This window comes from Chlorocebus sabaeus, chromosome 7, assembly GCF_047675955.1.
Source record: "Chlorocebus sabaeus isolate Y175 chromosome 7, mChlSab1.0.hap1, whole genome shotgun sequence".
Lineage (NCBI taxonomy): Eukaryota > Metazoa > Chordata > Mammalia > Primates > Cercopithecidae > Chlorocebus > Chlorocebus sabaeus.
Window position 1 is genome coordinate 869,533 of NC_132910.1, and position 72,089 is coordinate 941,621.

Here is a 72,089-nt window from a genome sequence, read left to right on the forward strand (position 1 = left end):
ATCTCAAGAAAATTATGCCGAGCGAAAAAGCCAACCTGAAAAAGTTACATATTGTATAATACATTTATATACCGTTCTTCAAACAATAAGAATTGTAAAGATGGAGAGCAGATTAGTGGTTGCCAGGGATTAGAGACTAGACACAGGGGTCGGGAGGGAGCTGGATGGCTGTCGGTAGCATGATGTAGCCTTGTGAACAATCTGTATCTTGGTAATCACAAGAATCTACATATGTAATTAAATTACATAGAACTAAGTACACACACACCTACACCTACACACACATATATAATTGATCGCATCCTAATAAAGTTAATGGATTATCTCAATGTCAACTTCTTCATTGTAACATTATACTACACCTAAGCAAGATCTTACTATTGAGGTAAACTGAGTAAAGGGTACACAGAATCTCTGTGAATTATATCTTACAGTTATATCTTAAGCATATCTGAATCAATGACTATCTGAAAATAAAAATATTAATGGTAAGGAAGTTCAGAAAAAAAAAAGATAGTACATCCACTTGAGGAAGTAAAAAAAGGCTTCATGGAAGAGGCGACATTTGAGTTACACCATAGATCTTGATATAATCCAGCCACTCGGTGGTTAATAAGGTTTATCATTTTTTTAAATTGAAGTGAAAAGTTAGAATAAACCCTCACAGTGACAGACTACTTTGATAAATATGTTTCAGAATTACTCCAATAAAACTTTTTGTAGAATCAGAAATTTTTTAAACTAGCACATTCTGTTGGTCTAATTTTCTTGTCATTTCAAAAAAAAAAAAGGTATTCAGCCTATTATAATCAAATACCATATTTTTAGAAAGAAGGTAGTTTCATTATAGTAACAGTTATTATTATTATCTTTTCTTGAACACCTACTAATGTTCCAAGAACTGTGCTAAGCACTTTTTAAACATTCACAGCTTTATTTCTACAACAATCATTTGAGCAAATATCATCTCTATCTTATGGGTGAGATTATAGGCTTAGATAAATAGTAACTGATTTAATTCACTCAGTAAGTGTAAAATCTGGGATTACTTCTAAAAATTAATGTGTAAATAGTAATAAAGCTATGTTTTCTGCATAATGTAAAAATAAAAGAGTCATTCAACAACATTTATTGAAGGACTGTTGTATACAAAGTACTTTACTAGGTGCTGTAGGAAGAAAGAAGATATAGAAGAGGAATTGCCTGCCCTCTTTAAAAAAATAATAAATATTATAATCACATCTTCTTACCTTTATCCAATGAAACAGTTAACACAGACATGCCCAAGAATGATAAAACCCTTTGGAAATTACTTTTCAAAAGAAGTTATCATTTTAGAAATGTAATATTGTATTATCTATTTCTCTATGTACGTAAAGTTTGAACTATTGCTCATATTTTCACTTTGACCCAAACTTCCAATCCTCAAATCCTTCGTAGAAGGAAATATCAAAAGTATTTCTCTTAGGAATAAGATGTCATTGTAAAATTAAGCTTTTAAAATTTCTTCTTAATTTAAATTGCTCCAGGTGCGTTTGCAGAGGACATTCCTCAAATCATGCATCATAAATTTTGTTTAGTTTGGAATACAATCTCCAGAAATTTGAAAAATACTAATAATGATGTAAATCAACACGAATTAATTTTTAAAAGCCATTTGCAAGGATAAATTGTATTCTTTTGGTTTTGCAAGAGTCAAATTTCAGTTCTCGTTATTACTTACATATCTAGACATCCTTCTTGATGTCAGGCTTCCCGATCGCTTCCTACAGCGTGTGGGTGCCACCTAGCGGCCCAACTACAGAATACACTGAAATAAGGGGAATCCATTTTTAACAGAACCGAGTAGTTTTAAAAGTACTTATATCCTTGCTTAAAATTCAAGGTTTTCCTCAATTTTGTTTTTTCCCAGAGCATTTTGTTAAATGAAACAAAAATAGCTTACGCAAAATATTTAACAGTGTCAATTCATGTCAGTTTTCATATTTTTGCCAAGCGCCTAAATTTTATCAGTTCATACTCCAATGTTATTCAGATCAATAAAGTCAAATGTTTCCTCGCAATACCGGTTTTCAAGGTAATTATTGTACAATATAGAACTTATATGAGTAGCTATATACAATGAGGAAAGACTTGGTGAAATCTCACCATTAACATGCCGTACGTCATGGTTGCAGTCCTAACTTCATTCTGGTCTAGATTACTTGAAAGCTGTGTCTCTTAACAGCTCAGTAATAATTTACCAAAACTAAAATCAGGAAGGTGGCCAATATTATGCTTTTACTCTTCAGTTTTGTTATCCAGGCAGTTAGCAATTCAGTATCACACTAGATGCAGCAGTGAGGCACTTTCCAGGATATTTTCTCTATATCTTTCCATCTCAGCCCAAATGAGTCTAACAGGACGATTAGCCATGCATGAACTGTAAACACAACAGCAAGGGGAGAAAAATATCTGCAATCATCTCAAAATAGAGGTCTGAACCCCAGTTTAGTTGCATCACTAGACTATACACTAACACCTGGATCTCATTCCCTTCAAGGATTTGCTATTTGGGAGAGTCTTAGATGAATAAAACCTTTTCTGCCAATTGTTTGATGTCTTCATTCCCTCCCATTCCACGGCACAATTATTTTACTACATAGGCATGCTGATTGTTATTAAATTAATTTTCATCCTAGCCTCAAGTTTTAAAATAATTTATAATAAATTGACTAGTAACATTTTTCCCATCTTCCCCTTCTTTGTGGATTATCATACCATAATGTCAAGCAACTGGGTGATTTATATTTTATTGTTATATATTGACATCCTCAGTAACACAATGTTAAATAAATATTTGCTTTAATTCGCTTAGAACAAGTACATTGCATGATGTTTGTATAATTATTACAGGTCACAAGAAAACAGAATCTTCTTCACATTTATCATAGTAAGTTGTTTGGAAATGAAAAGAAAGATATATCTTGGCTTCTTTCTGGATTTCCTTAACTTAGTTCCCATACTTCCTAAATGATGAAGTGATTGGTATTCAGCTGTCTTTGCTTGATCTTTCATAATGAATATGATCATTTCCCATATTCCACTAAGAAAAAGAAAAACACCGAATACTTTTCTGTGCCAATAAAATGTAGGGGATTTTTTTCTTCTTATATTTTCTTTCACTCCTTGTTCTGCACCTTGAAAATGGATATTTACTGAAATGAGAGGAGCTCAGGAACTGAAGAAAAGGAGTTCTTCAAATTGTATATATGCATTACAAATTTGTGTCGACAAGTCAAAATTCTGACGACAAAACTTCTAGAGAACAAATGAATGCAGGCTGTAATGTAATATTGTATTATCTACTTCTCTATGTACATAAAGTTTGAACTATTGCTCACAGATGACAGAGCTGATCTGGCAGAAGCAGGATGCTTATGTGTGGAACAGAGCTGGGAAGAAAATATATGCATCAAGCAAACAGTTTAGTGAGATCAGTCAAATCTAGCTGTTTTGCAAGTCTTCTTCTCCAATTCTGTATCTCTAAAAATGGCCTCTACACACCCCCCCCCCCCCCAAAAAAATGTGATCTGTTCCATTAGGCTTTTCTCTCTTAGATACCAGTTTTGGAAGTAATCCAGTCCCGTAAGGCCGTAACTCTAGTATAAACACCAGGCTTATTGGGTTTCGCACATTCATCTCCCCAGCTCACTATTCCAGCAAGGTACCAGATATCTCTAGCATCTGAACTAACCAGTGGTCCTCCAGAGTCACCCTAAAGGAGAAGACAGAAATTAGTAATTCATAATTCAGTTCATTACAGAGGAATTGGCTATTTTTCTAACTTAAGAACATAATGAAAGGGGTAATTTTCAAAAGTATTCAGTGTGTTCACATGCATAAGTGATTTTCTCCATTTATGTCAGTTATCCACCTAAAAGAGGAACTCCAATACCTTAAAAACTGATGTAGCCTCAAGGTTCAAAACAATGAGATTGAAAGCTCCATCTCTTTGAAGAACTGTACTCTTAAGTCACGTGATACATCTGACAAAATAACTCCCTAGTTATTTTTTCTATACTCTTTATTAGTGTAACATAAGCCCCAAAAAGGGAGTGAAGAGTCTATTACTGATTAAAAAATAATAATAATAAAATAAAACTTAAAAAAAAAAAACAGACATTAGAGTCAGACACCAGGGTTTCTCTCTCAAGTTTGGCCTTTCCAAGCTGGCTAAAACCTTTAATTTCTTTATCTGTAAATGCTCCTAATAATACCTCCCTGTGATGAGTACTATGAAGATGATGTAAGACAGTGAATGTAAAGTGCTTAGTCTAGCAAAAGGCAGAACTTAGGAAATGCATATATAAAATCACATATTCTAATTATATCCTGCAAACTCCGGAGTTTTGCTTCTTTATATGGCTTCTAATAACGAGGTACTGGCTGATTATCCCTCAAGATCCTGGAACCTCTAATTACTGGCCACCCATTAAGTATTCACACTCTATGAAGTTCTTAATTGATTAACATATTATTGCATTAATTCGTATAATTCTTGTTTAATAAAAACATAGAACTAGGTTAATTTTTTCCAGGTTATTAAGAAACCTGAAACTCAGAAACATTAAGTAATTTGCTTGAGATCACGTGCTAATCAGTGGCAGACCTTGAATTTGAATCCAGAGTGATCTAATTCAGAAGGCCATGCTTTTTTCCCAACATTATGCTAACTTCCTTGTGAATTTTCTTTTGTCCATTTAAAAAATTAATATAATAGCAAATTTGAAATAATACATTTATGATTTTAAATCTAACCAATAAGCATCTACTGATACCCTCGTATGTAGGAGGAGATATAAAAAGAGTATTATAAACATGTGGATCTTGTCCTCTAGGAACCCGCAATCTGCTTAGAGAAATAAGATATACCATATAAAGCTATTCGAAAATAATTAATTTTGATAATAAAATCCCAAGTCTATATGCAGGCAGAGAAAATCAGGATAGAGAAATAGAAGATACAAGAGACAAGAAAGCTTAAATCAGCATAAGAGACAGGAATAATTGAGTCTGAGAATAAATAATTCTTTTAAAGAGATAGCAGTATATCTAATAACATTACAAGCTGAAAGTAAGGTGACATCCAGCAAGTATCAAATATAAAAAAAATATAGAGTCTATTCTACCAGCACTAATTAGCACACATTTGATTAGTGAATGGCAGAGTTATGTCAGTAGAAGATGGAAATTATGATCGTTTATATGTGCTTTTTTTTAGGCAAGGGAGCCAGAATAATGGCAGTAGAATTACAAACTTCAGAAGAAAAGGAAAACCCTTTCAACTCAGCTATTGCACAGGCAGACAACTCCAGGGCACAGGTTTAAGAAAATGCCTGAGTTCCTGTACCCAAAACTCCCTCCTCAGAGAGATGTAGCCCAGCTTTGCATCAGTTTTAGGTTGTGTTTCTCTCTGCTCAGGACTACACTTCCCTGTGTATGTTGCCTTAGCACCAGCAAACCTGTGTTTCCACATTATTGTTTCTGTGCATTTTAACATGTCCCCAGTAAGCCACCAGACCTTGGGCATTCTGTCTCCTATACTGTGCAAGCTATTTTTAAAGGTACAAATTATTATATTTGTTAATTCTTCAGTTAAAAAGTTGCATAGCTTTGGAGGGACCGGTCTGTCTCTAACCTTATTTGTCTCATTAATCCTGTTATTTTCAGTGAATGGTTTAGTGAGAAACAGAACAGGAAGTGTATTCAGGAATGTGCATATCACAACAGAAACTTCTAAAATTGGAAGTAGGAAGCCAAACAGGAAGCCGTGGAAGTATTAAGACACAAAGAAATGAGGGAACAGATTAGGGTGTTAACAGAAATAATAGAGGCATAAGAAATAAACATGAAAGATATGGTAAAGTGGGAAAATAGTCTAAGACTTAGCTGAATACATGTGGAGGAAACATAAGAGTAAAAAACCAACAACTCTAAGAATACTGAACCCTAATAATGTGAGCGAGAAACTTAAAATCCCAGGCAACATTTCATGATGCCTGTTAAGTTTCAAATGGCACATATACAAATTTTCATTTCATATTTAGAACTTAAAATATATAAATAGAGATCACTTTGAAGTAGGTAGAAATGTAAGACTAAATATGGGCGAGAGTTGAATTCTGGAGACATAGATTTGGCACTCATTAAGGTGATAGCTGAGTTCAAAGAAAAGATGGCTTCTTTGAGTGAGAATACAGACAGCAGATAAAAATTTTATCTGAGATCTGAATCTTGAGGATATCCAGTTTGAGACAGAGAGAGAGAGAGAGAGAGAGAGAGAGAGAGAGAGAGAGAGAAAGGTTAATCAAAGGATAGAGCTGGAAATGAGTAGATGGAGGAGGAGGAAAGAAATCAGTAAATTTCAGAATTATGAAATTCAAACAAGGGATATGTTTTAGAAAGACAAGGTCACCAAATACCACTGAGATGAGAAACAGTAGGAGATTCAAGGAAAAAATTTTACGTATGAGGTTATTAATGGTTTTTGTGATATTAAAATATAAAGAGCAAGGCAAGTGGGAAAAATTGTGGATGCTAGACATGAACATTTTTTAAATGGAGGCTGGGCACGATGGCTTACACCTGTAATCCTAGCACCTTGGGGGCTAGGCAGGTGGATCACCTGAGGTCAGGAGTTTGAGACCAGCCTGGAAACTAGGAAGGAATTTTTCACCAACATGGTTAAACCTTGTCTCTACTAAAAATACAAAAATTAGCCTGGCATGGTGGTGGTTGCCTGTAATCTCAGCTACTCGGGAGGCTGAGGTGAGAGAATAGCTTAAACCCAGCAGGTGGAGGCTGCAGTGAGCAGAGATCGCACCACTGCACTCCAGCCTGGGTGACAAGCATGAAACTCCATCCCTGCCCCCCAAAAATGGGTGCCATGTCTTTCCAGAGATAAGAAAGTAGAATATTGTAATCACAGGGCAAATTTGGCTTCTCTTCTCTAGCTCACAAAGTTTGTAAAGAGTATACCTCTAATATCACCATCAAAATAGTATTTTTGAATGGGGACATTTTCAGATGAAAGTATATAACATCTGGGATTAACTTCAAAATAGATTTGATATTTTGGTGGGGGAAGGGCATGAGGGGATTGTGTCAGGGTATGTACAAATAACGTAAGGTTGGCCATGAGTTGTAAATTTTTGAACTAGGTGATAAGTACATGAAAGTTCCTTATTTTATCCTCTCTATTTTGAATATCATTGAAATTTTTATAATAAAAATTATAAAATAAAAGATTAAGAGGGCATACATCTGTTCCTCTGAAATTTTTAGGAAGGACATTACTATGGAGACTATAGAAAGCGAGATAGTTGAATAAAGAACATAACGGATGATCATAAATGTAAAAGTAAAAGTGCATGACGTTTTCAACAGTTTCAGGAAAGTTGGAGGCAAGTAGGATGATGATGATTAGGACAAAAGAAGGTCTAGCATAATATCTAAACCACCAATGATTCTATGACCATCAAGAAGACAAATAAAATACAGGTTATTCTCATTATTCACAGTAGTTGTGTTCTATGAAGTCACCACAAACACTGAATTAATGATTATTGAGTCCTTGTTCTTAGGAGAAATACAGGGTTGGTTTTCCAGGAGACTCTGGTCACATTTTTGTCAACTGCTCAATACATAAACAGATTTTGTGCGTGTTTCTGTTTAAAGACATTCTATTTAATATGCACTGTTGATTCATTAATATTAAACTCACAGTAAACACTGCTATAACTTACAACTAAACAAATCTTACCAAATAGACGTATTTTCTCCATATGGCACATCACAACCTTCTTGCACTATACTTTGGCACAACACTTGGGGACTATTTTAAACAGCAAAATCTCCAGCAAAGTAATAAAAATGTGAAAAATGTAGCACTATGTAGACCAAGAAAAGGACACTTGTTTACAGTATGAGAACTGAAACAAAAAGGCACAGTATCACATTTTTCAGCCTCAGGTAAGAATATACTCATTGAGTAATAAGATATTTTGCCACTCTGTGCATGCTTGTGAATGATCATAAAAGTGCCTTGAGTATTGATTTGGGGGTTAAAAATAAATATTAGTGAGTAGGTGAATTTGAAAATATGAAATCTGCAAATAACAAGGATCAAGTATATTTTCAAGTTTATCTTTTAAGTTGAATTCATTTCAGAAGATTGAACTACAGAATCAATTTCAATTTTTAGGAAGGAATTTTTAGTAGAGTGTGGTAATGGGACCAATCTACTTTGTTCCGTGTGTTCCTCTAGGAGCAATTAGGGCCTCAGAGCAGAAAAAGAAACACAATGAAGTGAGTCTAACTTGAGAATTTGTCAGAGTATAAACAAAGGTCAACTGAATAAAATAATTTAGTGTAGCAAACTGAACATTGCTAAAACGACTAACCCAAAGGTAAAAGTTGGTAAAGAACTATAGTGATGCCAACAGTGAATTAAATGAGGTGGAGCAAATGAAGGCAATACAGATACAGTGTTCATGTGAAAGCATGAAAGGAATAACATAAAAAATTGAAAAAAAAAAAAAGGTTAGAAATTAATGGTACCATTTTGTGAATACAGATTAGAAAGCACACAGAATAACATGGAATTCTAAAGAGAAATATAAGGTTTGAAAGCACATTAAACGAAAATTCTGTCAAATCACAAAATGAAAATTATAAGAGCATTTAGTGACACATACAAGGAACCAGTTATTGGCCCCCTCCATGATTTTGTCAGTGATGCACACGAAGACATAGAGGTCAAAATTTTTGTATCCACCAAAGGTACAAAATTGGTGGCACTAGCCAAACACTGGAAAACAAAACCTGGCTTCAAAAATATGTAAATGCTCCAGACCAATATGGAATAGACTTACTTATTCTTTTTTCTCCAGCTAAATACAACTAAAACAAACCAAAAAATACCCAGACATTACAAATAAAACAAACATAAAAAGACTCTGAAAATTAGAGAGAAGAAGACAGGTTCAGAAATACACGACAAAAGGAATGATACAACAGTGAGTGCTCTGAATTTTTTTTTTCTTCATATAGCATGGACTTGAAACTGAAGAAGTCAGCAAACTGGCAACTTGCCAACAAGTGCAGGTTTTTTTAAAAGCCTCCAAGAAAATCCTGCTCTCCTTAGTAAAACAACCAATAAGAAGACAACTTGGGAAAACAGCAAATCCGGGAAGACAATAAATCCCAACTGAAGAGGCTTCCACGCTTACCAGGCTGTAACAAGGCCCAATTCCCTACTAGACTGATGTCAGCATATGCTGAATAGGGACCAGGTACAGTGGCTCACGCTTGTTATCCCAGCACTTTGGAAGGCTGAAGCAGGAAGATGACCTGAAATCAGGAGTTTGAGACCAGTCTAGCAAACATGGCGAAACCCCATCTCTACTAAAAATACAAAAATTAGCCAGGCGTCGTGGTGCTCGCCTTTAATGTCAGCTACTCGGGAGGCTGAGGCAGCAGTATCACTTGAACCCAGGAGGCAGAGGTTGCAGTGAGCCAAGATCACACCACTGCACTACAGCCTGGGCAACAGAGCGAGACTCCACCTCAAAGAAAAAAAAAAAAGGTGGATACTTAAAAATATATATATATCCTGAGTGGGAAGTATGAACTACCAACCAGTAATGAGGAATAACTCTCCCCACCTACTAGAACCATCTCTGAGGGGATGTAGTGGAAAGTCAAGTCTCACCACTGCCAAGCAGTAATGAAATCACTACCCCATGATGTCAGTGGAGGCCAAAAGGGGAGCAGTAACAAAGTACCTTCAGCCAGAGTGTTATCAGAAGAGGCCTAACCTCCATGTAGAAGTAATGAGGCATTAGTCCCTCACCTGAGTATCAAAGGAAGCTGAGTGAGAAATGAGGCAATTCCTTCATACATCCCCCTCCCTCTGTATTGCAATGTCTGCTGAGGCATGGTTAAACAGAAAATTTAAATAAGGTCTAGAGTTTTAAATAATAATAATTTAATTTTTTCAAATTATTATTTCATTATTTAATCAATACTAAAACAAGATGGCCCACTAGATGCAGACAAGAAGACCTTCTCCCAATGAGGGACCAGACCATCAAGAAGATTGGCACACTCTGAACACATTTTCAGAAAGAAGGCATTGAGAGTGGATGGAAGGAGAATGCGGACCCCAGGCTGAAAGGGGAGGCAGCTGGTAACCCTGCACAGGGTTGCCAAGCACCAGAACTTGTTCCTGGCCTGGAGAGGCTCCTGGGGAAGGGATGAGTTAAATGGTCATGGAGTGGCCAACTCACACCACAGACCTCCAGAATCTTAGCTGCGGGAGACCCCTCATCCCCCATGGACTTTTGAGGTGGCAGGGAGAATGGCCTGGAGAGCTGAAAGAGACTGAATTCTAGCCTGCACAGAATCCACAGGGTTTGTTATGAGAATGGTTACAGCAGAGCATAGCCATGGGTGCCCATCCCCCAAAGCTCATCATACATCTCTAGGTGGATTTAGCCTTTGTTGATGGACAGACCTGGACATCACAGGGCTCTCTTGCTTGTGGGATGGGAACAGTCTGATGTGAGAACTCGCTTGTCGGCTGGCCTATGCCAGAGGCCCTGCCTGACCACACAAATTTGCATCACTCCCTCAGTTGCCCAGCCAAGGCATTTTTTGAAAGCCTCAACTATTGCTATGTTGGTGGCAGACTCTGCCTAACAGCTAGAGAGCTACTAAAGGCAGATCCCTGTCAGTGAGCACCCACCAGCATGCACTCACTGGCAGCCTCCACATGCTGCTTTGCTATCATGCATTTGCCTGCAGCCTCCAGCACTGGTGCATGCATGCACACTGACCCCATCACCACCCCACCACCAGCACACATGTCTGTGCAGGACTTGCCACTAACCCACCGCCAGCACATATGTGTGCATAACGACCCTCACTGACCTACTGCCACCCCGCCAAAGTGCCTTTGCCACCACAGTTTTGTTGCCAGTGGACCAGGAACACCTCATTCCCTCCAACACAGGAGGTATTTAACCTCTAGGGGCTAAAGAAAATATCCTCAGACCTGGTCCCAATTTCCCAAGGTTACAGCCTGGAATAGCATGCAGCCCAGGAGTGCGGAGCCAAACCTCGGACCCCTGAAATCATCCAAAAGCGAACGAAATTAACTAAGCACAACTAATACCACAATCAAACCACAAAAGGCATTAAAGAATATAAAAGTAAAAAGCTCCATACAAAAGACAATAACTTCAAACACACTGAAGAGAAAGAACCAATGCAAGAACTGTGGTAACTCTAAAAGCACGAGTATCTTCTTACCTCCAAATGACTGAACTAGCTCCCCAGCAATGGTTCTTAACCAAACTAAAATGACAGACATGGAATTCAGAATACAGATGTCAATGAAGATCATCGAGATTCAGGAGAAAGTCGAAACACAATCTAAGGAATTTACGGAATCAATAAAATAATACGAGAGCTGAAAGATGAAATTGCCATTTTAAGAAAGAATCAGGGCCAGGCGCAGTGGCTCACGCCTGTAATCCCAGCACTTTGGGAGGCCGAGGCGGGTGGATCATGAGGTCAGGAGATGGAGACCATCCTGGCTAACACGGTGAAACCCCGTCTCTACTAAAAATACAAAAAGATTAGCCAGGCGTGGTGGCGGGCTCCTGTAGTCCCAGCTACTCGGGAGGCTGAGGCAGGAGAATAGCGTGAACCTGGGAGGCGGAGCTGACAGTGAGCCGAGATCGAGCCGCTGCTCTCCAGCCTGGGCGACAGAGTGAGAGTCTGTCAAAGAAAGCAAGCAAGAAAGCAAGCAAGGAAGGAAGGAAGGAAGGAATCAAACTGAAGGAAGGAAGGAATCAAACTGATCTAGAGCGGAAGGAAGGAAGGAAGGAAGGAAAGAAGGAAGGAAGGAAGGAAGGAAGGAAGGAAGGAAGGAAGGAAGGAAGGAAGGAAGGAAGGAAGGAAGGAAAGAGGGAGGGAGGGAGAGAGGGAAGGAAGGAATCAAGCTGAAGGAAGGAATCAAACTGATCTAGAGCTGAAAAACTCACTACAAGAATTTCATAATACAATGGGCAGTATTAACAGCAGAATAGATCAAACTGGAAAACAATTTTAGAACTTGAAGGCCAGTTCTTCAAATCAACTCAGACAAAGAAAAAGAATTTTTTTAAATGAAGAAAATCTCCAAGAAATATGGAATTATATAAATATGCCAAATATACAACTCACTGGCATCCCCAAAAACGGGAGAGAGAGAGAGAGCAAGCAACTTGGAAAACTCATTTATGAATATTGCTCTTGAAAACTTCCCCAACCTTGCTGCAGAGGTCAACATCCAAATTCAAGAAATTCAAAGAACCCCAGAGATATAACATACAACACACCCATACTCCAGACACCTAGTCAATCAGATTCTCAAAGGTCAACATGAAAGAAAAAAATCTTAAAAGCAGTAGAGAGAAGGGACAGGTCACATACAAACAGGGTGCTATCAGGATAACAGCAGAACCTTCAGCAGAAACGTTATAAGCCGAAAGAGATTAGGGACCTATACTCAGCCAACATTCTTTGAGACGGAGTCTCGCCCTTGTCACCCAGGTTGGAGTGCAATGACACGATCTCAGCTCTCTGCAACCTCTGCCTCCCAGGTTCAAGCAATTCTCCTGCCTCAGCCTACCAAATAGCTGGGATTACTGTTGCCCATTACCACAGCTGGCTAATTTTTGTATTTTTAGTAGAAATGGGGTTTCACCATGTTGGCCAGGCTGGTATATTCGGCATTCTTAAATAAAAAAATTCTAATCAAGAATTTCATATCCCACTAAGCTAAGCTTCATAAGGGAAGGAGAAATAAAATCATTTTCAGACAAGCAAATGTTAAGGGAATTTATTACCACCAGACTTGCCTTGCAAGAAGTCCTTAAAAGAGTGCTAAACATGGCAACAAAAGACCATTACCTGGCCAGGCACGGTGGCTCACGCCTGTAATCCCAGCACTTTGGAAGGCCGAGGTAGGCAGATCACCCGAGGTCAGGAGTTCAAAACCAGCCTGGCCAACATGGCGAAACCCCATCTCTACTAAAAATACAAAATTAGCCAGGTGTGATGGCATGTGCTTATAATCCCAGCTACTCAGGATGCTAAGGCAGAAGAATCACTTGAACCCGGGAGGTGGAGGATATAGTGAGCTAAGATTACGCCTTTGCACTCCAGCCTGAGCAACAAGAGCAAAAGTCTGTCCCCCCCCCAAAAAAAAAAAAAAGGCCATTACCTGACACCATAAAAAAGAAATTACATAGCCCACTGACACTATAAGCAACTATACAATCAAGCCTATAGAATAACCAGCTAAAAACACAATGGCAGCATCAAATCTTCACATATCAATATTATAACTTGAATATAAACAGGCTTAACGCCCCATTTATGAGGGACAGAGTAGCACATTGGATAAAGAAGCAAGACCCAACGGTATGCTATCATCAGGTGACCCATCTCAAATGCAATGACACTCATAGTCTCAAAGTAAAGGCATAAGGAAAGATCTACCAAGCAAATGAAAAACAAAAAAGAACAGGGGTTGCTATTCTTATTTCAGACAAAACAGACTTTAAAACAACAATAATTAAAAAGGACAAAAAAGGGTGTGACAAAGTGATAAAGTGTTCAATTCAACAAGAAGATTAACTATTCTAAATGTGTATGCATCCAACACTGGAGCATCCAGACTCAGAAAATAAGTTCTTAGAGCCTACAAAAAAAAGACTTAGAGAAATACAAAATTATAGCGGAGATTTCAACACCCCACTAAAGGTGTTATAAAGGCAGAAAACTAACGAAGATATTCTGAAACTAAACTCAACACTTGACCAAATGAACCTAACAGATATCTGTAGAACGCTCCACCTAACAACAAGAAAATATACATTCTTTTCATCTGCATATGTATGGCACACACTCTAAGATCAACCATGCACTTGGCCATAAAGCAATTCTAAACAAATTTTTAAAAATTGTACCAATCACACTCTCAGACCACAGTGCAATAAAAATAGAAATCAATACCAATATCTCTCAAAATTATACAATTACATGGAAATTAAACAGCCTGCTCCTGAATGACTTTTGAGTAAAGAATGAAATTAAGACAGAAACCAAGAAATTCTTTGAAACTAATGAAAATAAAGATACAACATACCAGAATTTCTGGGACACAGGTAAAGCAGTGTTAAGAGGAAAGTTTATAGGGCAAAATGTCAATATCAAAAAGATACAAATATTTTAAACGAACAACATCACTCCTCAAAGAACTAAAAAAAGATATAAATACCTTAAATTAACAGCGTCACACCTCGAAGTACTAGAAAAATAAGAGTAAGTGAATCCCCAAACTAGCACAAGACAAAAAATAACCAAAATTAGAGCTGAACTGAATGAAATAGAGACACAAAAATCCAGATAAAAGATCAATGAAAACACAAACTTGTTCTTTGAAAGAATAAATAAGATTGATACACTGCTAACAAGACTAACAAAGAAAAAAAAAGAACTTTCAAATAAACACTATCAGAAATGTCAAAGGGAAGAGAAATATTTTTTACAAAAAATTCAAAGATGATTGTAAACACCTCTATGCACACAAACTAGAAAATCTAGAAGGAATGGATAAATTCTTGGAAACACAAACTCCCAATATTGAACCAGGAAGAAATTGAATACCTGAGAAGATCAATAATGAGTTCCAAAATTGAACCAGTAATTTAAAAAAAAAAACAGCCAACAAGGAAGGTCCTGGAACAGAGAGATTCACAGCCAAATTCTACCAGATATATAAAGAAGAGCTGGTACCAATTATATTGAAAATACTCCCAAAATTCTAGAAAAAAAAATGCTTCCCTAACTCATTTTACAAAGGCAGTGTTATTCTGATACCAAAACCTGGAATAGACACAACAAAAATAGAAAACTTCAGGACAATATCCTTGATGAACATTGATGCAAAAATCCTCAACAAAATATTTGCAAACAAAATATTTGCAAACCAAATCCAGCAGAACATCAAAAAGCTAATCCACCACAGTAACGTAGGCTTATTTTCTAGGATGGAAGGCTGGTACAACATATGAAAATACATAAATATGGCCGGGCATGGTGGCTCACACGTGTAATCCCAGCACTTTGGGAGGCCCAGACATGTGGATCACCTGAGGTCAAGTGTTCAAGACCAGCCTGACCAACATGGCGAAACCCCATCTCTACTAAAAATACAAAAGTTAGCCAGGCATGGTGGCGAGCAGCTGTAATCCCAGCAACTCAGGAGGCTAAGGCAGGAGAATCACTTGAACCTGGGGGACAGAAGTTGCAGTGAGCTGAGATCGTACCACTGTACTCCAGCCTGGGTGACAAAGTGAGACTCTGTCTCAAAAAGAAAAAAAAAAAAACACCTTGAACAAGCTAGGCACCAGAGGAACACACTTCAAAATAATAAAAGCCTTCTATGGCAACCCCATAACCAACATCATAATGAATGGGCAAAAGCTAGAAACATTCCCCTGTGAACCAGAAAAGACAAGGATGTACACACTCACCATTGTTATTCAACATAGTACTGGAAGTTTTAACCAAAGCAATCAGGCAAGAGAAAGACATAAAAAGCATTCAAATAGAAGAGAGGAAGTCAAACTCTCTCTCTTCACAAATGACAGGATTCTATACCCAGAAAACTCCATAGTCTCTGCCCAAAGGCTTCTAGAACTGATAAACAACTTCAGTAAAGTTTCTGAATACAAAATCAATGTACTAAAATGAGGAGCATATTCTATACAACAATGACATCTTAGCTGACAGCCAGATCAAGAGTGCAATCCCATTCACAATTGCCACAGAAAGAATGAAATACATAGACATACAGCTAACTAGGAAGGTGAAGGACCTCTACAATGAGAACTAAAAACACGGCTGAAAGAAATCGTAGTTGAAGGCCAGGTAGAGTGGCTGATGCCCATAATCCCAGCACTTTAGGAGGCAGAGGCAGGAGGATTGCTTGAGCTTAGGAGTCCAAGACCAGCATGAGCAACATGGCAAGACTATATCTCGGCCAAAAATCTAAAAAATTAGCCATGTGTGGTGGTGCATGCCTATAGTCCCAGCTACTCAGGAGACAGGTGGGAGGATCGCTTAAGCCCGGGAGTTCAAGGTTGCAGTGGACTACAACTGTGGCACTGCACTCCAACCTGGTCAACAGGGTAAGACTTTGTCTCAAGAAAAAAAAAGAAAAGAAAAGAAAGAAAGAAATCATAGTTGGCACAAACAAATGGAAAAACAGTTTGTGCTCATGAATAGAAAGAATCAGTATTGTTAAAATGGCCACACTGCTCAAAGAAATTTACAGATTAAATGTTATTCCTACAAAACTACCAATGTCATTTCTCACAGAATTAGTAAAAACTATTGTAATATTTATATGGAGCCAAAAAACAGCCCGAATAGCCAAAGTAATCCTAAACAAAAAAACAAAGCTGGTGGCATCACACTACCAGACTTCAAACTATACCACAAAGCTATATTAACCAAAAGATCATGGTGCTAGTACAAAAAATAGACACATAGACTAATGGAATCAAATAGAGAAGCCAGGAGTAAAGCTGCATGTCTACAATCATCTCACCTTTGACAAAGATGACAATAACAAGAAATGGGGAAAGGACTCCTACTCAATTAATGATGCTGGGGAAAACTGGCTAGCCATATGCAGAAAATTAAAACTGAACCCGTTTCTTTCACCATATGCAAAAATCAACTTGAGATGGTTGAAATACTTAAGTGTAAAACCTAACATTATAAAAACTCTAGAAGAAAACCTAGGAACTACCATTCTGGACATCAGTCTTAGCATAGATTTTGTAACAAAGACCCTAAAAGCAATTGCAACTAAAACAAAAATTGACAACTGGGACCTAATTAAACTAAAGAGCTTCTGCACAGCAAAATAAACTATTAACAGAATAAATAGACAACCTACAGAATAGGGAAAAATATTTGCAAACTATGCATCTGACAGAGTTCTAATATCTATAAGAATCCATAAGAAATCTTAAATCAACAAGCAAAAAAACAAACAACTCCATTTAAAAATGGGGAAAAATAACATAAACATAATTTGAGTATTTGTTCCCTCTCAAATCTCATGTTGAAGTTTAATCTCCATTGCTGGAGGTGAGGCTGGTGGGAGTTGTTTGGGTAACGGATCCCTGATGGTGTAGTGTTGTCTTTGCAATAGCGAGTGAGCTGTCACAGTATCTGGTTGTTTAAAAGCGTGTGGCACCTCCTTCCACTCTCTCTCTTGCTCCTGCTTTCACCACATGATGTTCCTCCTCCCCTTTCACCTCCCACCATGATTATAAACTTCCCGATGCCTCCCTTGGAGCCAAAGTTAATGCTGGCATCATGCTTACTATAAAGTCTGAAAAGTCATGAGCCAATTAAACGTCTTTTCTAATAAATTACCCAGCATCAGATATTTCTTAATAGCGATGCAAGAACAGCCTAACACAGAAAATTGGTAACTATGAGTGGGGCATTGCTATAAAGATATCGGAAAATGTGCTAGCGACTTGGCAACTGGGTAACAGGTAAAGAATGCAAGAATTTGGAAGGCTCAGAAGACAGAAAGATAAGATCAAGTCTGAAATTTCTTAGGGACTGGTTAAATGGTTGTGACCAAAATGCTGATAGTTATATCGACAGTGAAATCCAGGTTGATGAAGTGGAAAGTCTTATCTCAAATGAGACTATGGACTTCAGACTTTTTTTTTTTCCCCTAGATGAAATCTCTCTGTGTCACACAGACTGGAGTGCAGTGGTGCCATCATGGCTCACTGCAACCTCCACTTCCCAAGCTCAATCAATCTTCCCACCTCAACCTCCCAAATAGTTGGAACTATAGGCATATGCCACAAAGCCTAGCTAATTTTTTTTAATTTTTTTGTAGCGATGCAGTTTTGCCACATTGCCCAGACTGGTCTCAAACTCCTGGGCTCAAGAAATCCACCGACCTTGACCTTCCAAATGCTGGGATTATAGGTGTGAGCCACTGCATCTGGCCAACTTTGAACTTTTGAGTTAAAGCTGGAATTAGTTAAGACATTGGAGGACTGTTAGGAAGGCATAGTTGTATTTTGCAATGTGAGAAGACATGAGATTTGGGAGCGGCCAAGAGCAGAATGATATAATTTGGATATTTGTCCCCACCCAAATCTCATGTTGTGTTGTCATCCCCAATGCTGAAGGTAGGACCTGGTGGGAGGTGTTCAGGTCATGAGAGCCAGTCAGGGGAGCCGATCACTCATGGCTTGGAGCTATCTTTGCAATAGTGAGTGAGCTCTTGTGAGATCTGATTGTTTGAAAGTGTATGGCACCTCTCCTACCACTCTATCCCTCTTGCTCCTGCTTTCACCATGTGATGTACCTGCTCCCACCCATTTCATACTTCACCTTCTGCCATGATTGTAAGCTTCTGCCATGATTGTAAGCACCAGCTGCCCATAAAGCCAGCAGAATTGTGAGCCAATTCACCTTTTTTCTTTATACATTATCTAATACTGGCTTTTTGTTTGCTTGGTTTGTTTGTTTATTTCTTTTTGGAGACAGCATTTTGCTCTTTCACCCAAGCTGGAGTGCAGGAGGTGCACTGCAGCCTCAACGTCCTGGGTTCAAGTAATCCTCCTGCCTTACAACTTCCAAGTAGCTGGGACTACAGGCGCACACCACCACACTGGCTAATGTTTATATTTCTAGCAGAGACAGGATTTCACTATGTTGCCCAAGCTGGTCTTGAACTTCTGAACTCTACTGATCCACCTCCCTTGACCTCCCAAAGTGCTGTTACCGATATGAGCCACCATGCCAGGCTCAGGTATTTTTTTTATAGCAGTGTAAGAACAGCCTAATACAGACAGGAACAGACATTTCTCAAAAGAAGACATACAAGCAGCCAACAAACATATGGACAAATGCTCAACATCACTAATCAGGGAAATGGGAAATGAAAAACCACAGTAAGATATCATCTCAAACCAGTCAGAATGGCTATTATTAAAAAGTCAAAAAACAGCAGATGTTGTTGAGGTTGTGGAGAAAAGGGGATGCTTATACACTGCTGGTGGGAATGTAAATTAGGTCAGCCACTGTGGAAAGCAGTTTTGAGATTTCTCAAAGAAATTAAGACAGAACTACCATATGACCCAGCAATCCCATTACTGGGTATATTATACCCAAAGGAATACAAATCGTTCTGCCATAAAGACACATGCATGCATATGTTCCTTGCAGCAATTTTCACAATAGTCATGGAATCAACCTAGGTGTCCATCAACAGTGAACTGGATATAGAAAATGTGGTAAATATACACCATGGAATGCTATGGAGCCAGAAAACAAAATGAAACCATGGTTTTTGCAGCAATATAGATGCAGCCACAGGCCATCATACTAAGCAAATGAACGCAGGAACAGAAAACCAAATACCTCATGTTCTCACTTATAAGTGGAAGCTAAACACTGAGTACATATGGACACAAAGAGAGGAACAATACATACTGGGGATTACTTGAGGGTTGAGGGTGGGAGGAGTGTGAGAACCAAAAACTACCTGTTGATTATTATGCTTACTACCTGCATGATGAAATAATTTGTACACCAAACCCCAGCAATACACAATTTACCCATGTAACAATCCTGCAGATGTAACCTCTGAACCTAAAAGTTGGAAGAAACAAATAAATAATTAATTAAATAAAATAATATAAATTTAAAAGCATGATATAACAACAATAACAGAACAGAATAAATAAGAATTAGATGCCCAGGATATATCTGAATATAAATCATCATACAAAGAAATAGAAAAAGTTTTAACTTGAATGAGCAAAGGCAATCAGCAGGTACCAACACTGAGATAACACAAATGTTGAAATTATTTGACAAAGATTTTAAAGCAGCCATCATAAATGCATCTCCATGAGCAACTGCCATCACGTTTAAAACAAAGGAAAAGAAATAGGAAGTGGCAACAAAGAAATAGTAAATATAAAAAGAAGAATCAAAGAAAAACCCTGGAACTAAAAAGTATGATAGGCATAATTCAAAACTCACTGAACAGAGTTAACATAAGAATAGAGGACACAGATAAAAGGATCAGTAAACTTGAAGATAAATTGATAGAAATTACCCAATCTGAACAACAGAGAGAAACTAGGGTGGAAAAAAAAAAATAAACTGTAGCTTAGGAAACTCTGGGACTATAATAAAAGAGTAAACATTGCTATGGTTAGAGTTCCAGAAGGAAAGAAGAAAGAAAGTGGGGCTGAAAGAGTATTTTAAGAAATAATGACTGAAAATTTATCAAACTTGACAAAGGATATAAATCTACATATTCAAAAAGCTGATCAAACCTCAAACAGGATAAGCCCAAAGAAATCCATGCCAAGATACATAATCAAACTTCTGAAAACTAAAGACAAAGAACAACTCTTGAACACAGAAAGAGAGAAATGACACCTCATCTATTGGAAGAAAATAATTCTAATAGCAGCACATTCCTCGTAGAAATCACAGAGGCAATGATTTCAATGCTGAAAGAAAAGCACTGTCAGTGCCAAATTATGCTTCAGTAATGAAGAAGAAATAAAGACTTTCAGAGACAAAGAAAATCTAAGAGAATTTTTCATCAGCATACCTATACTGAAAGACTGGCTGAAGGAAGTTCCTAAAACAGAAATGACTTTTTTTAAAAAAAGGAATCAGGAAAGAGGAAAGAACAAATCTATAGGTAAATAGCCTTTCCTTTTCCTCTTATGTTTTCTAAATTACATTGGACAGTCGAAGCAAAACATTGTCTTCTGTGGTTCTCAAAATATAAAGCAAATATTTAATATTTATATTTATTAATATTTAATGTTTATGTTTATTAATATTTAATATTAATGAGGGAAAAGCAAAGGGATTTAAGGGGAAGTAAGTTTTCTATTCTATACTTCACCAAAACTAGTAAATTTTCAATACACGTAGACAGTGATGTTATATATGTATATATAAATAAATACACATTTATATATATTTATATAATAAATAAATACACATATATAATAAATAATAAATATATAATAAATAAATACACATTTATTTATATATATATAAAACTTAGAGGAACCACTAAAATTTTTCTACAAAAAAAAGCCAAAAATACCAATAGATGATCCAAAATTAAATTCTGTTTAAAAAGCTACTGTAACTATTTATATAACATTTTGAAAACTGAAAAATTATAGAGATGGAGAATAAATTAGTGATTGCCAGATGTTAGCAATAGTAGGAGGAGGGAAAGAGGTAGATCTTTGTGGTGATAGAATAGTTCTTCATCTTAACTGTAGTGGTGGTTACACAAATCTACAGATGCGATAAAATGCCATAGAATTAGACACATACTTTGTACCACTGTCAGTTTCGCAGATCTTATATTGAACTATAGTTATGTGAGATGTAATCATTGAAGAAAACTGGGTGAGACGTTGTGACTCCTCTGTACTATCTTTGCAACTTCCTGCAAATATGTAATTATTTCAAAGAAAAGTAAACAAAAAATTATGCAACATACTAATGGGCAAAACTGTTTACCTGGCATGCATCTCTTTTTCCTTTTAAGGAGCCAGCACATAACATTCTAGGAGTTATGGCGCCATTGTAAGCTTGAGGTTCATTGCAAGTTGTAGTGTCTATGAGAGTCACCTGTGCTTGTCGAAGATGATTTTGACTGCTACCTAAAAGAAAAAAAAAAAGCTTTGTAGACATATACATATATTTTATAAACCAGAAGAAAATGTTTCATGATTAAAAATAAGATATTGATACAGGCAGGGCACGGTGACTAATGCCAGTAATCCCAGCACTTTGAGAGGTCAAGGTTAGAGGATCGCTTGAGGCCAGGAGTTCGAGGCCAGCCTGGCCAACATGGTGAAATCCCATCTCTACTAAAAATACAAAAATCAGTCGGGCTGTGGTGGCATGCACCTGTAATCCCAGCTACTCAGGAGGCTGAGCAGGTGAATCTCTCGAACCTGGGAGGCAGAGGTTGCTGTGAGCCAAGATCGCACCACTGAACTCCAGCCTAGGGGACAGAGAGAAAACCCATCCCAAAAAAAAGGGGGGGTACCAGGAGCAGTGGCTTATGCCTGTAATCCCAGCACTTTCGGAGGCCGAGGAGGGCGGATCACCTGAGCTCAAAAGTTTGAGACCAGCCTGGCCAACATGGTGAAACCCTGTCTCTACTAAAAACACAAAAATTAGCCGGGTGCCTGTAGTCCCAACCATTCAGGAGGCTGAGGCAGAAGAATCACTTGAACTTGGGAGGCGGAGGTTGCAGTGAGCCAAGATCACACCATTGCACTTCAGCCTGGACGACAACAATGAGACTCTGTCTCAAAAAAAAAAAAAAGATAGTGATACAGAATCTTAGAATACACATGTTTAGAACAGTAATATTTGGGAAGATAATTTGTTCCTAACTACTTTCAGTAAAAAGTTGGGTGCCTAGGAAAGAACCACAAGTTATCTAAATAATGTCCACTCCATTGTTAAGATTAGAAGGAAATTTCAGTAGGGGACAATGGTGGCTTTATGATTCTTCAATCTTCAGAATTGGGCATATTATTGATTGCTAATCTCTAAAGTGGTTAATTCTCTAAAGAAAAGTTCATGGCTAGGAGACATACTTGCTTTTTCAGACATCTTAGCAGTACTATGACTGTATCATATAGCGGTAGCAATTTCTTGATATTAACTTAGGCAGGAAGGAATTTGTGTGTGTCTTCCAAGTTATTTACTTCACTTTTAGGGCCTGCCTTGGTCCAGGTCATATGACCACACAATTAACATATTTTGGCATAATAGCATTTCATTCTTTAAATGCCATAAAATACCAATTTAACTTTGATTTGAGTTTCTCTTCAGATGCTCACCATCATTTTTCAGTGCTCCAAATCCTGTCACAAACATCACATCACCTGGGTGAAACTCATAGGATGCATCAGGGAGACAAACTCTATGTACTGCATTTGTGTAGGGAACAGGGCTAGAAAGCTCTGCAAGTGAAATATCATAGTCATGTGATGGGTATTTGTATTTTTCATGGACAATTATTCTCCGGAGACCACGTTTCATTTTCGAAGGTGTTATTGTTACTCCAAAGGAAGCAGTCCATCTAGCAGGGTTCTTATATCTGGGGAGAAGAAAATGAAGAATAAATTTCTTTTTACCATGCTACCAGTCTAATAATTTATATTGAATAATTTAGTCTACAGGTGTAGATTTTTTTTTCTTTTTATAGTTTTGATGTACAGAACTCTTTCCAATTTGAGAATAAGACTCAGGGGTCTGACCAGGTGAAAAAGCCACCATTTCCTATAATATACATGCCACTCCATATGCCAAGTCATCCACTCCAAATGCTAGGGCTTTTTGATATTTCTGAATATTAATGACTCCAAGGGACCTATGGAAAGTACCCTGTACAGAATAAGAAAAATTAATATATTCTATGTGCCTCATGTACCCCACCCAGAAATATACACATTTCTCTGAAAACCAAAAAGTCCACACAATAATTTAACAAAGTATTACTATTTTATATACTATAGACATTTTGACAATAGATTGAAGGGTCCTCCATTTCTTGCAATATAATAAGTCAATCTATTCGTTTGTACAACTTGCTACTTTCAAATTCTTCATATCTTCATTATATAATTCTTCATATTTAATTCTTTTTCTTACCATGTGAAATTTCCACCTTAGGATCAAACCTACAGCCTATCCAGACTCCATCTCTGATTGAGGTACTCAGCAGAGAGATAGAGCACTCCTGTTTGACAGCAAATTCAAAGTTCAGAAATGACTTTAAAATTCCTGCTTTCTTTGAGAAACGATTGTGTATTTATCAAAAGATTATTTATTGACATATACTTTGACTCCATTTCCATTTCCAGACTTTAAAACCTCTTACTAATGTTTACAAATGTTCCAGTCTTTTGTGATATATGCATTATTTTTAATTTATGACAAACTCAAATCTCCCAAAATTCATGAGATACTTTCTTGCCAAAACCCAGTGCACTTTGTTCACTCCCAATCATCCTCAAGGTTCGAGACTTACGTTGTAAAACAGTGAGCAGCACTCACAAGCCATGTGGCATTAATTAAGGTTGCTCCACAGCGATGGCTCCCATCCCACTGCAGGCTAGCTTGCCAGGGCCATTCACCCTCTTCTACTTCTGTTCCACCAACGATCCTGAGACTCTGACCTAGAGATTTACTTCTTCGTGTTCCGCAGCCTGCAAAAGAGAGAGGGTGGGTGCATTGGTGGGTGCATTAATTAACAGTTGTTTGAAGCACCAACTTGTGTTACTGTGTTCCAAATTTCTTCTACTTTGTGCTCCAATAGTATCAAATATTTTCTCATGCTCTTACCTTTCTGTAAACTGTAATGTTTTATTTAGCTAACTCCTGTTCATTTTGTAAAATTTAAAGCAGTTGTTACCTCTCTAGGATGCTTTCTCTAACTACCCTGTCTCCAATCTGGATTAGTTATTACTTTCTTGGTGCTTCCAAAATAATAATAGTAACAAACACACTCTGTGTGTGTGTTTATGTGTATAACAGACACCCTCTGTGTGTGTGCTTATGTTTATGTATACATATTGACATTGTTTATGACAGGGTTCCTCAATCTTGGCACCACTAACATATTGAACTGTTTAATTCTTTGTTGTAGGGGGGTGCCCTGTGCATCATAAGATCTTGGCCTATATATGCTAGATGCCAGTAACCCTCCCCCTATATTCATGACAAAAATGCAACAGTGGGTGGGGCATGATAGCTTGGCCAACAATATTTCCCTTGGTTGAGAAGTGTTGTTTAAGAATGATGTGTTCATGAATTAGCCTCATGCATCTAGTCCCATTAAAGTATGAGGTGCTTTAGGTAGAGATTATATCTTATCCATTTTGTGTCCCTGTTGTCTAACACAGTGCTAGCACATGGTATGTTCCCAATAAATATTGGTGGCGAGAGTATGTGTTATTTAGGTAATGAAATTATCTTTTGGTTTTGTATTTAGTTAATTTTAGAAATTAGCCAACTATATGAGCTGGTGAGTAGCACATATTCTTCCACCTTTTAAGAGAAATGTAATGTGCAACAACCCCATAACTATTGAATGTATACTGTAAATCACGGTGGGGTACTTGGCTACAGGAGAAGAAAAGTGCTGGGCCTAGAGTCAGCACTTTTAAAATATAGCTGAAGATATTATCTATGTGTCTAAAGTAATTTTATTAAAATATACCCCATAATTTTCTGCACTTTCCATGACATAGGATTAATAACATCAAGAAGATTTTATCTAGGATATAGTGATAATAAGTTTCTGCCTCTAGCTCAAAAACACAACGTATAGATTTGTTTTATCTTATAGATATCTACAAACAGAACATTGATAAGTAAACATTTCTTGCCTCTTCTTTAACAGTTGTACAACTCACTTCCACTACACATCTGCCCCAGGCACCCATACGTCCACTCCAAAGTTATCTCAATTTTGTTATTCTTTACTAATAAAATGTGTCTCCGAGATATGACAAAGCACCATGAACTGTGCACAAACTAATCAAACTTTATCTGTTCTGTCCCATGATATCAACACTAAGTAAACCTGAATGACCTGTATAGTGTTAGCTTTTTACCTTCAGGTAATGCTATGTTAATAAATATATGAAACTTACAATGGTTCAGATAGTTGTCTATTTCTGTCTTGTTGATTTCTGAAACACATAGAAATGGTAAATAGAATAGGGTCAGCACATCAGAATTACACTATGCCTCTGAGTGTTTTAAATACTAAAAGTCTGCTTAATTTTATTATAAAACAGTATTTCTGGATTATAAAGAAAGCGACATAGTTTGTTATAGACATAGTATGATCGTCACATTGCCGAGAATGTGAATGTTGTGTTAAACGTTAATGTGGGTAAGAGTCACATAGGGAGCATATTTATAATGTAAACTCCTCTTCCCCTTCCCAATAACTCTAATTCAGTAGTTTGTATTGAAGCCCAAGAATTTGGATTTTATACCAGTAAATAAGATGCAGGGAGTCCACAACCCCTCCATGGGAAACACTGCTCTAAACCATAGTATTATTTCCCCAAATGTAATAATACATTTATTAACCATTATTTCAGATTATATCATTAAACTCATAAGCATAGTCCCATTTGTATAACACACCTGATAGCATCTCCATAAATGTGTACTCACTCACAGTTAAAAACAATATTACCCCTTTTGAAGTCAAATTTGAAAACACAGTCTGCCCTCAAATTGTCATTTAGCTCCAGCCAATGACTTCTTAGCTTGCTGACTTCTCACTAGTCAGTCTCAAACCCTATGCAAACACTAACCTAGCCAATAGATGTATAAAACTCTAAACTCAAACTTCCTGACTCAGCAGAGTTCTAATGACCAAAACTATTCTTTGTACATGGAAGGATGGATGCTCTAAATGCGAAAATATTAGTGTTTTTGTTTTCTTTAGTATTTAATAGTATGAATGAAGTAGAAATCTATATTCTAGAAAACCTTCTTTCTGACTTTATTTATTCTGGCTGCTTGTGGGGAAAATGTCAAAAATAAGGAAGAATTTACAATTTAGTCTCAGTTAATATTAAAAGGACCACCTCTGATCTCTTTGTTTCGAATAACTTATTCTCTATCTCAAGCTCTTCCTACGAAAATTTTAAGCTTTCTGTGTTGACAGTACTGACAAGGCTGGCTTCATGTGTGACTTATGCATCTGCACTGGGTCTCATATTCACAATGGCTTTGTGCTTGGTACAATGCTCTGCTGTTGCTCACTTGACATTCTTAATAATTTTATCTGGTAACTTGTGTTTTGAAAATGAAGTTCAATAGGATAATAGATCATAGTGTTGGCAGACAAGATATGTGCAATAAGTGTGTCCATGGTTTCTTCCCACTTCATTTGCATATATCATTCACAATTCCCTATGAAATCAGAATTCTAGTGAACCCACAATGCACAGGGGTTCAGCAAGACTCAAAGCAAGTACAAGATAAGTGTGCTATTCCTTCCATTAAGTAAGTGGAGGTGCACTGACATGCCTTGGAGGCCATGTTTTCTGTTTGAACCAAAACTTGCTTAAAACCCAGAGAAAAGACAATAGCATTCTAATAAACACAGATGAACAACAGAGCCTGTCATATCCTTTCTTGCTTCTGTTACTTCTGTGTATTAGCCAACAGCTTTTGCTGAAAACTACAACTTAGAAAGAGAAAGATAGGGAAACCCAGATCTCCTTTTCCTTCTAGTCCTTCCTCACTCTTCAGTAAGCTGAAGGTAGAGAGTGTTGGTAGAATTTGCTCATACTAACCAGGAAAATAAGAAGAGTCACTAACCTTTTGTACTATTTCCATTGATGGCAAAAATGAAAAACATGTATATATAAGCTACGCAATATAGTTGCATAATTTCCATGATTTGAAATACAAGTTAAATGTACTTATATATGCAGTTAAATTGATATTGCACGATATAAACAATTAAACTCATATTAGTAATCTACAAATTTAATTTTTTTCTCTTAGAATGACAATAATCAGCAAATGAAAACACCATGAAAAGTTGAGAGAGAGACTAGGGAAGAAAGAAAACTCATATCTTTGTACTTTTAACAGCACTTTTTTCTTGCTTTTTGAAAACAGATCTAGCATTTTCATTTTGTGCTAGGGTGCATAAATTATGTATCTGTCCTTGACTACTGAAGCCTCCTTCCTAAGCAAGTGGGTTGGCTGGCCATCAATTTAGGCATCTACTCAGATCTATCAGATTTTATATTAGCAGTTTGTATTCATTCTCTCTACTGGTCCCCTATTCTCTAGTTCCCAGTGCTGCCATATCCGCTACTGTATCCACTAGCCACATATGGCCAATGAGTTCTTGCAGTATGGCTAGTCTAAATAGAAATGTACTAGCTATATAAAATGTTACTAGATTTCAGATCCTTACTACAAAAAAAATTAAATATTTGATGAGTAATTTTTACATTATTTGTTTAAATGACAATACTTTGAACATATTGGGTTGAATATACAAATTATTGAAAATTAATTTTACATGCTTATTTTTGTTTTTAATGTAACTTCTAGAAAATGTAACATTATACTTGTGCCCACATAGTATTTCTATAGACCTGCATTGTTCTATAACATACGACTCAGCCCTTAACCAGACCTTAATTTCCACTGAGGATCTCATATTTCTTATTTTCTAAATGTGAGGACCTATCATCATTTGTTTTGTCCCATGTAGCCCTACAAGCAATAACAACAAGAACAACAAAAATCTACCTAAATTTTTCGCTTATAGGTGTAAATATACCAAAAATAAGTTTATTATAAATGCTTCATTGGTGAAAAGTTAAAGGGAAGAAAGTACAGCAAGGTATATTAATGACATTTGAAAACAAATGTGTAAATGGCATGAACCTTTCCATATACCATACCCTCAGAACATACAATGAAAGCAACAAGAAAAAGAAGAAGAAGATACAAAGCCATTTTCTTCACTTATAATTGGATTCTATAGCCAAAGTATAAAGTGTAATATAAAGAAAACTGCTCAGGAGTTAATAAAAAGCTTGCATGGGAGGCCTAAGTTTAGGGCAGTTTCAAAAATTAAAATACTTCATTAGGACCAATTTAGTTCCAAAGAAATATACTGTTGGTGGCAAGACCCCACAATTAAAGGATACCAAAAAAAATTTTTTAATGAGTGCCAAGATCAAACCTAACATTAAACTGTTCTATGAAAGACAAATAAGAGAAATTAACTTACTTTTAATATTAACTGACTGAGGATCTACTTTAGGGGGTCCTACAGCATCTTGCAGCTTTTCATGTAAAACACGTTGAACAATTTTATTTATAGTTTCAGGATCCTCAGTAGAGTGAAATCTACAAATCAACAGCATATGAGCCAACACTCCATGTTTCTGTTGACTGTGGGCCAAAAAAGAAGAAAATGAAAGAAAAAAAAAAAGAAAGGAAGAAAGGAAGAAAGGAAGGCAGGAAGGGAGGGAGGGAGGGAGGGAGGAAATGAGGAAAGGAGGGAGGGAGGAAAGAAAGAGAAGGAAGGAAGGAAGGAAGGAAGGAAGGAAGGAAGGAAGGAAGGAAGGAAGGAAGGAAGGAAGGAGAAGCAAAGGGAAGGGAAGGGAGGAAGGGGAGAGAGAGAGAGAGAAAGAAAAGAAAAGAGAAAAGAAAAAAGAAAAGAAAAGAAAGAAGGGTAATATCTCAGTCTGCTTTTTTCTTTATCACTTACATGAAATGCACACATAAAATAAATCCATAAATGTTTCCTTCTATATTGCTACTGCTTAGTATGTGAAGAACCACAAATTCAGTCTCTTATATAGTGAGCTAGTCTGTTCATAGTATCCCTTACCTTCAAAAAGTCTAGTTAAGTATATGGTTATTAATATAAAAACACACCTTTCAAAAACCATTCAAAATTATCAAATACAATGTGTCTTAAATATAAAATCAACTGTGGTTTTGAATTTCAGGTTTTATTCTTGTGTCTCAAGTCTACTTACCTCCCCTAAACAATCTTCAGGCTATCCTAAACAATTCCCAATCCTAAAGATATCAGAATGCTTTACCAAATTGCACTGACTTCATGTAACTGTCTTTTCAACAGAGTATTAATTAGTCTTAATACTATTTGTATGAATTACTACCTTAGAATCATCCTGCCAACTACTTTACCCACTCCTTTTCATAGTCACTTCTGAAAGAATCTAACTCTTCACTATATATTGCATCAACCACTACTCTCATAAACTGGAAGTGGGAATAAAAATTAGAGTCTTATTTTTGGATAGCAGCTTTATCTATTATAAGTTTGAATATCTGTCTTCTCTAACACAGCATTTCCACTTCCAGAAATTAAATATTCAAATGCACTCATGTGTTTGTGCAAGGACAGACCTATATACATGTTAATTGTAACACTATTTTCAAGACAGGAAAATAAATAACAACCCAAGTATCCTAGTTAACAAAACCAGTGGATTCTTTTCAGTATTTATTATACTCAGTCAGGATTATTTGTCAATACCAACCACACCCTCTTTGAAACTTCGTATCTTTTGCATCAGTGGTGCCTCTGTCATGATTTTTCTATCTTCCTGCTCTTTCCCTATATCTAGGGTTCCTATACTCCTTCCATCACCTTAAATATTGTTCTTCAAGTTTTCTTCATCATCCTTTTCATTCCCTTTTATTATTCCTTTTCTGAGAAATTTACGCCCATGCTTCCAAATTTTTGAGTTGATCGTGAGCAAATTTCTATCTTCTGCTCAGTTCCATTTCCCTCTACCAAGTCACACTCATTTTTCAGGTTCATATGGTCCCTTAGTGTATAAATTCAACATCTCCAAAATTGACTTAATCTTTTCAATACACTTGCTCTTCTCACTATTGCAGTAACAGAAGACAGAATAATGAGTAGCAGTAGCAAGATTACTGGAATAAAAAGGTGAACAAATTAGAAAGCTATTGGGAAAATAGAATTAGTAGTACTTAGTTATTCATAAAATATGAGGGACCCAGGAAAGGAAGGAGTGTTCAATGACTTCCAGGTTTCTCATTTATGTGACTGGATTTTTCCTGAGTTAGGGAATTTTCTGTGGAACTTCCACATGGGGATGTGTATATAGTGATAGAAATCAGAAAAATAGTTCAGACTGGAGATAGAAATTTGTATTTCAATAGAATATGAGGCCATGTGGGTGAATGAGGTCCTCCTGAGAAAGTGAAACTTAAAGATGAGAGAAGTAGTTGCAGATCCAAGAAAGGGCACTATCTCAAACACCAGAGAGTACAGAATTTTTAGAACAGAGTGATCAAAGTAATGCCTTAGAGATATCAGCTAAGTAATAGAATGGCAGGAAACTTTTAGAGTTTTGTCATTGGAATAATTTTGGAAATAGTTCTTATTCTATTTTTAATACAAATAATTTGTATTATGGCAATATCATATTGAAAATTCTTATACTATTTTCCTTAATATTATGTTCTAAACCTATATATGAATGGTTAGTTGACAGATGAGATCTTCTCAGCTACATATTTTGAGAATAGAGGGATGGAATAGAAGAAGGTAAACAAGATTGACTAACAGGAGGAAGAAGAGCTAAAGACAAACCTGATCTACTACACTGTCTAACATGGGGCACTACTTGCCATTAAACCAAGGATATGTGTTAGGTCTATCTGTACTTAGCACTATCTGTACTTAGTAAGTTTCTCAGAAAACAGTTTTATAGCATAGGCACCAATTATACCTCTGTCCCCAGCAATCACCTTGCAAATGTTTACTTTGGGATTTAAGGAATCAATAAGGGACTTTGTAACCCATGACTTGCACAGAACAAGTGTCAAATGTTTGTTGAATTGAATTATATATTTAACACTTCAAAACATCTTTATTGCTGAGCAGATTAACAACTTCAACTTTAAATTCAGAAGTTGGCAATTCAGATTTACATACCTGAACTTGATAACCTGAGACTTGACAAATTCTTCCCTGAATGGAGATTTATAAAATGCATTTTTCACCTGTTTGAAAAATATTCAAAATATATCAGCAAGAACTTTATGAAATTCCACAAATTAATTCAAAGCTTTTTAGAAAATTAAAAAACAAAACAGAGCAAAAGGCATTGACAATTCGCAGTGAGCTGAACTTGAGGAAGCTTGAGGAATCTACTGCGGTATTCTCAGTGATTTCAACTGAACTCTGTCTTAGGAATGATAGGAGTAGGGAACCGCAGTGGGGTCAGAAGTGACATCTGCTGTACTAATGCTCAGAAAGAGACAAAAGAAAATGAACATCCTGTTTCTTAAAAATTAAGAGTGAGCAATTTTACCTGGAGATAAGGACTTTTACTGCCCATAGACAAAGGAAATGAAATACTTCTGCCACATAATAATTGGATTATGGAAATGAGTGCATGTCCATGTCAAATGCTTCCCAAACCTAGTGACAAAGTTGTCAAGTATCCTGGCATAATGTGCACCCAGTTCAGCACTCCAAATGCTCACAGAAAGACGCAGGTGAACTGGGATACTTAGCCTAAGTTTTACTCTACTAAAGTGAAAGAATCTATTTTTGTAGAGATGTTAGTTATTATTCTACGTAAGAATTCTAGGCAACTTAATTTTTTAATTAGGAATTTATGTAAGGAAACACTTCAAGGGCTTCTTGTTTCCAGTATGTGGACATATAGTATGTAGTAAGTAAACACTTACTAAATGCTGGTGATTAACAGAAGCAATGAGACTTTTAATTCTTTCTTACATTTTATTAATTCAAATTGTTTTCCCTAAGGACAGTTCTTGCAATTATGAGACAAAGCTGAATAGCACAAGTCCTCTGAATAGGATGACAGTATTCACAAGAAAATTTTTATTTAAGGGTTAATTTTTGTCAAGTAACTTCAAAACTATTATTAATTTTGAAGGCATTAAGGAGTTCTACGTATATTCCTTTAGATTTAAATCTGTCTGGATTTTATTTACTTAAATAAAATGTACTTGAATGGCACAAAGAACAAGGGCAATAGTGCCATCTTTTCTTGACCTTTTTAGTTCAATTTCACTTTCTTCATTTTGCAAATGTATTTAGCCTTAGAGAAGAGCCTGATCAAATATTTCCCTGATTTGGTGTTTGCAAGGGCAAATTTAATCAGGATTCAACCTCTGTCTCAGCAAGCTGGCCAAATCCCCAGGCTGTTGTCTACTGGGCGGTTTCCAGGGTCTCACTTCCATTCTTGTTCAGGTTACTGGAACTGGAAGACAATTTGGAAACTATCTAATCTAATACCTTAACTTTCACATAAGGAATTTTGTCCAGAATGATAAACTGATATGTCAAGTGATGTATCATTAGCTAGTAGGTGCCACTGAAGCTACATGTGCCTCCCAGCTCCTAGCTCAGTGTTCTTTCCATCACATTATACTATGAATTACCTCACAGACTGCCAGGAAAAGTTAAATTATTCTTTAATTAATCTGATAACGATAAGAAGTTACCACTTAGTCCCTTGTTTTTTGGCCCATACTGCTAATTTTTCCAGTTTCTTAAGTATTTAATTGATCCCTCAAGATGAATATTGATGCATTAAGGGTAGAGTCGCATATCTGTGGATTTACATACCGAAAACTAGTTGAAGGTTAAATATTTTTAAAAACTGGGTAGAGTTGCCTATCTATGGATTTACTACATATTTTTGTACCAAAAGCTGGTTGAAGGTTAGATACTTTTATAAACTAAAAGACTGTTTAGGTATGTCCATAAATAGTTTCAATCTTGGCAATCTTCTGCTCAGAGTCTCTTTTTTAGGAAGTGTAGGATACAGCAAATATATTTTAGGCCACACTCACATTTCCAGAATCTCTGGACTCTGCTGATCAACAGTATAGCACTAGCTAAGGAAAGGTCAGTAAGAAGGACCTGACTGAATGGCTAAAGTTTCTTTGGTTCAGCCCTGCGAGTGATATTGTGCTAAGTGATGTATTGTCTATTTTGTTTTATATTCCCTGAGTTAGGGCCTCTTTTCATTTTGCAAATACACAGGGATCCGTTAGTTGAATGAATCTTTTAGAAGCTAGGATGCTAAAAATATGGTAGAGAGTGACAGCAAACGCACCAGAAGTGGATGACAAATTGCTTACCATTGATTCAAGTCTTTGGCTCATTTCTGTAAAATTGTTAGAAGCTTCTCTGCCAAACTCAGCATATAGTTTGTCAGTTGTAAATGACAATGTGCTATAGTAATTGTAGGTCTTCCTTTGATCTACAAGGAAAGAAGCAAAACCCTATCTTAATTTTTATCAGATGGGTGTAAAGCATCATTATTTCCCCCACTTGGTTGTTGCTAGAAGACTGAAACAGGGAGGAATGCTTTTAGCAGAGATCATCATCATCATCATCCTGCCCCAGGCCTCATAGTTATCTCAGGATACAAAACAACATTTATCATCATGTGATTTAGAGTATCAAAGCTGTAAGAAATGCCTGGTGTTCCTGGAGTACTGTACAAGTAGCTCATCAGAAGAGTGGGCTGATTATTCATCTGTTATTCATTCCTCAGTAAGCCACAAGAGAGAGCAAGTCATGCCATCTGAGCATACAAACAGGGATGGATTCAGAAGCCTCCCAAGGGTCACTGTATTTGTATATTCCAAATGTAGATTTTATTTTCCCTTCCATCAACTATACATCAATTCTGTCCACAAGAACTCTAGTTTGAGAAAATTTATTTTGGCTGAAAAGGAAGATGAGGTTAGAAATTAAAATGCAAGGGATTCAGTAAATCGAAGTTTAGGGAGTTAAAGTTGCCACCTGGCATAATCTTCCAGGGACACCATTTACTTTCACCCAGCTCCCTTGTCACTGCATGTATGTTTTTCCCACCAACCACAGGGGTTGGTTTGTCTGCTCCTTAGCCACTGTCTCTACCTTCTGCATCCAATTTAAGCAACCCACATTTTTGACCTGCTGAAAAGTTAATGTCACATAACTTTTCCTCTACCCTCCAATGTATGAAGAAAGCACACAGCCCTCAGAAAATTAATGTATTCATTCGACAAATATTAATGCCAGCCACTTTTCAGCGAGAGACACTGTGTCAAGCATTAGAAATACACAGATGATCAAGACAGTTGTATGTAGTTACTATAGGAAAGCAGAGTGTGGCTCATCCAGTCACAGTCTCTCTCCTCTCTCTACCTTCCTATTCTTTCCCTCTTCACTTAAACCACAGAAGAAAAATAAAATAACACTGAACACCAATGTCCCTGGTACAGTCACATATCTCATTTAATTTATAATAACTCCACAAAAAGGCAATATTATCCACATTTAACAGACTACAGTCTTGGAAATGTAAATAACTTGCCCAAGCCCAGCAGGGCATAGCCAAGACTAACTTCCAGAGTACAGACTTATTTCACAAGCTGATTCTTAGAGAAAAAAAAAAAAAGCCACTTATTGAAGATACGGGACAAGTCTTTTGTTGTATAAAAGTTATTCAAAAAACTACTAGCATATTTCAAAAAAAACACCCTGGCCATCCAGAGGATTTGATGGGACAGAGAGAGAAGCACTATCAGACTCTGACAAGGGCTGGGAAGGGGTTGGTGATGAATAAAAGAGATGAATGGCAGGCGGAAGACACTGAAAGTTGAGTCGCCAGAGTACTAGAGACCTAAGTGAAAGACTTGGGAGGTTTTACTCTTCCTCCATCCTTCCTCACCTCCCTTTCTCTGAATGGAAGGTTCAAACCTAACTTCAAGTAAGGTTTCAAATGTATTGACATACTGGGAAATAACTCATAACTATCTCTGTAAACTACTGTTCTATTACATTTGTATTTGTAAACATCTGCCTCATGGTTAGCTATAACTTTATGTAGAGTTGTATCCATTCTTCTAGAATTCTGCTTCAAATTTTAATGTAAAAATGAACTGCCTAGGGAGTGTGTTAAAATGCAGATTCTGGTACATGAGGTCTAAAGTTAGACTCAAGATTTTGCATTTCTACCAAGCTCCCAAGTGATGTTGATGCTTCTGGTAGCTAATCATATGTTAAATAGCAAGGTTCTAGACAGAATGGTAACAGACCCCTCTATATCCTTAAATGTAGTTTTTTGACTTATTAGATTGAATGATTTAAAATTGTCATTAGTACAGGTCAAAAATAGTCAAATATTGGCAATTGCATATGGTTTAACCAAGTTAACAACTTATTATACGTGCTCAATATTTTACTTTACTCTGTAGACTTAAGCATACCACTGTTAAAACGTATTGCCAGCTGCCATAAATATATGGTTTGAGTAGTTACTAAAACATGTTAGGAATATTAACAGAAAAGTTAAAAATAAGGATAAACATGAGTACTTTTCTAGCAGGTTTGTGATTCTATAATCTGCAATGGTGTTGCTTATAACAGATTCATCTTCTGACGTCCAAATCACACAGGGGCAGAAATGCACGCCCAAAGGCCCCAGACACGAACTGTATACAGAATTCTATGTTGTCCTGGGCTTTATGAAATGAGAACCAAAATGATGTTTTTCCAAATATGATTACCTTTATCTGTATCTGTCTATTTCTGTAACAGATTTTTTTGGTTTGGTTTGGTTATTTTGGCATGTCAGCTTCTAAATGTTCATCTGCCGAAACCATTCTGTTAGTTTATACCCCAAAACAGAAAGCAGGTCACAAACAGAAGACAGTTACACACATCACAACAATCACTGTTTATTCAGGTGTACTGTGTGGGCTGTGGAAGCTGTGTGTTCAATATTACTCAATTGATCATCCAAACAACAGGATTCAGAAACAGGTTACTGAAAAAATTCTTGCCAAGTTTTCACTGTACACATATGAGTAAGATTTATGAATCTTATAAAACTTGGCTTGGGAAGAGGCAAATGATAAGTAGTAAGGGACATTTTCTCTCACTGAGGTGATTAGCCCCTAGTATTACTAGAAATTCTTTGTGAAGTCAGACAAGCCAAAGTATGGCCCAGGAACATATCATAGGTACGATTCATTCGATATTATCATTCAGTATTTAATCCACCTAACATGTGCCAAGACTCTGATAAATTCTAGACACACGAAAGTGTGTAAAACAGTCTTAGGCATCCATGGGGACAAATAATGATGCTTACAACAAAGTGGGACTCAGTATACTCAGCAGAATTGTAGAACTATAAAGTTATTTCAGCAATTCATTTTTATTTCAAGTATGCTCCAGGCCTGGCACAGTGGCTTACACCTGTAATCCCAACACTTTGGGAGGCCAAAGCAGGCAGATCATTTGAGGTCAGAAGTTCAAGACCAGCCTGACGAACATGATGATACCTGTCTCTGCTAAAAATAGAAAAAATTAGCTGGGTGTGATGGCGCACACCTGTAATCTCAGGTACTGAGGAGGCTGGGGCACAAAAATCACTTGAACCCAAGAGGCGGGAGTTACAGTGAGCTGAGATCAAGCCACTGCACTACAGCCTGGGAACAGATCAAGATTCCGTCTCAAAAAATTTTTAAAAAAAAGTATGCTACAGAAAAATCTATTAATAATATGCAGACACTTCAAATTTAAAGACCTGTCTGTTTGCAAATTCTACCAAAAAAAATCTTTGTTTTAAATATTTTTTTAAACTATCCAGAAATGATCCATCTTGCTTTGGAAATTGAGATTACACTTGCATGGACAGTAGAGGAAGATAACCAGATTGCAGAGTACTCTTTCTCGTTATTGGAAAGCAACTTCAACAAGGTCCCAATTAAATTAGAATCAAGTGATTAGCTTCTATGGTTACGGTGCCTTGAACATCCAAGTATAATCTAGTAACAGAAGGAGATATTAAACTAACAGGTCATGGTTAAGTCAAGTAATTAAAACCCGAAGCAAAGTAGGAGGAAACTTCAGAAGGGTTGTTACATCCTGGAGAACAGTTCTGAAGTACCCTGGAGACCTTTCTAATAACATAGCAACTAACAGTTCATCTAGCAATGAGGTACCTGATAACCGCAGGGTGAACTTCTTTATAATGAGCTTTCTCAGCATACCCTATCCTCTTTAATCACCTACAATATATCCTAAGATGAGATTTTAATAACAGAAATAGGCACTTATTCAACAATACATCACTATGACTATTTTTCTAACTTCCTGGTACAGAATAGAGCCTACTTTTTTATGACTCCAGATTGTGTCATTGATTTATTGGCATGTCAGGACTTCAACGAGTTGGATTTTTTTTTTTTTTTTTTTTTTCTTTTTGAGACCAAGTCTTTCTCTGTTGCCAAGGCTGGAGTGCAGTAGCATGATCTCGGCTCACTGAAACCTCCGCCTCCTGGGTTCAAGTGATTCTCCTGCCTCAGCCCCCCTAGGAGCTGGGACTACAGGTGTGCACCATCACATCTGGCTTTTTTTTTTTTTCCTTTTTTTTAGTAGAGACAGGGTTTCACCATGTTGGCCAGCCTGGCCTCAAACTCCTGACCTCAAGTGACCCACTCGCCTCAGCCTCCCAAAGTGCTGGGATTACAGGCGTGAGCCGCTGCACCTGGTCAGAATTATTTTAAATCAAAGTGCTTGCCCTGTGACCTCAAACAACTCAAGACATTGGTTCTAGCTATGCTGTAGTTTTCCTTTGATTAATATTCACTTATTGCTTATTAAGGAAGATGCAAATGAGCATGCTGTTCCCAGCAGAAAGCATCACACATCAAAGATAGAAAAAATAATCCTCCTTGACTTATAAGCACTAAATAAGAGACAAAGCAGGTAAAGATTCCTTTGTACAGGTTATGCAAATGAATCTTAGTAATGAATGAATAAGCCTGAGGCAAATCAAAACACCAAGGTATGAGGAAATATTTGGGGTAAATTACATGATGCCAAGGCAGGTTATACTTACTGTATCTCACATAATGAACAGTGAGTCCAATGCACACTGCCAGGACGATCAGGGATATGAAGATGACGAGGCCGATAACCCAGGGCTCCCAACAAACTCTTTTCCTAGCCCTCACCACATCTGGCCTAAGGAAGAATGTAAATAGATAGATTATTTCAGAGCATGCAACACATCCACTCCTTAGACAAAACAGATATTTTTGTGGAATAAAGGACATTCATTTGGAGGGTCGTGTACTGTCTGGGTTTAGAGCACACCCTGGTTCCAATCCTGACTCTGACTCCTATTGTTAGGCAAGTAGTTTGACTTTTCTGTGCTTCAGTTTTTCTCATCCATAAAAGGAAGATGCTAATGATAGTACTTATTTCATATGATTATTGTGAGAATTAAATGAAGTACTATATATAAAGTGCTTGTAACAATGCCTGACATGTAGAAAGTGTAATATTAAATGTTAGCTATCACTTGTTGAGCCAGCCACGTACTTGATATAGAGTTAGACACTGCAGGAGCTACAAAAATATTTTAAGCCTTTTCTCTAGCACTTTAGAATCTTAAATATCCTTTTTAAATGTGTTACAGCTTGAAGCATACCAGGTTTCAGATAGAGTTGCTAATTCTATGCTTCTAATTTTCCGATCTATTTCCAAACCAAACTTTGAGGATACCTAGAAGAGACAACCAGAGGCCCCTTCCTAAAGAACCTGAGGTTTTGAGCTAATATTTACCTCTAAGCTTTAATGATGCTACAGGAAATTCTTTTTGCTTGAGATTCCCTCAACTTCTTCTATTTATTCTGCCTTCAAAAATACGTGTAACTGGAAAACATTGATCCACATGATTTTTGTTTGATTGGTAAAATTGTCCCATTGGGTTATAACATTTGGTAGGCAAACTCTAAAGCTAGAAATGTGAAATAATAAGTCAGAGATGACTAAGGAGTTTGAATATGATACTGTTATTTTAGATTTCTTAAGGCATTTATCATGCCAGTGTATGCTATACTTTTTTTTTTTTCTAGAGCACTGTCTGCTATATGAGGACTTGAGGAAAACATGGTATTCTCCTGAAGGAGTACTGGGTGTTGAATCAGAATAAGGAGAATTCTAAGTGCAGCCCTTTCATTAACAGGTCTGCGACTTGGACAAATCATTTAAACTCTGAGCTCAATTTCTCCATATATCAGTAAGGAGCAGGATAACCATTCCGTCTAAAGTGCTTTGGGACCTAGAATTAGATCATGAATGTGTAAACAGCAAAGCATTTCACAATAAATACTTTTTGTTTACAGAAATCAAGAACACTCTGTTTCCTGATGACATAGGATCAAGAAGTGATGATATTATCATGTTGGCCCCTGTCACACCATCATTACATCCTGGCTCTGGCTGGCACAAAATAAAGAGCATTGGCACAGAAGTCAGTGGTATTACCATCGCTACACAACACTGTCCCTGGGAAAGGCACTGAGATGTGGTGGAAGGCTCCAGGGACTCTGCTTGTTCTCCTGCCTTGTTCCTGTGATTTTTCCATGGGTCTGTAACCAGGGAAGCTTTATCTTACTCTCCCCAACCTTTCCCATCTCCAGTTTTCCCTTGAGTAGAATTCCAAACACCTGTTCCTAGAATGGCAATTACTGCAATATAAAAAGACTTCTCCACAATGAGATTACTTTTTATGTGCAACTGTGCCTAAGAAACCCCCAAAACTGACTCCTATTCCTTCATCCCTGAATGCTTGCTATTCATCTATTGCAGAAAAAAGGAGATGAGTATAACAGACATAAGCAAAACTGTTGAGGGGAATACGGGCAGAGGTTTCTCAACTAATATCAAAACATGTCAGATGAAGAATATGAATTTGTGCTTGTAGAAAACATGAAATTATCAAAAATACATGATTACTATGTAGAATTGTGAAATATTAGACACTTTCTATTTGTTCTACAGTAAGTTTTAATCAAGATAAAAATGTAAACAATGCAGCCATTCTATTGATGAGGTAGGTTTCACGTATTAACGTTAAAAAAGTTAATGATAAGTTTTAATTTTAAAAAGTTATAGAACAATATGCATTCCATGTTTCAGTCATTCTAAAAAATAAAACTATATATATATCTGTGCGTAACAAAATATACAGAAGACACAACAATTTTTTTTCAGTAAGAAGCAGAATAACAAATAAGTGAGAAACTTTAATTTTAATTCATAGTTTTGTTTGTTTTATGGTGGATTTTTAAAGAACAAACATTATGACTTTTGAATTAAAAGAAAGTGAGAGAGAGAGACATAGGACATTCTTAAAATATGAAAAAAAATAAGGAAGATTACATATGTATTTTCATGGAATTCACATCACTGCAGTGTCCAAGGTACCACTGTGATTCCTTTTCTGACCCCCACCTTCCCACATTACTCACGACTATTTTAGTGACATGCTCTCCTGGGTGGCTAGAAGACAAAAGGGATAACATGGGACAAAGAAAAAAGAGAATCCATCAAAAATATTTTGAATAAACAATTAAGAGATTATATTTCTGAGTCCTGCCACCAACTCATTTATTACATAGTCTTGTACCCACAGATTCAATGATCTGTCTTAATTTCTCCATATGAAAAACAAGGATAATAAGTCCAGACTCCTCCTAACCTAATGAGCTAGGTAGAGATAAAAATGATAAGGCGGTTTGGTACTTTGAGCTCCCAAGTGGAAAAATCATTGTACAAATAACAAGGATGATAATCATTATCATCATTATTTTAATTATTAGTAATAGTGGTAATGACCACATTACTAAGATGTTTGTCATTTGAAACTTTATTTGTTCTTTTCCCAGTCTGTATAGCATTGTTTTTCAAACTGATTCGCCATATTTGTTTAGCTTTTTTGAAATATAATTGACCCTATTTCTTACTTACTTTTTATTTTCTCAGCAAGTGATTCAATACTGAATTCCTCCAAATTACATGTAAAAGAAAATGTGCTCAAAAAAATAGTAAAGTGAAGGAATAAATTTATTTTACATATCAACAGACATTTGTATAATTAACCTCCTCCTGAACATACATAAACACTTGTCCAGTCATTATTTTCATCCATCAAAACTTATGTGCACCTATTTATGTAAAATCATCTTCAGATAGACAGGTTGAATTCTAATAGCTTTAGTAATATAAAATTGCTTTCTTTATATGATTTTCTTTTCAATCTGGGGACATGTATAATTAGTGACAAGTCAAGTGAATATAACAGTTAAAGTATGCTTATGCTTTTTTTAGCCCAAAATTGCCAGAAAACAAGCAATATGTTTAGATCTGCATTATTATTATCACTTATTAATGTGTCATTTTTAGAATAGTGCTAAAAAGGAAAAGCAGTAGCAACAGCAAAAAGACAAGGGGAAAAAGGTACTAACACAAATAAAGCTAATGGCAAGCACTGGAAAATGACAAGTCAAGGCTCAATGTTTCAAAGAAAAATTCACCAGAACAAGCCTCTTCACAGCAACATCACCCATCAATAGTGGGTCTTTTTTAAAAAAGAAATTATACTTTAAGATCTGGGGTACATGTGCAGAACGTACAGGTTTGTTACATAGGTATGCACGTGCTATGGTGGATTGCTGCACCCATCAACCCGTCGTCTACATTAGGTATTTCTCCTAATGTTATCCCTCCCCTAGTCCCCCACCCACTGACAGGCCCCAGTGTATGGTATCTCCCTCCCTGTGTCCATGTGTTCTCATTGTTTAACTCCCACTTATGAGTGAGAACATGCGGTGTATGGTTTTCTGTTCTTGTGTTAGTTTACTAAGAATGATGGTTTCCAGCTTAATCCATGTCCCTGAAAAAGACATGAACTCATCCATTTTATGGCTGCATAGTTTTCCATGGTATATATGTGCCATGTTTTCTTTATCCAGTCTATCATTGAAAAAGAAAGGAGATGTGTATAACAGACATCATAGATGGGCATCTGGGTTGGTTCCATGTCTTTGCTGTTGTGAACAGTGCCACAATAAACATACGTGTGCATGTGTCTTTATAGTAGCATGATTTATAATCCTTTGGGTATATATCCAGTAATGGGATCGCTGGGTCAAATGGTATTTCTGGTTTTAGATCCTTGAAGAATTGCCACACTGTCTTCCACAATGGTTGAACTAATTTACACTCCCACCAACAGTGTAAAAGCATTCCTATTTCTCCACATCCTCTCCAGCATCTGTTGTTTCCTGACTTTTTAATGATCGCCGTTCTCACTGGCATGAGATGGTATCTCATTGTGCTTTTGATTTGCATTTCTTTAATGGTCAGTGATGATGACCTTTTTTTAATATGTTTGTTGGCTGCATAAATGTCTTCTTTTGAGAAGCATCTGTTCCTATCCTTTGCCTACTTTTCTATGGGATTTTTTTTCTTGTAAATTTAAGTTCTTTGTAGATTCTGCATATTAGCCCTTTGTCAGATAAATAGATTGCAAAATTTTTCTCCCATTCTGTAGGTTGCTTATTCATTCTGATGATAGTTTTTTTTTTTGTTGTGCAGAGGCTCTTTAGTTTAATTAGATCCCGTTTGCCAATTTTGGATTTTGTTTCCATTGCTTTTGGTGTTTTAGTCAAGAAGTCTTTGCCCATGCCTATGTCCTGAATGGTATTGCCTAGGTTTTCTTCTAGAGTTTTTATGGTTTTAGGTCTTACATTTAAGTTTAATCCATCTTGAGTCAATTTTTGTATAAGGTATAAGGAAGAGGTCCACTTTCAGTTTTCTGCATGTGACTAGCCGGTTTTCTCAACACAATTTATTAAATAGGGAATCCTTTCCTCATTGCTTATTTTTATCAGGTTTGTCAAAGATCAGATGGTTGTAGATGTGTGGCATTATTTCGGAGGCCTCTGTTCTGTTCCATTGGTCTATGTATCTGTTTTGGCATATGTTACATATTTGACTGTAGCTTAGCTCACAGGATTGTGCCTGCTTATCCTATCAATAAAAGTATTTGAGATATGTTTTACATTGTGAAAAACCCATACCAGCAAGCATTAGTGACATCATTAATCTTTCTCACACTTTCTAGAACAAGACTATAAAAATATCCACAGTAGAAATAAAACAGAATATTGTATATATATGTGCATGGATTGTATATTTTCATTGCTGTTTTTTTAAAGAAGAAATACAAGCAAATTACTCCATATAAAATTACAAATAACATATTTCTGTCCTATCCACTGATAGATAAAACACATCTATAAGTATCTAATAGCATCAGCCAGGGCCTTGGGCTGAATTGCAATGTTTGCATTCCCTACCATAATAATTATGCCTAGTTCTCATAGAGAAATTACAAAACCCAAAGTTTAACTATTTCTGTTTAACCAACCATGAAACTTAAGTGATAGTATCTTTCCCCTGCCTTTAAAAGGAGGTTGTGAAGATTGCATATGATATCAACAGACTTTGTTAGATAGGTGTACTACATAAATATTAGTGGCAACTCAACAGTAAGGACTGTCTCTGACCTCCACTGTGGTTGTCATCAAGGTCTTTATTAAGTTTCCAACTAGATATGGTACAGCACAGGTGACTACAAACTGATTTAAGTTGACACTTGACCTGATCTCTAGAAGTTTGCAACTATATACAGATAAGTGGGTTGCAAAAAAATTAAAGATATTATTAAGTAATTAGTTATGGGTTTATAGACTTAAACTAAGCTACTGAAGTTTGAATTCTACTAATATATTTGCTTTCTTTCCTCAAACTCTTTTTAGTTCAAGATAATAAATTGGCATTATCTGAGTCAGCAACTTTATACACAACAATATCCCACAGCAAAGTTAATGCGGGATGCCATTGCAGCCAATCATAGGGAATTCTATGCACTTCAAAGTGTGAAAGAAAAATAAGAATTAACAAACAGTGTGCTGATATCATGGCAAGTGTATCAGAAGAAAAACGATTGAGGAACCTGAGCTAGAGACACTCTTGTGGCTGCTAATAGCTTGAGACTTTCAGAAACTTTTTAAAATTTTAGCTGTCTTCCTACCAAATCTTCCTTTTGACATTGTCTACATGACTCCAAGAAAGTTTGCATGATACAATGGAAGTAACTCTAAACTGGAAAACCAGTAACCTATGTCTTAGTGTTAGTTCAAACAGATGAGAAATCTGAGAGCATATTCCACATCACACGAGTTCCAGCATCCCCTGAGCCCCAACTTTTATGATGTTGAGTGCTCTCCTTTTCTTCACATGTGAAAAAATCAGTGGAAATTTAAATTGATCTAAATGTTCTTCAATTTCCTTCCAAGCTATTGTTCCATGCGTCACATAACACAAAAATGTTAAATACCCTAATTAAAATTCAGCATTTATTAAACAATCAGACTTCAGGTAATTTTTCAAATGCCTCGTTTTTCTGTTGACTACAATGTCGGATAGTTTGAAATAATCTGCAGTCAAACTAGAGACTACAAGTTATTTGAAACGATCTAAGTACCATAGCTGAGAAAGTCAGACTTTGAAAATCATACTTTACTACTTGCATTGAGAAGTTGGTTAAGGAGTATAAAAGTATAGATAGAAGGAATAAGTTCTACTATTCAGTACAGTAGGGAAATTTTAGTTAACAATAACTTGTTGTGTATTTCAAAATAGCTAGAAGAGAACTGTAATATTTCCAACACAAGAAAAGATAAATGTTTCAGGTGATAGACATCCCAGTTACCTTGATTTGATCATTACACATTGCATACAAGCATCAAAATATCACAGATACCCCCAAAATATGTATAACTATTAAACACCAATTTTTTAAAATCTCTAGACCCTGATTAAAATGTGCCTGAATGTGACAGTTGGGCCACATGTTAACACCCTGTTGTGTCCTCCGGCTTGCTGCTTCTTTAGAAAGCACTCTAAACCATACACCAACAATTATTTAGACAATCTAGAAATTTCTACACGTAACAAAATTCTGAATTAATTCAGCAATGAAGAGAAATTGAAAAATCATAGACCCCGTCAATGTTTAAATAATTCTTCCAAAATGAAAAGTGAGTTTTCTTCATTAAAGAATTTTCTGCCCCAGTTACCAACCTAAAATACATGTAAGACTTCAGTTTTAATTTTTGGATGGTACACAAAATTTATGAAATTTTTTATTATATACTTACTTTAACAATTATGTTCTAATATATTGGCATTTAATAATAACATAGTGAAATAAGCTCAGATTCATATTAGAATAAAGTGGGATTTCTGTACAAATTAATGCCATAAAAATTATAAGAAAAGCATTATTTTACCCAAAAGGATAAATACTTTTAGTTACCAATGTCCATGGGTTTAATTCATATCTACATAGTGATGACTACCAAATCTATAACTGCAGCTCAGCTTGGTTGCCTACACTTCAGAACTATATATCCACCAGCCTATCTATGTTCATCACAATGGGCTATACCTCTTACCATTCAAACTTAATACAGTCATACTAGAAACTCCTAGACACCTATCCCAAATATTTATTCTTTCTTTCCTAATAACAGAAACCTTGATCTTTGGTTAGGCACACAGCCACCAGAAAAATCAAATAGTGCCCCTTGTCCATAAGAGTCAGCATACGAATACTTTCTTTCCAATGGAGTATCTACTTTGTTGGCTAGAATCCTAATATGCATTTCATAGTTAGAATACATATGTGCTAGTTGAAGCACAGATTGCCACAGTAGACCAGGATTTGGAAGACACATAATTAAGCATGATAATAGGAGCCTAAATTCCCAATTATTTGTGAACCTCCCTATTAGCTCTTACCTGTCTACCTCCAGAATTGTTGCACATTAAACAGAATAAAATTCCATTTTATGTAATCCCCTGTTACTCTGGGTTTCCTGTTACTCATAACTAAATCCGATACTATCATAATATGCAAAACAGATTGTTGCAATTAAGGTAAATTGCCATTTTCACATAATAATCTTTGGGAAAAAGATGACATGAAGACACATATTTACTAATTCTCTGGCAAATTCTGCATATGTGAAAGATGGTAAATTATTTTAACTTAATTTTCTCTAGCAGCATAATTTTGAGATACAATTAATAATTATAATACTAATATACCAGAAGACCAAGGTTCTGGTCAAGAGCCTCCTTGTAACAAGTTCTATAACTTTAAGCAAATGACTTCCATTTTCTTGTTAGTGGATAAAGACTTTCGCTTAGGCATCAAACAGCTTGGGGTTAGTCCTAACTGCCTCTTACTAGCTAGGTGACTCTAGGAAAGTTACTCACCCTCTCTAAATCTACATTTCCCCACTCACAAATGGAGATACTGATAGGACCTAACTCAGAAGATTCTTCTGAAGATTAAATAAAGTAACACAAGGCAGATGACACCATGCCAGGCACACAGTAAATACCCTACAAAAGTTGGCCATTGCCATTATTTCCTCTTTCATAATGAAAAATTAGTTTTCAGGTGGGTTGAAAAATCCACCCAGATGTCTCACATATGCCTAAGGGAATAAAAGACGGAAAGGTAGAGGAAGCTTCTAGCCTCTATCCCACTCTACCCACAGCAATTCTGCTCCAAACATCAAGGGTCTGCATTAAGCTTCCAGTGCAAAAAGGGATTCAACTAGTAAAGAAAACTTTAAAAAGCATTCATCTTCAAACCCATCCAGTGCAGAGATTTGAATCAGGCAGCTGCCAATTGTCCTATAGTTTAATACAAGAATTCATTACCCTGTTTTTAAAAGGCTAAATGTAGCTTTATTGTTGAATCAAATAATGTATCCCCAAATGCCTAATAATGACTTGAATGTACTATATAATTAAAAGATTAGTTTGAAATATTTTTAAAGTGTTCATTTATTGTCTTTGGTATTTTCTTAATTAGGAAAGTTGAAACCCTAAAATAAAGTAATTTTTTGAAGGCCAAGGTAAGTTATCTGCGCTTCCCCAAGGAAGCACTTCTGATCCCAGAATCATGATCTAGCAGAAGCCAGGACTAGAAAGAACAGGGCTGATGTGAGAACAGATGTGCTCAGATTCCAGCTCTACCAGTCACTTACGCAGAGATTTGGAAGTCTCAGTCTTCCTAATTTTTGGTTTCCCTAGCTGTAAACTCATGGTAATATTAAAATTATCTGATTCTCAGGGTTGTAAAGTACCAAATGAGAAAACATATGTTGACATTATATATGTAGCATATTTATGCCAAATAATATTTTTATTTTTACTATATGTATCCTCCCTAAATTTTACTAACTGTGACCTGACAAGATTTAATGTGAAGTAACTAATTTTAAATGGGCCATATATCTTCGTACAAGTTTAAATGGTAATAGTAATAAAAATAACAATAATATGTCTTGGGTCATGTAGTCACCGGTGTTAATTTAACTCTTCTATTTGATTGTATTGACATCAGTATACAGGTGAAGTGGGAGGACAGACTATCTGTCTTGACTGACTCATTCATTCCTGTGGCCACATGCAAATTATCTCATCTTTGAGCATTTTATTCCCTTCCTTTAGAGAATGCATACAGCAATGCTTCCTATTCACTGGCCTTAGAGGTCTGCTTCAGAGATCATCCATAACAATGTTTCTTGAAAATGTAAATTATTCATCTTTTAAGACAGTAAGTCAGTTAAATCAAAGACGTAAAAGAATCACTTAGGCAGATGAAGGAGGCATTGTGAGGGTGGTATAGCATTGTGATTAAGAGATAGGCTTTGAAGTCAGATAGACCCAGGTTAACTATCAGTTCTGCCTTTTATTATTACCCCTGGGCAAAAAAAAAAAAAAAAAAATATTACCTGTCTCAGTCTCATTTTTCTCATCTGTAAAATGAGTATAATAATATAACCATAGGGTGATATAAAGTTTAAATGCATATGATGTTTTAGGACAGCAGTTGGCAGATAGTACATGTGAAACTAAAGATAGCAATTATTATTTTGTCCCGCACTGACTCACAGTTCAACTTTTTAAAAAGTGCTAAATCTCTCTGTGTCTGCTTTTGCAGTTTCAAAACGGAGATATCATCTGACATCTTCAGATGAAAGGTTGCAAGCTATAATTTAAATATGCCTGTATGGTACTTTGGATCCCCCTAAGATTAGTTCTATCATCTTAGAATTACAATTCTAAAAATATCAGAAATTGCCCAACCACACAGGCCATGTGTGTACCCGGCAGAAGAAGGTTGGGCTTACAGGTTCTGGCACGACTCGGTGTTTCTGCAGCCCATTTTTCTTTCTCAGCCTCTTAAAACCTTCCTTCTCTCAAGTCCAGTCATTTAAAACCTATTAAAACCTGCAAATGTGAAAGCATTCTTCACAATTCTTATCTATTATCTTCAATGAGAGCAGATCCAAAGGAGTGCACTTGAAGAACTTCTCTGTGCAGTTTCTCTAAACTTTAACCCTGATAGAGCCATAAAACAAGCCAGAGAACCCATTTCACCTCCTACCCTTGCAGAAGACCTGCTTCACGACTGTTCAATCTACCTCATTCACAAGCACTAAAACCATCAGGCATGCTTATAAATCTCAGCGCTAATACGGAAACACATGATACTGCTATTTTTCATATTTTTCTGGATTGTTTCTATTTTCTCTTTATGTTGAAGCAATGACATATTTTTGGAGGAAAGCAGAAAACAATGACAGAATAACAAAGATCCATTTAGCAGACAGCTACTGCAGACCAGTGAAGTAGTTCTATGAAATGTTGCTCTAAGATAAACATGATTTTCACAATATAGCAAATGTAATCCTTTTTAGAAAACAGGGATGATGTAGTTAAAGTGCTATACTCTGATCACCTTTGAAACAATGCAGAAAACTTAGGTCACTCCTTATTTAGTTTAAATACAAAGTCGGTTGAATAAGGGCAGGCAGCACATTTTTAAAAATGTTTTTAAAACTTATAAATGAAAGTAAAATTATACCTCCACACTTCTTCCCTCAGCATAAATGTGCATGATTTCATATTAGTCTTTACATCTTCTGGTTTTTTAAATCTATGCACCAACATTTTCTCCATGTGTGGATATGTGTGGGTTTATTTTCTATTCCTCTGTTGCCATCTATTTTCTCTGTAAACTTTCCAAAGATTCTACTTTTAGCTTCCTACACATGGTAGACAATATGTTATAGGGAAAAAGTATAGATTTTAAAATCAGAAAGATCAGGGTTACTTACTAAGAGCCTAGACAATCACAGGTACTTCATCTTTTAAAAGGAATGAAAGCAATAACCACTTCTCAAAACATTACCAAAATTTAATGAAATCGCATTTTATAAAATATACAATATAAAGCAGGTGCTCAACAGATAATTTTCTTCCACACAGGACTTAGTATGCAATGAGAACTTACTAGAATTTGTTATATAGATCAGGGATGATTCTAATTGAAGGAGGAGTATGAGCACATGTTAAATACTCATAGCACAATCATATAGCAACTCTGGGCCTAAGCCTCAAAGGAGTGTCCCTTCAGTATCCCTACTGACTAATGTCACAGGATGACACTGCTAGATTAATTTTATACCAAGGTTTTTCCTGTAAACAAATAGATTTTTAGGATCTAAATAAAGTCATCCTCCTTATCAGACACAAACTAACAAAATGTCTATGTTCTCCCCACTCAGTTTCCCATCCTTGCTGAAATTATCCTCTCTTTCTTAATCATCACCATGTTGCATAAATGAATACTCGTCTCCCTTGAAGGGGAAGGTGACTGGGAGAGAGCACCTCCCATTAAGATGTAATTACACCAATTTAAATAAAACAAAGAATTACTTTTAACAACTGGCTTATTTCATGTATGGTTTAATTTCTTTCAGGCTTACAGGTTTCTTTTTCTTTTTCTATGTCTTTATACTATTAGCGCTTGTCAAACTTTAGGGTAAATAAGAATTACATTGTGTAAATGTTTTAAATATGATTTCCATGTCTCAACCAGAGATTCATTAGAATTTCTGGGATGAGAGTTGGACTTTCCTATTTTTCATAAGCACTGGAATGCAGGGATCTATGGACCAGACTTTGAGAGACAGTGCTTACCCTATTAAGTAAAAACTAAAGTTGTCCATTTTGCCTCATTTGAATATTACTCATTTCACCTTCATCCATCTCAATATGTGTGGATGTGGATGCCTATACATTCAGCCTATTTTTAATTCTTCTCAGTGGTTGCTGATAAATATAGTTAGCATACACCCCTATCAACAATAAGTATATTTAATGGATACTTTCTTCTCTTCCCAAATCTCTTTTCTATAAACTTATGCCTGATAAAATGTTCTTTAACTTTCTGTTGTGTGTTTATAAAATTCACATGTTGATCTCTTCATGCTCAAAGAATAGTCCAAAATAAGAGTTTGGAGAAAATGGAAGTACAAGAAGAATAATGTTTACCCAGTTTAAATATTTTCCTACTTTTAAATTCTAAAAAAAAAAAAAAAAACAAAAAAAAACCTGATTATTATTATTCAGGTAGAGTGAGGGAGGCTATCCGAAATCTGACTGAAAAGGAAGAAGCATGCTATTTAATAAAATTTCCCACCTGTTTCTTACATTCTTTCTGAGTTAAAACCAATGACCCTTAAAAGAAATTGTCTACTAATGTCCTAGGATTTCAATTATCCGTCTTTCTCGACAACACTCCTGTTGGCACATTTACGACAGCAAATGTGAATGATAGACTTAATCCTTTTTCGCTCTAGTACATGCTCTTAACTTTTTATCTCATCTAGACCCACTCAAACATAGATGTGCTTCATCTTTTATACAATCTTCAGATCAGGAAGATGTTTTCGTTTGTTGGTTGGTTGGTTTTGGTTTTTGGTTTTTTCCTTGAGAGATTACTTGCATCTATTCTGCAGTAGGATTTTTAAAAATAGGTACATCTTTTGCTTCAAATTAGAGACTACACTCAGAAAAATTCACTCCAGTATTCCCACATTATACCTCCTCTACACATTTATAACCAAATTCCAAATCACTGACATATACCATAGATAAGGTTTGGAATCTATTTAGTATATTAAGTTTATTGGAAGCTTTCTTGAAGCACTGTTTTCTATAGTAAAGTTAATGAGAAAAAGAGAATAGAACACAAAACCATCATTGGTTGTAAACAAATACTTGCAAAAGGCAGGGAGCCTTGATAAGCCCGACAAAAGTTTTAGTATCTGTAGCTTTCAGTTGCTTCATGGACATGTACAGAAGAGTATTAAGCTTCTAGCTTCTAATAACAAGTATGTAGAACTTTCAACTGATGACAGAACCTGTTTTTCCATGTTAAATGAAGACCACAGATTTCATTCACAGTTTAACATGTTCAAACTCTTCTCAAAGTAAAAACTAATAAAAACTGATATACCAATATGTGAATCAGGTAAATAAATTTTAATCAGAAGATAAAATTATTTTCAAAGACAAAACTAGTACCCCAAAACCTTGTTACTGATTAGTTTCTAACTTTGAAAGAAAACCTCAAAATGATCAAGACTTATCTTTGGAGAAGTTGACTATGGCCAGGCATATCAGTGGATTTATTTTTTAAATCAGGCTATAACAATTTAGTCATATTATTTTCTTCAGTTGTTTCTGATTCTTTCAAAATATCTAGAATTTTTAAATTTTTAACTACTTACAAAATAAACATTTTTATCTGCATTATTTTAGACTTTTTTTCATGTACACCTTCTAAAATACAAGTATTTCTCAATAAGACAAACAAAGCCCAAGCTAAAAATATGTTATATCTTCCTTGAAACATATGGGCAAACTAAAAGACAGCAGTCAAACACCATGTACCTTTACATTGTGTAAAACCCTTCTAAAAGTATACAGAAAAACACTGTGGGATACAAAACAAGAGGACAGGAAACACTAATACAGAAAGAACAGAAATCTTTTTCTTGACATAATTTTATGTAAAATCTCAAAAATATGTTTCTATATTTAAAAAAATAATAAATTGTAGATCTACACATTCCCTGGTGTGGCTCATGCCATTTTAAACTAAAAGTTACCTTAAGACTTCTAGAAAGAAAAAGGGAACTCACCGATACATTGCTGACCAGCAATGAAGACTCCTGTGAAGACTGAGGTCTATATCCAAGTGTGTGCATCCAGCTCTATCAATGACTTTGTGGGCTAAATTGAAGGGAGGAAATAAGTCACTGATGATCTCAACAGAACCAGTCTGACGAGTCTTGGCTGGTATAGTGGGGACTATATGTGACTAGCAGGACAAGGACAAATTTTACAGGGAGCAAGAGGAAAAGATAATTTATAAGCACTTCCTAGGAGTGGCAACTTAAAAACTATTGTCTTAAGATAATTTCTTTTAAGTATTAGTGTAAACCAGATTTTTTAGAAAAGTCAGATGTATAAATTTGGAAAGAAATTTTAAAACTATCTTGCTTGACCTCTTGTTTCCAGAGAATAAACTGAGGTTTAATTAAGTTAAATGACTTGGTCAAAAACCAAAGTTATTAAACTGCCAAGCCAGGACTAACATTCATATTTTTTAAGCTAGCCTGACACATTTTGCATTTGATTATGTACATAATAAAAGTTTCCCTTCGGTTTTAACTATGTTAGCCATTGAAAATACATTAGAGATTAGAAAAGCATTAATATTTTTAAATTATGTGACATCATTCTTCTAGAAGAAGTAGTTAGTTTGCAAATGTCAACCCACACTTGAGACATTCTATTTCTTTCATTATAGTGGAGACAGACATATCAGCTCACACTGAGTCCCTACTGTCTTATTTCTGGGACGTAAATAACATTTTTTTTTAAATGTGTGCTCACATACTATGCAAATATCTGCGTGTTTGTGTTAGCTATAATCTCTAAATTGCTTTCCCTAATCCTCATAAAACAGAGTAGATGTTTCTCCTCTCTGCTTTCATGGTATCATAATATTTACCTCATTATACTAGAATTTTTTATTAATTGTATCTCAACTCCACAAGGTTGGGAATTCTTAACAGACTGAAACCCTGTTCCTAGCATATTCAGGCTCTCAAAAATATACATAGAAAGGATGAGTAGAGGGCGGGGTGCAAATAAAGGAGGAGAAAAAGAGGGAGTATAACCCATTCTAAAAATCACCTTAAAAATGAATAAATATTGTTTAATTTCACTACACATCCATTTAGCCAGCAGCTCACCTAAACAAGATGCAGGAGTTGGAATTCATATAATGTGTGGGATCAGACTGCCAAGAATTGGAATCACTCACCAGCAGTAACCCAAGAAACCTCTGTGCTGGAGCATACTATGCTAGAGGCTAGCAACATATATCCTTTTTATTCTGATCACTAGATCACTTATCCTGAGAACAGCATGGATATTTATTCACTTAAAGTCATTCAATATATAGTATTGGGTTTCTGTATACTCATTTAAAAATTACAATTTAGCCAAAAATAAAGAGGCAACAATTACAGTAAAAACTTCTGGGTTATGAGATTAAGCTGTTCTTATACAGCCTTTAACAACATGAAATCTCTGCCAATGAAAGGTTAATATGGTTTAATAATACTATATTCTATTTTATACTCACATTTTATGAAAATACTGATTATACTCTTGTTTTCAAAGGAAAACAGATTCCTTCTTAGTGTAACTTTGGGCCAAGACTTACCAGACTTATTTTAACAAAATCTCAAGACGTTTTTGTCTTTCACAAAATCAAAATTTCAAATTCAAGTAAATTCTTTATATAGCCCTATGGACCTGTATACTTAAGTTTGTGTATAACCTAGAATTGTAGATGCAAAAAATGAGAGGGCTCTCATGAATTTTTTTAAAACTCTGTGAGTATAAGCTACAATTTGTAGAAAATTAAGAGATTAAGCATAGGTAAATAAATGATAAGTGAATGTCAGACTAAAGATATTAAAAATATGTCTTCCTTGCTATATTGATAGCCTTTGTTCAGTCTGCTCAATGGGCATTGGAGTGTATGTCATCAAATTTTGTGATGTATCTTATACTTTAGTAGAAATTTGAATGGCAAGGAAAGAAGGAATGAAACATTAGGGTCATAATTTTGTCTTCCAAAAGTTCGAAAAACAAAAGTTTGTCTTTCATTCAAATATTTTTGGCTGTTTTTTCTAAAACCATAAATTTTATTCTGCAATACTTTTGTCCTAAACTACAGTTTGAAGAAAATGTTTTCAAAGAGTTACTCTTCTTTTTGTGTGTTGGTCTGTGTTGCCTGTGCCATTCTGTGCCATATCAGGAACAGTCAGGAGAAATATATTTGTGGATTTTAGTCTCTTAGAAATCCACAGTATATATCTTACATTGCATAATAAGTAAAATAGCCATGTGACCACAAACATTTTCATCAGTCAACAAATTATTCTACAGCCGTTTTTACACTTAGCAGAGTCAAAGCCATGAGGCATCTTATGGCCTTAAACTACAGAAGTATATTTCCCAGCTGGCTAGTCATAGATGATTTTTATCATTATTTGAACATCTGCTAGCTTGTACAAATTTCTTTTATACCTGATAATACATAAATGCCTATGTGTAAAAATAATCTGATTAATTTATGGAAGCCCATAAACCTATACTCTGGTTATATTTCCATAATGCTAAGGCAATCCTTTTATTGGTCAGTTTATTGGGATGTACGTTACAGACCGGCCAATATTGTTAAACTAATGAATTAACTAGGTGTCTAGGTAAACACAGCTATTGTCATTTGTGAATCCATTCCCTTCTATCATGTGTTGTTTTGAAGGTACCCATGCACTTTATTTTGTTTAAGCTGAGAAAACAAAGAAGATCGATATAATTAATTCACATTTAGAGAGAAGCTGTCACTACTCTGTCACTGACTCTCCTTTTCCTTGTACTACATTCTTACCCAAAATATTACCTCTCTTCCCTATTCTTCTGTAAGATGTTCTACAACTGATATAAGTGTCTTCACAATGCTGGAAATAATTTTTCTGGGAATTGATGTGAGGATCTGCTAAGCTTTTCAATATATAATGGTCCATATAATAAAAACCAGAGATAAGGTTTTTAGAATTAACTGACAGTAATAATGTTAAAATAATCCTATTATTGTTCAATTTATTGGAATATACAGTATAGCCTGGTTAATGTTATTAAACTAATGAATGAAGATAACACTTACCATTTTGGGGAACATTTTAAGTCTCTCTCTTTTTTTTTTTTTTTTTTTTTTTCAAGTAGTCTTTGAAAAACACCTCAAAGATTAATCAATTTCATGTTAGGAGATCAAGTTTCAGTCGTCTGAACCAACTTTTCCTAGCACATGAACCAAATTTATTTACCCATACTCCATTTCTTTACAAATAGACACTCAGCTAAAATATAAAATATACTGATAAAATAAGGATCAAATTCAAGAAAAAACACAAGTGCAATACATTGTACATATTGTTTAAGATACTTGCTCTGAAGGAGCTGCAAATTTGGCTTTGAACTTGCTGATAGCAAGAATAACAAGGAAAACTTAGGAAGTTTCACAATTCTCATTATTTAAAAGAAAGAAACAAATCAAAAGAGAATTTTGCCTGCCATTAAGTTGAAGGAGAAATTTCTCATATGGAGATGACACTAAGCAATGCATTAAATAATATCAGCAATATTTTTACCAACAAATAGAAGAGAATTTTATAAACTTTCTTATGATAATCAAAGAAGCCTGAGAATAAAACTTTGAAGTTAAAGTTGGTGACAGATTTTTAAAGGAGATATATTTTTGTGGTCAGGTGCATATAATACCAGTGGTCTAGCTTGATCCAAAGGTAGAATTCAAAGTACTTAGAAAAAGGATACAATGTTCCTTAGATAAACTTTCTTAAATAGTACTTCTCTCAGAAGAACTTTTTAGAACAGAATAGGAGATGATATGAGTTTCTATTCCTGGCAAGGGCCTGAAGACTTTGTATTATATGTTGCTGATGGAAGGAAGATTGACTCACTTTATTATAACAAAGAAGCAATTGATAGAATCTCTGCTTTATCAAAACTGAGAAGCCAGATGAAATTTTACATTTAAAAAAAAATCCCATGAAATTATAATTTTAGATCAGTGCATTTTCATTCCTCCATAGATTTGCTGTGGCTTACAGTGTTATGTTTCATTGTTTGGTTACTCGCGTAATGTGTCTCAACAAGAGCATAAACACAAAATAGTTATATTTTTTATTCTTGTCAAGGCTTCCATTCATGATTGTCAAATCTTGTTCTCATGTCCTTTAATGAAATCCTAGCACATCTTCTAACTTTCTACCAGTTTCAGTTATTTGAAGTATATTTGTCCAATTTAAAACTTGGATTGTGAAACTGACATAAATAGGATTACCTTTCTTTCCCCTCAACACAAACTGTGAGGCTGTCTGTTTGGAGTAGAGAAGTTGGAAGGAGGTCTGACTCTGAGACAACCATCCTCACTCCCCGCTGCTGAGCTCCTCTAGTTTTGGGGTCAAAGACAGAAGACAAGGGTGGTAGAGATCTTACATAATCAGTTATATGTCTGCATGAGAAAGTGTCCTAGGTTTTTCTCTGGTTCAATCCAGTTTTGTCTATTGCTAACAGATGGTGGTATTGAGAAACCTGTGCCTGTGGTGTGCTTGGTTTTCTAGAGACACTTCATCTTTGCTTTGCCCCCTTACTCATTGAGGAATCCCTCAAAGAAAAGCCTGGACCCTGACACTAGACCATGCACCTAACTGCTTCCCCAGGTGGAGTGTCTCCTCACTACCAGTTATTCTGCTCCATTCCTTGCCACCATGCTGCTTTGCATTGAACCACAATAACCTCTGACACCATCTTCTAAATGCTCCAAGGGCCAGAGAAGACCAGGATGGGGATAAAGGAGGGAATTTATTCCCTATCAGGAACAAACTCTAAACCACAGTTCCTTCTAACTCTGTTACCATAAGCTACTCCAGCAATTTCCTCTCCTTCAGAAATCTTAAGACTAACAGCTGTTTTGGATTCACGGGTGGCTCCTAACCTTCAGATACCAAATACACAACTCCACGGAGACATTCGCCCCTGCTCTGCCATAGTAGCTCCAGATGGGCCGGTGTGTTTAGTAAATTACCATCCAGCCAGATGAGAAATGAATTGCTAATCTTCCTTCCCACAAACTCGCACACAATCTCTACACATTCTCTGATGGACTCCCATTATTTGGCTTCAGAAAGAGAAAAATAATAATCCTTCTGTTCCCCTTGGGAAGAGGAGTAACCTTTCCCTGTGGGCACTGTCTGCTGACTTGCACTGATTCGCTCTCTAGTTATTCTCTTTATGCATATTCAGAGCTGGGTGCTAGTTGCTGGTAGGAGAGCATTTTTTTTTCACCTCGTAGCATACCCTTTGGTAGGTGGGGACAGTGTCTGGCCTCAATATTTGGCATCTGTTTCGAGTTTCTCATAGAAAAGGGGTTGCTTAGCTCTTCTTATTTTCAATTATGGGCAACAAAAAAAGTCCCACTCAACATCTTATAATCTTGTTTACAAATGTATCTTAAGCTTCCTTTCAGCATGATGTCTCATCATTTTGGTTGAGTCATTAAATGTATCTATTATTAATCCAAAATTATTTGACTACTTCTACCTCAGCTTTGAATACTAGATCTTACTTCATGCCATGATGGGCCTTCTGTTTACCCTTGAACCCCTGAATTCAGTTCTGCCTCCTGGCCTTTATTCTGCTGTTCCCACTTTCTAGAATTCTTTTCTTGTTAATTTTCCCAGCATTCACTCTCATTTCATTCATATCACTGCTCAAATATCACCTCCTCAAGAGTATAAATCCCCCCCATCTATAACTGCTTTCCCATTATTATTTCTTATTAGTCTCTATCCCTTCAGCCTGCTTTTTCTTCAAAGTAGGTATTAATGCTTAACATATGTATATATGTGTATGCTCCTCTCGTTTATTGCCAGTTTACTTCATTCAGATGAAAGCCCTTTAAAACTGAGAAATTCGTCTTGTCCTCCTTGGCTTTATCCCTAGAATCTATAATTTAGGCTCTCAAAAATACTTGATTGAATGAATGAATTATTTATTAAGCATTTCTTTGTATGTGATCTTTTTATGTCACAGTGGGAGACTACTGATGTCATTGGATAGCAGGTCCCGCACTCACGTAAAAATGATAATAGGTAACACTCTATGGAGTGTTTGCCTATGCCATACATTTTTTTAAGCACTTCACATATATTTATTGATTTAATCCCCACAACATCTTATAAACATTATTGTTATCACCATTTTAAAAATGAGAGAAATGAGATACAAGGACTTATGTAACTTAACCTAAGTCTCATACTAGTAGGTGGCTAAGCTGAGATTTGAACACAGTCAATCTAGTTCTAGTTCATAGGCTGGACTGTTTACTGCCATATTCTAATATTTTATCTCTAACTTCTAGACTGGTGCTCTTCAAGTCTTAAAGTATTTTTGATAAGTCACTCAACTTAGAACTTAAAAGGCCACCATTTTTTAATCTGTAAGGCTAACCAGAAAAAGAATATATGTAAATTATCTAAATTGTCTGGGAAGAGACATTCGCTGTTCAACATCTAGTCAAAGATACAAAGTCTTACTTGCACTTGCTTGCTTGCTTTTTTTGGGGGAGCCGGGGGTGTGGAGTCTTGCTCTGTCACCCAGGCTGGAGTGCATTGGCACAGTGCAGTGGCACAATCTCAGCTCACTGCTACCTCCACCTCCTGAGTTCAAGCAATTCTCCTGCCTCAGCCTCCCAAGTAATTGGGATTGCTGGTGCATGCCAACACATCCAATTGTATGTATTTTTAGTAGAGTTAGGTTTTCACCATGTTGACCAGGCTGGTCTCGAACTCCTGACCTCAAGTGATCCACCTGCCTCGGCCTCCCAAAGTGCTGAGATTACAGGCACAAGCCACTGCACTCAGCCTTACTTGCTTTCTTTTTCAAATGTATTTACCTATAGTTTTATGTAACACCTCTTTCTTAAAAAGAGAGATGGAAGTGAATCTTTAAAAATATTAATGATTTAATGGATGATAGCAAAAAAAGATATTTTTCTAATACTAGAAGTGTCCAAATTAAATGAAGTTAATTGAACTTGAACTGCAGAACCTTGGCATGGTTATTTAAATATGATTGGTTTTGACACATATGTTACCTTGTTTGGAAGTCATCAAATGATTTTGGTTACAATAAAGAGAAAAGCTAACTTTGAATGTATTTCCTCCTAAGAAAGAAACTTTGTTCTTATTCATCTTTAATTCTTCATATGATCTAGCACAATGCCTAGTACAGCAAAGGCACTACAAAGTAGCTGCAGCATTAACAGAAACATTACTTTAAAATATGTTGTTCTGCCTGTTTAAAACCGGACCTAAGTGAACACCTTTTGGTTTCCTCTAAGATCATAAACAAAACTATTTTAACCCTGGAAGCCACAATTTCCTGTTCAACACCTAGTTTACTACAGTCATAAGTTTACTTGCCTATTCGTGACTCTTATTTTGTTTGGGCCTAATAAGGTTATAATGAAACACACAAGAAATATTAAGACCTGCCCTATGTGTGGAATATCTGGAAGTATGAGACACAAATTATTAAAAGTAGAACTCTTGAACAGGCTGTTAGAATGGACATGCTGTTTCCTTATCATCTAAAAAGCTTTAAGGGAGAATATCCCATATTAAGAATCACCTTGTTTAATGTTTTCATGCCTTAAAAGAAGAAAAGAAATGGCTGAAGTTGGAAAAGAAAAAAAAAATCCAGACAAAGACAATCTTTTGCTTAAATAACTTCACGTGCAGGAAAAACATGTCCATGGGAGGTCATCGAAAAGGTCAGCACAGGCCTTTCTTCACCTGTTTTCCCATTCTTTTCCATTCCTCAACCCTGATGAACTGTGTGTCCTCTATCCCCACCTTAGAGGACTTCAATAATGATTGGGTGAGTCTCTTTCTCTCTTTTTTTTTTAATTATACTTTAAGTTCTAGGGTACATGCACACAATGTGCAGGTTTGTTACATATGTATACATGTGCCATGTTGGTGTGCTGCACCCATTAACTTGTCATTTACACTAGGTATATCTCCTAATGCTATCCCCTCTGCCACCTCACGACAGGCCCAGGTATGTTATGTTCCCCACTCCGTGTCCAAGTGTTCTCATTATTCAATTCCCACCTATGAAAGAGAGCATGTGGTGTTTGGTTTTCTGTCCTTATGATAGTGTGCTCAGAATGATGGTTTCCAACTTCATTCATGTCCACACAAAGGACCTGAACTTATCCTTGTTTATGGCTGCATAGTATATGTGCCACATTTTCTTAATCCAGTCTATCATTGATGGACATTTGGGTGGGTTCCAAGCCTTTGCTATTGTGAATAGTGACACAAGAAACATACGTGTGCATATGTCTTTATAGCAGCATGATTTATACTCCTTTGGGTATATACCCAGTAATGGGATCGCTGGGTCAAATGGTATTTCTACTTCTAGGTCCTTGAGGAATCGCCACACTGTCTTCCACAATGGTTGAACTAGTTTACAGTCCCACCAACAGTGTAAAAGTGTTTCTATTTCTCCACATCCTCTCCAGCACCTATTGTTTCCCGACTTTTTAATGATTGCCATTCTAACTGGTGTGAGATGGTCTCATTGTGGTTTTGATTTGCATTTCTCTGATGGCCAATGATGATGAGCACTTTTTCATGTGTCTGTTGGCTGCATAAATGTCTTTTTTTGAGAAGTATCTGTTCATATCTTTTGCCCACTTTTTGATGGAGTTGTTTGATTTTTTTCTTGTAAGTTTGTTTAAGTTCTTTGTAGATTCTGGATATTAGCCCTATGTCAGATGAGTAGATTGTAAAAATTTTCTCCCAATCTGTAGGTTGCCTGTTCACTCTGATGGTAGTTTCTTTTGCTGTGTAGAAGCCCTTTAGTTTAATTAGATCCCATTTGTCAATTTTGGCTTTTATTGCCATTGCTTTTGGTGTTTTAGTCATGAAATCCTTGCTCATGCCTATGACCAATGGAACAGAACAGAGCCCTCAGAAATAATACCACATGTCTACACCCATCTGATCTTTGACAAATCTGACAAAAGCAGGAAATGGGGAAAGAATTCCCTACTTCATAAATAGTGCTGGGAAAACTGGCAAGCTGAAACTGGATCCCTTCCTTACACCTTATACAAAAATTAATTCAAGATGGATAAAAGACTTAAATGTTAGACCTAAAACCATAAAAACCCTAGAAGAAAACCTTGGCAATATCATTCAGGGTGTGTCTGTTTCTGAATTACTCAATGGGAAATGAGTCTCTTTATTTATTTATTTAGAGGACAGGTTATGAGACTGGCTAATTTTTTTTTGTACTTTTTTTTTAGAGATGCATTCTTGCTATGCTGCCCAGGCTTACCTCGAATTCCTGGACTCAAGCGATCCACCTGCCTCAGCCTCCCAAAGTGCTAGAATTACAGGTGTGAGCCATCACGCCAGACAGGAAATGAGTATCATGTCACATTTATCTTTCAGAACAAGTGCCAACATCACTACCATTACCCATCTATTTTATTGAGAAAGAAGAAAGAAAAAATGAACCCAAACTTTCTGAATACTGAACAGTATCATTTTTTAATGATTAAGTAATCAAAATAATCAGTTGAATCTAAAAATCAAATAAAATTTGAATCAATTTAATTCTTAAATTTTTTAAAGTATCATTGTGTTTCAGTGTAATACAGAGTTCGTAGATTAGAAGGGAAAATGATTAATTTATTTATTCAGGTAGGAAGTCATAGGAGAGGCAGGTAGGGATGTTCCACGTGTGGTATGAAAACAAAGGGCTGGGCCAGGTGTGGTGGCTCACACCTGTAATCCCAGCACTTTGGGAGGTCCAAGCTGAGGTCTGGAGTTTGAAACCAGCCTGGCCAATATGGTAAAATCCCCGTCTCCATTAAAAATACAAAAATTAGCTTGGTGTGGTGACATGTGCCTGTAATCTCAGCTACTTAGGAGGCTGAGGCAGGAGAATAGCTTGAGCCCGGGAGGCAGAGGTTGCAGTGAGCAGAGATCGCGCTATTGCACTCCAGCCTGAGCTACAGAGTGAGACTCCATCTCAAAAAAAAAAAAAGAAAGAAAGAAAGAAAAAGAAGCCAGGAGCCGTGGCTCACGCCTGTAATCCCAACGTGAGGATTTGGGAGGCCAAGGCGGGCAGATCACAAGATCAGGAGAAGGGGGAGACCATCCTGGCTAACACTGTGAAATCCCGTCTCTACTAAAAACACACAAAAAACTTAGCCGGGTGTGGTGCTGGGCACCTGTCCTCCCAGCTACTCGGGAGGCTGAGGCAGGAGAATGGCGTGAACCCGGCAGGCGGAGCTTGCAGTGAGCCGAGATCGCTCCAGCTTGGGCGACAGAGCCAGACTCCCTCTCAAAAAAAAAAAGAAGAAGAAAAAGAAAAAGAATAAGAAAAAAATAGAAAAGAAAAAAGAAAACAAAGAACTAAGGGAAGAGAGAAAAGGAAGCAATGACTCCACCTGGCAGAACATTTCTTTTCTGTGAAGGAAACATAGTTATTTTCTAAACTACACTCCCAAGTAATCAAACTCTTCATGCTTGTCCCCTCTAGATGCATCACTGTAAGCTCCCATACTGAATGCTGTTTTTAACAATCCCTTTATTTCTAAGAAACCATCCTTCGTCGTTAAGCAAGAGTAAGTTTTCATTCAAATATAGAAAATTACCACCACTTACTTTTCCCTGTTATTGTTATACTGCGTCTCATTCCTGGAAGACTTCCCTCATCCACTTAAGAGACTGCTTTGTGCTTTATAGAATGCAGTACTTCATCCAATGTAGCACTTATTTGCCCATTTTATAATTGCCTAAATATTTTTTGTGTTCCTGATGTCTTCAGTCTTCTTAAACGCTGACATTTTATCTTTTTAACCACAGTATCCCCAAGGGCTAGCTAAGTGCCAGAAACATGGTTGGTACTCAATAAAGATTTAGTAAACGAATGAGTACCTTGATATTTTTGACTTACGGGTCTAAGATCCTCTTGCAGGATACTGGGTCGGGCCTGGCCAGGACATGAGTCTACAGCACTGGAAAGTGAGTATTAGTCCTAAGATAGGGTATACAGGCTGAGGAAGTCTAAAATGGAAAACGCCAGAGGACTGAATTCAAAGCAAAGTCCTTAAAGAGAATGAAGTTTAAAAGTCAAGGAAATATGGTCAAAGGTCAAAAGGGGAGTCTTAAAAGGGAAGAAAACTATAATCTATGACTCTTAAATTGAGGACCTTGTGATCACAGGAGTATTTATCAGGATGCCTCAGAGGACAAGAAGCCGTAAGACCAACATGGACCATCTTCCAACAGTGTCAAGTTTATTCAATGGTGAGTAATTTGAAATATTTTATTTCTATTAAACATTGGTAGATAGCATTAAAAAAATTACAGACTTTAAAAATAAAAATGAGATTTCAAAATAATTATGCTTTTAGTGAGCCACTTTTTTAGTGAGCCACTTTGTTTCATACACACAAGCTCCTAGAGTTTTGTACTTTTCTCCTGATGTTGGGGTACTGTAGTACAAATTTTTGAGATGCATATGTAGGATAAGAAACTGAGAAAACCAAATTTGCAAAAAAATACTTGGGGTATAATTTAAGAGAGATCTTGGGCAATTGACAGGAAAAATATTGGGCTATCCTTAACTAAACTTTACTGATTTGTTTTAAGCTATATTCTATAGACAAGAGAAAATGTTAAACAGATCTTATTTTTTAACTAAAATCAACGTTTTTTTCCTATTACAAACAATGCATAAAACAAGATTTTCCACAGGTTGATAATTGTTGAAGTTGAGTGATGGATACTTGAGGTTTCATTATATTACTATTTTTGTTTTTGGATTTATTTGAAATTTTCCATACTAAAAGGTTAAAGAGACAAAAAACAATGTATGCTTATTTACAGAAGAATATTATATACATGTGAGTGAAAGGAAGAAAATTAAAAAGAAATGTAATTCATTGTCCAGATACTATCATATGACAATATTAATTTTCTAGAATATCCATAGAGAGAGATTAGGGATTTTTTTCACTGTGTGCAAATCCCCAAATGCATTCCACTCTATTATCCATGAAATGGCAGTACTCTGATTTTAGAAATTACTTTTAACTCAATGTGTGAGCCTGACTGGATAATCACATTCTTTCCTCCAGCGATCAGTTTATAAGTCAGCAGTTCTAGCCAATGATAAAATGAAGAGATGGTGGCTACAGACTTCTAAAAATTTCCTGCTTGGTCTTTAGAGAAAGCAAGCCATTCTTTCTTTCTTCAGCATACGAATGAGAAAGCAAGTAGTAATATCCAATTGCACCTGGAATCTATATTACAATTATTTGGGGAACCAGCTGCCTGGGAGACAGAGGTTGCTGTGAGCCGAGATTGCACCATTGCACTCCAGCCTGGGTAACAAGAATGAAACTCGTCTAGAAAGAAAGAAAGAAAGAAAGAAAGAGAGAGGAGAGAGAGAGATGAGAGAGAGAGAGAGAGAGAGAGAAGAGAAAGAAGGAAGAAGGAAAGAAAGAAAGAAAGAAAGAAAGAGAGAGAGAGAGAGAGAGAGAGAGAGAGAGAAAGAAAGAAGAAAGAAGGAAAGAAAGAAAGAAAGAAAGAAAGAAAGAAAGAAAGAAAGAAAGAAAGAAAGAAAGAAAGAAAGAAAGAAAGAAAGAAAGAAAGAAAGAAAGAAAGAAAAGAAAACACAATCATTGTATCTAAGTCTGGGATCTGAACACAAGATAACACTTCATTTATGTGAACCCATAGAAAGTCTTACATAATATTGTCTTCCTTTGCATTCCTAATTCAGGAAAAGTTTACTACAAACTAATACCAGAACAATTTTGCCACCTCGTGGAGGATACTTGCTGAGTTCCAGGCAAAGGTAGGGCTCAGTAGCAAGAAATGTTGTTATTGTTTTCCTGGCATTATCAAGTATCACTCAGATGAATCAGAAAGTAACGATGCACAAAGAAACTCTGGCTGTTAGATGGAAAGACAGGTTTTTTAAAATGACTCATTTAGGGATTTTTAAGCGTAATATGTCTTGTTAACCCAATTCATCTTAGCTGAAATCTTCTCAAAAAAGGATACAATATTACTAGATTAAGATTAGGGTTATCTAAGGAGAATAGGGAATAATTTTCTTTTTCTTTCTCTCTCTTTTTTTTTTTTTTTAATTGTTGTTGTTGAGACGGAGTTTTGCTCTCGTCACCCAGGCTGGAGTGCAATGGCGCAATCGCAGCTTATGGTAACCCCTGCCTCCCAGGTTCAAGCGATTCTCCTGCCTCAGCCTCCTGAGTCACTGGGATTACAGGTGCCTGCCACCACACCCAGTAATTTTTTTGTATTTTTAGTAGAGACAGGGTTTCACCATGTTGGTCAGGCTTGTCTCAAACACCTGACCTCAGGTGATCCTCCCGCCTTCAGCCTCCCAAAGTGCTGGGATTGGAGGTGTGAGCCACTGTGCGCTGGCCAGATAATAATTTTCTTTCTTTTTTTTTTTTTTCTTTATTTGAGATGGAGTCTCACTCTGTCATCCAGGCTGGAGTACAGTGGTGCAATCTTGGCTCACTGCAACCTCTGCCTCCCAGGTTCAAGTGATTCTCCTGCCTTAGCCTCCCAAGTAGCTGGTATTACAGGCACGTGCTGCCACGCCTGGCTAATTTTTTGGATTTTTAGTAAGACGGGGGTTTCACCATGTTAGCCAGGATGCTCTCAATCTCCTGACCTTGTGATCCGCCTGCCTCAGCCTCGCCAAAGTGCTGGGATTACAGGTGTTGAGTCACCACACCCAGCCAATAATTTTCTTTTTAACTGTAACATCTCTATCTGTTATTGAGGAGCCCAAATATGGGCAGAGAAAATGTAAAAAATGTTAGTAGTTCATATGCATATAGTCACTTAAGTAAATAACCATATAAAATGCCATATTTTGACAAAAAGAACCATGATTATGTCATAAATATCACAAGTATCAGTGTTCTACTAAACCTAACTGTATCTGTATTATTTCCCTGCTTGTTTGCCTCTTCTTAAGGTGAATGCTTTGTCAAAATTGTGAACACTCGTATTATTTTGGATTTCATGCACAGGCAAACCAATTTATGTCCTATTACACTCCTTTATCATAATGACATAATTCTGCTGAATTGGTAAAAGTCCTAATGCAGATTATTTTATGAATAGAAAATTAAAAGAAAAAATTATTGGCATAAAACAGAACCACAGTGGACGCTCACTACAATCCACCCTTCAATTTTACCTAACACATACTCAAAGACATGCTTACATTCCAAAAATGCCCCTGCTAGTCATAATCTACATGCCATCAAAAACACCCACCTCCTCTCCAATGAAAAATTACATAAAATCATATCTACTAGACCTTCTCAGGTAGTGTCTGGAGATCAGTGCTCAAGTTCAAGATTTCTGTGAGATGTACAATCTCCTTCAGTGTAATTGAGTGAGGCTTTAATGCCAAGTTCCAAAAAACTGCAATCTTCAGCTAGATGATGAATTTCACTGCTCTATCCATCAGGGTCCCAAGCAAAAGTAGAAAGTACAACTAAAAAGAAAAATTTTTGTTTCTATGTTTAAATTTTTATTGAAACCTTGAGCAAACAGCTGAGAACAACACTGATGCACTTTCTGCTCTTCTGAAACTTACCTTCTGTGAAAGGAAGAGAGAATTCAAACTAATCATTTAATTAATAGTAAAAATTAATCAAGAATTTAAGGAAGCTACAAAAGCTTATACTTGGAGACCTGATTTGGTCAGGGAGGAGAAAATTCACTTTTCTATGTAGAGAGTAGATTTCAAGAAGGAAATTAATTGTGGACGTAGAGAAATTCTGATTTATAACTCAAGAACCCAGGGTTTTGTAGTAGCTGAGCTATTGTCCCTAGGCCAACAGCTACTAAAGGAGGGAGGGTCCCATAAAGCCATTTGGCCTGAAATGAGCAGTGACACAGGAAGGGAGGCTTAAGATAAGTACCCTTATCCTAGCCTCCCACCTCATTTTTTTTTTTTTTTTTTTTTTTTGAGATGGAGTCTTGTTCTATCACCCAGGCTGAAGTACAGTGGCCTGATCTCGGCTCACTGCAAGCTCCGCCTCCCGGGTTCACGCCATTCTCCTGCCTCAGCCTCCCAAGCAGCTGGGACTACAGGTGCCCGCCACCATGCCTGGCTAATTGTTTTTGTATTTTTAGTAGAGACGGGGTTTCACCGTGTTGGCCAGGATGGTCTCCATCTCCTGACATCGTGATCCACCTGCCTCAGCCTCCCAAAGTGCTGGGATTACAGGCTTGAACCACTGCGCCCGGCCCCACTTCCTTCTTATCTACTGCTGTGCCTCCCCATTGGCTTAACCCAACTGGAAGCCAGAGGAGGTAAGAATCATTTAAGGTTGTTCATGCAGGTCAGCCTCCCAGGATAGCATTGTAGGTAGAGGAAGGTGGAGCACGGAAAAGGATTCAGAAGGGCAAATAAAAGGCGCATGACAGACAGAATTACCATAATAAAATATCTCATTTAGGGAAAAGAAAGAGGCTTGGGAATAATCATTTGTTAGGAGCAGGCAGTATAAAATGTTCTTGACTTGCTTCCTTGGAAATAGAGGAAGTGTCTTTGCTGTTTTGTTTTGTTGAGACAAGGTGGCACTCTACTGCCAAGGCTGAAGTGCAGTGGCACAACCTCAGGTCACTGCACCCTCAACCTCCTAGGATCAAGCGATCCTCCAGCCTCAGCCCCCAAGTAGCTAGGACTACAGGTGTGTGCCACCACACCCAGCTAATTTTTGTATTTTTTGTAGAGATGTGGTTTTGCCATGTTCACCAGTCTGGTCTCAAAGCACTGGACTCAAGTTATCCACCAGCTTTAACCTCCCAAAGTGCTAGCATTACAGTCATGAGCCAACACACCTGGCTCAGAAATGTCCTTTAAAAAGCCAATCAGCACCTTGAGTTCTGTTCCCTGGAAAGATTTCCCTGATATTGGAGAGATTCTTCTTAAGTAGCTGTATTACCTTTGCAAGTCCAAATCATTCTTTATAGGTGGGGATACTTAGGCCTGATTAATGCATTACAAGTTGAGTAATCTCTGTTCCTAGTGCTAGGCTTCCCTTTCCTAGGAAATTTAATTAATTTAAAACCTCTGCTTGCTTCAAGTCAATTTGAATTTGAAACTATATTTGCTAATTACTAAAACAAAAAAATCTTGTGGAGTCATGCCCATTTAAGCTTTTGGTTTGCTAAAGAAAAAGATAGGCCGTCTCCGCATCATTCCTGGCAGCTCTGCTTTTCCCTGTAACTCTAATGACCTTTGTTTAGACTCAGATGAGAAACGGTAGCTGAAGTATTGAATGAGGATGATGGAGGTCTTCCTTCTAAAGTTTGCCCTTTAAGCTGAATTCCAGGGAAATGTGATTTATGATACGATATAGTATTCCTTTAGTCCAACTAGACAGCAGCTGTCAGAGATGCTTAAAAAGTGTTCCCAAATCTTTGGCTTCTCCTAGATGTCCAAATTTTGTTTGCGAAGATCTCACTATTTCCTAACTGCTACAACGTCTTTAAAGTGTGACAAATAACTAAAAAAAACTGTGTTATCTCCTAACTTTCATGGATTTCAAATCTTGTTCTAGAAATAAAATGCTTTGCTTTACAAATGTATATGCTTGTCCTGTTTTTCTATACCTACTCTCTGGTGGACCTGCTTAGATGGAAATTTGTATCTCTCTTGAAAGACAGAAACTAGCATCTCTTAAATCTCATTAAAAATATCTTAGGCCAGGAGTGGTGGCTCACCCCTGTAATCATAGCACTTTGGGAGGCTGAGGGGGGAGATCACCAGAGGTCAGGAATTAGAGATCAGTCTGGCTAACATGTGAGACCCTGTCTCTACTAAATATACAAAATTAGCTGGGCATGGTGGTGCACGCCTGTAATCCCAGTTACTTGGGAGGCTGAGGCAGGCAAATCGCTTGAACCCAGGAGGTAGAGGTTGCGGTGAGCCAGAATCGAGCCACTGCACTCCAGCCTGGGAAACAGAGTGAGACTCGGTCTCAAAAAAAAAAAAAAAAAAAATTTTAATTCCATTTCTAAAATTCTAAAGAAGTAACACACTTGAACACCCTAATACTTTGCTACTATGGTCACAAGGTTTTTGGCCTCAGTATGAGAAATTGTTAACTCAATATTTTTTGTATGGCTACCATATATCTCATACTCTCAGAGCTGCTGGAGAACAATTAATTGTACAATCAAGGCCTCTGCTCAATGGAGCTTTTATTTAGCTGAGTGGATCAATAGTTTGATAACTGAGAAACAAGAAATGATGGTTTATAGCTACTCTTCACCGCATGTCAAGGACAGTCACCCTCACAGTCAGAGATTAAAGGATCCTCACTCTCCCAGTCATCTTAGCTGCTTCCATATTTTAGTTTCAGTAGCTTATAAATCTCTCAATTTCTGTATTTGTCAGTACTCCTTGGTTGAAATTATGGCAGAGTTGCCTGGGTAAGGAGTTCAAATTTTTCTAAAATTTCAGATACTTATAACACAAACAAAATAGTTTTGCTTTTTAGCCTTCTTTCTCCTGGGATGTTATAGTTGTTCCTCCATTATTGGGTCAATTAATTCTCAAAGTGACCTTTGCAGCCTGAAATCAATTGGGATGGGCCCTAGGTATCTCAGCATTCTCCAACCCTGGGCCGAGTTCCTGGACCAAGAGTGGCCATCTTCAAGTAATTCGAAAGGATCACTGTCCCTTCTCCTGCATTATCCCAGTTCCTTCCACACACACGCACACTTACTTACATGTGTTGAAAATTTTAATTCCACCTTGATTTCAGTCCCTAATGTCATATCTACTGGTATTCACTGGGTGCTTTCTTCATGCAAGTGAGATTGCAGGCAAACGACTCTGACAGGTCAGTGCTCCCAAGACAGATATTCAGATAAGTATTGTCACAGTGGTACTACTCTGAGGGTACAGGCTGTGGTAATGGTAATAGAAAGGGTAGGGGAAACTGATTTAAAATATGTTTTTGAGAAAGAATCAAAAGAATAGGTTTGCAACCAACTGAAAGCTAGAAAATATCTTTCCCCACGGGTATTGCTGTTTTTTTAAACATGTGTTTAGTTTTCTCTTTATCAAGAGTAAGGGAGATCTCTTAACTCAGTTTGAGATACACCAAGTTTGAGAGCTAATTCTTTGTTCAGCATTAGTGCATACTTTCCTATAGACAATGAACAAAGTGAAACTGGACCTCAGGAAAAGTGCAAAATATGAGTTTTTAATTATCTTCATAGAGTTTAGAGTGGAAGAGGTAAAATTATGATTACATATGAAGAGCATGTGAAAAAAGGTAAGATGCAGATCTAGGATGGAACTTAAATTTCTATAAACAGGGAAAATAAAAGAATACAGTGGTTTCTATCTTTTGCTGCAAGTAAGAATCACTTGAGGCACTTCTACAAATTCTAATTCCCAGATTGTACCACATACCAATGAAACTGTTATGTCTAAGGATGGGAGCCAGTGAATTGTGGGCATACCAATGAATTGATATGTCTAAGGGTGGGAGCCAGGCATCAGTAATTCTTAAAGATCCCCAGATGATTTCAATGTGCGGCAATGAACTAATGGAAGACAACTGTGTATGAGTTGCTGATGTGGTTAAAAAAAAAAAAAAAAAAAAAAAAAAAACTAACGAAGTATGGTATGGAAGCCAGAAGAAAAGATTATAAAGGAGGACTTGGGGCATTATCAAAGGCCTTTAAAATGTGCATTTTCTTTTATTCCACTTTTAAGAATTTAATGAAATTAATGTAAAACTTGCCTATAAGTATATTTATTCTAACATCGTTTTGAATAGTCCTACCCAAAATGCCCGAAAATGCAATAGAACTTCACTTCCTCATAAAAAATAATATGGATAAATTGATTTATGGTTATGGAAAGATCACCATGTGTTTTAAGAGGAAAGTAGATCATAAACCTATTGCGAACAGTCTGATTTATTCATATAATTGCATGATATACAATATATACACATACTATATTTTTTAAAATCTAGAAGTATGGGCCGGGCGCGGTGGCTCAAGCCTGTAATCCCAGCACTTTGGGAGGCCGAGACGGGCGGATCACGAGGTCAGGAGATCGAGACCATCCTGGCTAACACAGTGAAACCCCGTCTCTACTAAAAAATACAAAAAACTAGCCGGGCGAGGTGGTGGGTGCCTGTAGTCCCAGCTACTCGGGAGGCTGAGGCAAGAGAATGGCGTAAACC

At 36.5% G+C, this 72,089-nt stretch overlaps 1 protein-coding gene across 1 annotated transcript; it reads right to left on the reverse strand.

Annotated features, from left to right (window-relative positions):
• Positions 1 to 2,776: 2,776 nt before the first annotated feature.
• LOC103235591 (transmembrane serine protease 11E) lies at positions 2,777 to 52,825 on the reverse strand. The gene is made up of 10 exons (XM_037989388.2): positions 52,768 to 52,825; positions 38,673 to 38,797; positions 33,910 to 34,031; positions 31,724 to 31,791; positions 29,009 to 29,172; positions 25,878 to 25,916; positions 24,251 to 24,428; positions 23,054 to 23,317; positions 21,718 to 21,856; positions 2,777 to 3,757 (listed from the first exon to the last, which is right to left on the reverse strand). Exons 1-10 carry the CDS (start codon positions 52,773 to 52,775, stop codon positions 3,596 to 3,598), a joined length of 1,269 nt encoding a protein of 422 aa, XP_037845316.1. The 5' UTR covers positions 52,776 to 52,825; the 3' UTR covers positions 2,777 to 3,595.
• Between the last annotated feature and the right edge of the window lie 19,264 nt (positions 52,826 to 72,089).

Coding starts and splice junctions, on each gene's coding strand:
- LOC103235591 (XM_037989388.2), bottom strand. Junction 23,318..24,250: donor GCTGCTCACTGTTTTACAAC/GTAAGTCTCGAA, acceptor TCTTCTCCCCAG/ATATAAGAACCCTGCTAGAT. Junction 21,857..23,053: donor GCACTGAAAAATGATGGTGA/GCATCTGAAGAG, acceptor TCTTTTAGGTAG/CAGTCAAAATCATCTTCGAC.